The 68,347-nt window shown below is 34.4% G+C and overlaps 2 protein-coding genes across 7 annotated transcripts in view; both read right to left on the bottom strand.

Annotated features, from left to right (window-relative positions):
- The window catches only part of LOC107846880 (glucan endo-1,3-beta-glucosidase 8), an 11,321-nt gene extending 6,580 nt beyond the window's left edge, over positions 1–4,741 (bottom strand). Inside the window, exon 1 of the mRNA XM_016691147.2 lies at positions 3,584–4,741. Coding sequence (XP_016546633.1) covers positions 3,584–3,936 — 353 coding nt within the window. The 5' untranslated portion in view covers positions 3,937–4,741. The remainder of the gene's footprint in view (positions 1–3,583) is intronic.
- Positions 4,742–7,903: 3,162 nt separating this feature from the next.
- Positions 7,904–29,428, bottom strand: LOC107847722 (tRNA (guanine(37)-N1)-methyltransferase 2). 6 transcript variants are annotated; one of them, XM_047398768.1, is made up of 11 exons: positions 29,160–29,428; positions 25,814–25,911; positions 24,369–24,473; positions 14,036–14,098; positions 11,838–11,911; positions 10,848–11,352; positions 10,641–10,769; positions 10,307–10,471; positions 9,498–9,604; positions 8,289–8,363; positions 7,904–8,167 (listed from the first exon to the last, which is right to left on the bottom strand). In XM_047398768.1, the coding sequence occupies exons 1-11, from the start codon at positions 29,258–29,260 to the stop codon at positions 8,114–8,116; spliced, it is 1,476 nt and encodes a 491-aa protein (XP_047254724.1). In that variant the 5' UTR covers positions 29,261–29,428; the 3' UTR covers positions 7,904–8,113. The 6 variants fall into 6 exon arrangements, with proteins under 6 accessions (XP_047254724.1, XP_047254725.1, XP_047254727.1 ...); XM_047398769.1 differs by having other exon boundaries at positions 7,904–8,144; positions 8,227–8,363; positions 29,160–29,387; XM_047398771.1 differs by having other exon boundaries at positions 7,904–8,144; positions 29,160–29,386.
- Positions 29,429–68,347: the final 38,919 nt, after the last annotated feature.

Genomic DNA, 68,347 nt, shown 5'->3' with positions numbered 1-68,347 from the left:
AATAGCTATTATCTCAGCATGATTCGATGAAGTGGCTACGATAGACTGCTTTGTATATCTCCAAAATATGACAGTACCACCACATATGAACACATAGTCTGTTTGAGATTGAGCTTTATGCGGGTCAGATAAGTACCCAACATCAGCATGACCAATAAGATCGGGACTGCAATCTTTAGAATAAAACAAGCTCATATGTTTTATCCCATTCTGATGTCTCCTAGTAGGAGCAAAAATATACCTTCCTAATAAATTGACTGAAAAGGCTATATCGGACTTTGTAGTATTTGCAAGATACATGAGTGCACACTTGCACTAAAATATGGTACTTCATAACCAATCTAATTCGGTATATTTCTCATTTTAGCAAATAATCTATTTCTTTGAAAACTCTTCAAGAGTTTCAATAATTTTCAAGCTATAAGCTTATACAATATAAGGATTATCAATAAGTTTCCCAGAAACTTTTATATTTTGAATCCTTAAAGAAGTTATCATATAAATTTTGTCAAGTGACAATATTCAATATTTCATGTGTGACATCTTCAAGTGTCTAGACTGCAAATCAAACAAGTTTTATGCTTACCAAGATGCATCCTTTCATGTCACTTGATAAATGTTTCTACGTCAGCATGCTTAAATTAACGTAGAATTCAGATCCTCGTAATCTTTTACAATATTGCGCCAATATTGTATCAAAGATATCGTCGACGATTTCTTATTTTGTATCGATTCACAATGCAACATAACATTTTGAGATCTCATCACTTCTTTATTTTTAAGTACCTGAACCTCTCATAAGGTTTCATGAAGTGTTATGTCGTAGGCTCTTCAAGAGCACATTGCCTTTTTTATGATTATTTGCTCCTTATTTTTCAACGATTATTTCATTTGGAACCAATTAGTCTACCATGCTTCATGCATACAGAGACTTTGTCCTTTAGAGACACACAATAGGAGTACTTGCAGCTTAAATATGAGATGCTTTCGGCATTTGACTTGAATTATCTTTTGAATAAGGATCTGATTATAATTCCTAACATATTTCATAGTTGCTTATAATCTCCCCTTTATGTTAGGAAAACTAACATACATCCTCCATCTTTGTGCATCATGGTATATTTATTAATCGTATACCGCACATCAAAACTATTAAATGAAATAGATGGTTCCTGACCTTGAACCAATTGGGAGGAAAGAAATAACCATAATTTATTAATCTAATGCATACAAGTGCTATTGTATGCAACATATCATATTTTAGACCAACACATGAAGCTTTGTTCTCATTAGCAATGGTTTAGCTATTTATTGAAGGCATTCAATGCCCAGCCATCATCATCAAGATGAATTATCTTGATTGCACAATCTAAAAATTATGTTCTTAACTTAATTTTATTGAGAAAGCAACTTTATGAATATCAAACGTAGGTTGACAATGAATATACATGTGATCATCTTATTGATACATCTTTTCAACATATCACATGATAGGTGAACGGGCTCATATTCACCTTTTATACTTTTCAGATTTTAAGAGATCTAATCCCAAAATTAGTTGGTCCAACCAACTTTTCACAAGAACAAGCAACATTAAAAGCTCATGAAGAATTTTCGAATTCTTCAATATGTATTTAATACTTAATATGCACATCATTGGGATATCGCAATCATTCATGTCAATTTATGAACTTTTATTTTAGTAAACTCCAAGTTTACCCTGACATGTATCTTTTACTTTAATAAATTTCAGATTTACTATTACATGAATAAATTTCAGATTTACTTCTTTAGAAATAGATTTCAAAATAATCCTTCTCAGTTATTATGCTTCATTCGAAAGTGAGTTATGATACCATCACAATCAAGTACACATTTGTATTAATAAGGTTCTCATTCCTCATGAATAGAATATAATTGTGCCTTAAGCCTATCAAATTATGATAGCTTATAGCTCTTTCAAGATCGAGGCATACATATGATATAGAGAATTTTCTCTAACATATCTTATGATCATAATAAGCGTGTGAAAATATTATCAATTTTGATAATAATTATCATATTGTCCCACCACGCTTAGATTCGTATATTCAACCACTTGTCTCTTTTAGACATATTATGCATTGCTACCACATTCACTTCTTGGAATGGAGCATATTCAATGGACAGATTTGATGTCTTTTCATCAAAAATATATTATTTTGCCTTAGTCATCATAATATCATCAATATGGTGCATTGAGATTCAAACTCAATGTCTTATCCATATAAAGGCGTCTTTGGCAATAACTCGATGGGACTTGAACCCACCATATTATTATCCTTTTTGATAATATAAATGGTTCCAAACCAATTATTTTTTCTCAAATCCAACAATAATTATATTATTAGTAGCAAAAGACATATAACATAAGGAATTACTAACCTTGAAATTACCTTTAGATTAATAATCTCACCTTATTTGACAGAGTATCGTGCTTGAAATTACGTTTAGATAAATTACCTTTAGATTAATAATCCCACCTTGTTTGGCAAAGTCTCGTGTTGATAACGTGTTATAAAACAAGAAAGAACAAAGAAGAATAGTAGAGAGAATAGAGAGAGTAATGGTTATTTCTCTTGAGGATTCTTGATTGAGAATACAATGAATAAAACCCATCTATTTATAGGAGAAAATACTCCTAGTTTTTTACTAAAAGACAGATACTTCAAATCCTGATAGATATCAACTAGATCTTATTAGATATTGATAGACATTCACTATAATGTAAATACATTTATAATAAATCTAAAATAGAAGAGCTGATTATTTCACCTATTTTTAAAAAAAAAATGAAATAGCTAATTGTTAAAGAAAAAGTTTCAAAAAAAAAAAACAGATAATAAAAAAATCAATTTACAAAGAAATTAAAAGATGGAATTCTTTCATAGGAAAAGAAAGTAGGAAGAGAAAATCTTTTGTTGCTTTATTTATGAACATGTTGCTAAGATGGCGGGATCACGATACTTTTTAAAACTAAATATATAATTATTTATTATTTATATTATAGTTAAAAATTTATTTTAGAATAATTAAATCTTACTCATTCAATTTGAACTGTATGATATGTTACTAATCAAGATAGGAACTTCGAAAAAATGGAGAGTGAAAATAGAGAGTAGCCTAACATTAAATAAAGAAACAAAATGTAGAGCATGGGAGTACTTTCCCATTTCAGTACACCCATTTAAGTACTTAAAATAAGAAAAATACTACTGATATACCTAGTCTCGGGAGGGGAAAATGGGTTCACATTAACCCATCCCGTTCACGTAATCCACCCCTAGAAAAGGGTGTGGATTGGGATTAAAAAAGTACTCCTTCCGTCCTAATTTAGGTGGTATTATTTGACTTGATATAATATTTAAGGAAAAAAATGAAGACTTTGAAAGAGATTTTTTTAGACGAACTAAAGAAAGTCGGCCACATATTGGGACAGAGCCACAGAGGGAGTGAAAAATGGACAGAAAACCGGTGGTTGGAACTTGGAAGTGTAAAACTATATGTCCATGCAAGAAGTGAAACATGTTAGACTGAATTGAACCTGATTTTGACTCCACGAGTGTAAGCATAAGCAGAGACATTGGCATCAATCCAAGAGGCTGCCATCCCAGGATCAGTGCTCATATCTTGCAACATATAGTTAGGAATTGCAAGCATCACTTCAATATCACTACCTATCAAAGCATTCAAGATCTTTTCATCTGCTTCAAACAATTTTACTTTGTCAAAGCCATTTTCTTTAAGCATTTTCACAACGCTCTCTGCTGACAACTGGTGAGATGCCATTGTACCCCAGTTCACTCCCACACTCAAACATCTCTGTGCCATTGTTATAAACACTAAGGCTATAATTCCCGGAATCAAGATATGCCTACAACCCGCGCCACTCATCATTTTTCGTTTTCTTTTTCCAGAACTTTCTTCTGAGATATATTTGCATACACAAGTTGAAGATGAATAACTCTCGCGACTGTTAGTGAAGAAACCTCAATAAGAAGGATGAAAAGAGAAGACAGAAGCAAGATGAAGAAAAAGATATCAATAAGAGAATGAAAAGATGTCATGAGGGAAAATCCATTTCATAAATTTAACAGCCAGGAAAAAGCAATCTTGCACTTCCAAAAGTTATCAGATTGAAAAACATATCTTTTCCTTTAATAGTAGTATTTTGCTTTACTTTTTCTTTTTTGAAGGGGCAGCTTGGATAATGGAGAGTAAGGGAAGAATTTGATGAGAATCCAAACTTTATATCAACAAAGTTGATATCACTCAAAACTCAGGTTGTTAGTATTAGCTCAAGTGTGATTTGTTTATATAATATGTATTGCTACTTTACTTTCTTTTTCTCCTTCCTTCCCGTCTTTCATATATAGCTCGATGTAAAATGTATTATTTCCTTAACAATCAAAGTGGAATTTAGCAAGCTAAAGTTATAAGAAAGTGTTCTAACAAAGGACCAGTATCTTTCCAGTAACAAGCTACAAAGATACAAGGACAAGAAACGTTTGGTGTGATGGACAAGAAGAGATAATTTGGGATAAAATTTTAGTACTCCTATTTCAAGTTTGGTTACAAAATTTGGGATTTCTTATCCCATGATTAACATTTAGTGCTAGGATAAGTTATCCTGGCCTCTCGATGGAATACTAATTTTGAAATAACTTATATCATGATGAAATAATAAAAATACCCTTAGATTTTTTTTACACACCACTAATATAAAAAGCTAAATAAGATGGAGAGCATTTTAGTAAACAAACTTATTCGTAAGGACCCGTTTGGCCATAAAAAAATAAAAATCACTTTATTTGGTATTCTTAAAATTGAAAATAAAGTTGGAGTTGTGTTTGGCCATAATATTTTCAAAAATATTTTGAAGTTTTGATTTACTTTTCTATAAATAGAATTTATACCCTCAATTTCTAAAAACTAGCAAAATAAATTAAATTACTTTTACAACTCCACTATAATACAAAAATAAACAATATTTACTATCGAACATTGAAAACAACCACATGGAGCCATGTTTTCGTCTTCCATAACATCACCAACAAACCAAAAATTAAAAAATTGGGATAGTATTTAATTTGGTTGGTGGTTTTTGTACAAAATAAAAAGAAAGTTGGGGTAGTATTTAAAAATAAAGCGACGGAAAAAAATAAATCCAAAAATAATGAATACATTGAGATGTTTTTCAAAAAATCAAAAATTGTGAAAACATATTTTAGATATGTTTTGATTTTCATGACCAAATAAGTATTCCTGAATAAAGCGAAAACGTATTTCATAATATTGTAAATAATATTTATGGCTAAACGTCTACTTATAAATTATGCAATGCATATTATTTTTAATACAATAAACCAAACAACCAATAAAAAATAAAAAATAACATGATTACTAACCCCATCGGTACTTGTCTTCAAACCAAATGACCCCTAAAAGGCGGACTAACTATGGAAAATATTTTCCTGAAAAATAAGTTGATTTTCTACTTATTTTCTCATGTTTGGTTAGTGAATGGAAAATATTTTTCGAAAAATATTTTATGGTGTTTGGTTGGTGAGTAGAGAATATTTTTTAGAAAAATATTTTCTAGTGTTCGATTAATGAGTGAAAAAATATTTTTTAGAAAATACTACTATCTGTTAACTAGTATATCAGTGCCTCTAGCAACTCAAAAATTTGTAAGAACTAATTTAAGCATAATAAATAATATCAATATCGAATACTAAAATATTACAATCACTAAATTAAAGCAACTATTAATTAACAAATATAGGAGACACTTTTCCATATTCTGTTAGGACGATCTCAAGATACTACAATTAATAGAAATATAACAGAACGACAAACTTATTCAACCTCGTGAAACAAGTTACATCGATAACAAAATGAATTATGCAATTATGCAATTAACAAAAGTAACATAAATAAGTCTTCCTCTATGCATATGAAAATAACAATATATTCAACGAATTGAAAATGGAAAAAATTCGGGCTTCATTATTTTTTATTTCAAATAGTGAAAAATTGAAGCAAAGCACAGTGAAAAACATTTTCAAGTAATGTAAATTTTTTAGAAATATAAATTTTTTGCGTCATGTGAATATAAGTATTGTTGGGGTGGGAAGAGGGGTGAGGGTGAGGTCATAAGTTACATTTATCATTTTTTGAAAAATAACTTCCCTTGGTCCATGAGGGAAGTCATTTTTCATCAAATGGTGAAAAATAAGTTGTCTTAGAAAATATTTTTCTAAACTTTTGTTGCAACCAAACAAAGGAAAACCAAAAAACTTTTTCTGAAAAATACTTTCCATCATATCAAACACACCCTATATTGTTAGTCTCTATCGAGGTAGAATAAGGTCAACATATATTTGATTCTCTCCAAACTTCACTCGTGAAATTACTGAATATGTTGTTGACAAATGTGACTTGGTGGGGGCAAAAGAAAATAAAGTAGAAGGAAAGATGCAACCCCAGAAAGCTGAAGAGGTCGTCACTTTTTGGTTAATAGAGATATTGACTCTTTTCTGCAAGGATATTGAAAAGAACCCTCCACAGTGCCCCACTTTCCAACCAAAATCTACGTGTTTTAAGGCTCATGCAACCTTTCTATTGTTGTTTACATTTCCTTTTTCATCAAAAGTTTCAAGCTTTTTGTGGCTTTTGATTTTCCGAAAAAAGTTGGTTTGAGACTGGTGCAATTCCTATTCAAGAAGATATACATCCTGCAAAAGATAAAATTCCTCCGTCAACATCCACGTGTGTCATCAAGTAGCAAGGTGTCCATAGCGATAACTAAGATCGACAAACAAAGCAAGTTTAATGACCTTGTCAAGGTTGGTGACTTCCCTTGCACATATAGAGTAACTATAACGTCAGCTCAAGCTCCAATGCCAACGTCATAAGTTGTGGGTAGGGGTGTTCATGGTTTGGTTAAAAATCAAATCGAACCACAAACCAAACCAAACCGATTAAAAAAAATCGACATTTGGTTAGGTTTGGTTTGGTTTTAAATTTTTAAAATCGATACTTATGTAATTTGTTTTGATTTTACTCTAAAATAACCGACAAAATAACCAAACCGAACTGATAAAAATTATATATATATATATATGTATACATATATATATGTATATATATGTGTACACACACATACGTATGCATATATAAATTATTTATATATTATTCATAAATAAAATATAAATATTTTTATATTTTAAATTTTAATCATGAATTTAACTTTAGTCATAGCACTTTTAGTCATATGTCTCCATCTAGTTGATTGTACGTTATGAGATTCTATATGATTTTCGCACTTTGAATGACAAATGATACTAATTTTAAAATTATATTGTCGTCTATGGGATTTTATAGGTGAGTTTTATTAAACTATAGATAATCACTAGTTTTGGACTTTCTTTTTGGTCCCTATTAAGCAAAAAATATATGTGCTTACCTTTTTGGGGGTTTATCATATCATTCTCTTATATTTAGTTTCTAAATACTTTTGTAGAAGCGTTCATATAGTGTTGTTCATGGTTTTGCCTAAGTATAACCCTAAATTGACATCTTAGTTTCAAGGTTGAGGAACAACACTCGATTGACATCTCATATGTTGGATTGAATTTTTTTAAGAAAAAATTCAACTTTTATCATTAACTAAAGTTATAAACCGAAAAAACGAACCGAACTAAACCGACGGTTATTTTTTTGTGTTGGTTTGATTTGGTTTTAGAATTTTAAAAATTAACTAAGTTGGTTTGGTTATGATTTTGACCAATAACCGACTCATGAACACCCCTAGTTGTGGGAGTGGGGGCTGAATTCACATAGACCCCTATTACAGCAAGTATAAAAGAACAAAAGATGGATTTCATAGGATATCACTTTAAAAAGCATTTCTTACTCCTTCAGTAAAGTATACATCCAACTCAACCAACACAGACAAAAACTAAAGGTCAAGCATTTAACACATAAATTTCCAGTTTGCAGGAGTCCAGCTATGAAGATACATATTGTTTCATGATTCTCACCCCGAGATTGAAGAGCATCATTGTTTACCCTAATCATCAATGCATGTTTCTTCCGGTAATCTGAAGCTTAAACAAAACATAGCCTGCATAAGATTAAGATAGGAAAAAGACCAGCTCAGGGGCATAAATTATAAGAATATACCCGTAAAGTCAACAAATGAATGATGCCACTCCAAAAAAGTTGGTCCTATATTGAACTTGTACCTTATTTGGAGCAACATCTCTAACCCTGTGAAATTTGGGGTTTTGGATTCTGGCTCCCAGAGCAGATTCTGCTACCTGCAAGTCACAAATTGAGTAAACCATACAAGAGAATGTAGACTAGCTGAAATAAATGAAAGATGGGAATAAGTACGTTGTGAAGGTAGATTTAGTAGCACTAGTAGGACCAAATGACATAGTAAAGTAATAACTGAGAGCATTAATAACCAACTTGACCTGTGATATACTATGTCCAGATATTGAATACTATGCAAGCTACAGCATTTAGTCAATCGAGTTATTCAAGGACATGGTAAACATTAACCAAGTGCAGTAATCATCACCAACTATGTTGCTCGGACTCTTCAAAAATGTCAATGGGTGCGTGTCGGATTCGCCAAAGCTAGTGTATTTTTGGAGAATCCGACACGGGTGCGGCATCGAAAGTGAAGAATCCGCGCAACTTAGATCAACAACCACGTATTATATTAAGTACACCCGTAATTTACTAACCCATTGACATGCCCCGAGAACTTCTCTATTTCGGGTTTGTTACTAAATTGCGAATCATTTCATGTCATGCACTTATTCCATTATATTATCAATGATTTTATCTGAGTAAATTTCAAATAATCCTGTTGGAAGCAATTGAAAAAGTAAGAGCATGCTTTCATCTACCCCAAAATTGATAAGGTTTTTGGTCAAGGGCGATGATCGTCATTTGACTTCATTTATTTTCGTGACATGAAAATTAGGACAGAGAGAGAGAGAGAGCATTGCTGTCAATAATCCCATAATGAGCAGAAGGTTATTACTAACTTAAGAGCGAGCAATTTACCATTTTTGAGCTCTCCCCAATCTAGCGGGAGAAAAAGAAGAGAGATTTATAGGCTTTAATACAACCTTGCAAAGTTAGCCTATATATTAATACCACAATGGCCTCAAGTTCACATTTAAGATGAACAACCTCAAGTCTTATCCAGTAACAGCTTAAATTAATTACAAGAAACTAAAGTGTTCATTGTTAAAACAAAAACAACGTTTTCAGACCACACCTATTGATATGCTAATTTCAGCTTTTTGAGACAGTAAAATAGCAGAGAACCACACCACCAATTCTGAATTCTCAGATGCTGCTTTGAAGCATGAGAAATAACTGGAATACGAGCAAGTCTTAACTGTCAAACTGAAAAGGATTGGACTAGGTACTACCGAAATTATGTAGTCTTCTGTTTCACTTGCCCGTATGAAGCAATAGCAGTGAATCCAGGGTAGAGACCCCTTCCAGTATCTCCTTCTTATAAGGCCTCTGAAGGCATCTAGGGAAAGAAAAGAAACTATTAATTGCCTTCGAATTATAATACATTAGCAGATATCAGTGTCTGACCACAAGACAGGAAGTTTTGTTTAACAGCTTTAAAGGAATCGCAAGCCCCAGAAAAACTAGGTACTTAACGAGAAAATGCTTCCAGAAAACACAGCTATAGCCTGGTATAGAGCTTAGGGTAACATCAGCTCTATTTTTATCACAGTAAGAGGTGACTTAGTTGAAATAGAGCATGCGAAGTACAACAAATGGATTTGATTGACACAGTTTATTGCATCAAAAACTATATTATGTTCAGAGACTTGGTAAATGCATCACAGTATTCAGAGATGAAGATTGGTTCTAACATTTTTAGCACCAGATCTATTGACCTATCTACAAAAAGTAGACATTTTTCAGGACTTTGACCTAAAGTTGTTGTCATTAGAAGCCATGGCAAGTTTTCTCACATTTCCCTCTTTATGGCAGTTTGTAAATTGGTTGGATACTAATATTAAGACACAAGGTTCAAAATATTACCACCGATGAGTAAAACCCTGTCAAAACTGTATTGGATTCTTGCACTATGATCTACATGTAGTATAAGAAAGAGACGTTCAACAAACTTGGATAAAGACAGCTGAAAAGCAGATAACTATTGACCTCAGTTCAAAGATATGATGTTGAGAGGGAGATAAGGTCATAGATGATTTACCAAGAAACTCCAAAGCAGAAGCTGGTAGGTTCATGATCACATGGTCCACATGCTCCGAGGGCTTTGTGTTCAATGACTCGGAACCCTTCACTCGCTTATTTGGACCTCTTTTTCTCCTACCAGCAACACAAACACCATCATTGACGGCAGATCTTCCTTCTCCCTCTAATCCACCAAATGAACAAATTCAGTTACTTGTGTTCAAGGCATCCCAAAAGCATGGTATCCACAGAAACATTGGATTCAGCATTTGGATATAAACAGAAAGCTATCTCTAAATTATACACATCAGCGATTACTACTAAGCACACTAGAGTATATATCATTTCTTTACCAGCCCCACCTTCTTGAGAACTCTCTGCACGTCTTTTCACAGAAGTCACACTTATATCTTCCATCACAGATGAGTCCCCCTCTCCGGCAATGTTGTATAACGTTCTGTCAGGTTCTTCTTTGAACTCACCTGCAAGGGTGGTTCAGATTAATGGATGAGATGCTTTGTGTGTAAGATAATCAGTATATAACTGAATAGTTCACGTACAGTCTTCAGATAGTTTCTCCCTATGTGCTTGTCCACTGAATTTCTCGGAGCAATCAGTCTCAGCTTCTGCATTTCTCCCATTGCAGGGTACAGAAATGAGTTGAAAGATAAATTTCCTTGCATCCATATTGTATGGGAAAACTAGATGATCAATCTTGCTGATTTCAGCATTAGTTTTGAGATAACGAATGCTATCTGGGTTCAAATCATTTGCATATACTGCACATCCTTTCTGTGCTGCGGGAATAGCAAAAGGACCAATGCCAGCAAACATATCACATATGGTCTCCCCTGACTGGAACTTTGAGACCAGCCTTATGTGCTCATGCTCCAATCTAGAATTCCAATACACCAAGCTATAATCAAGCTTGAAAGTTGCTCCGTATTGCTTCACTTCTGTGACCATATCATCTTTCCCAGCCAGTACCTCAAACTTTGGCACACGAAATTCATTTGTAATTGTTCCAACTTTATTTACAACTGTCTGGATCCTGGGGTAGTTTTTCTGCAAGGATCAGTTATGAAGAACTTGTTCAAAGTAAGAAGACTGGTGACTTCGGAAGGAAAAGATAGGGTAGAATCCTCTACCTAAAAGAGACATGATGATAAAAATATAATCACAAGGATGCCTGTACATAAAGTGAAGGAGATGGGAGGAGACAGTCTGCCCTAAAATCAAGAGTCTGCTCCAAGCCTCCAACAATAATGTTGAGTCAAAGACTAAAAGCAATTTCATACAGAAAGAAAGAATCTAAGTTTAGGAAAAGAAAAATAAATTATCTCATTCTCATGAATTAGTTCAAAAATACTAAAGGTGAAGAAGTTAAATGTGATGCCAAACAACTTACAGATGAAAACATTTACATCGCACTATAGCAGAGATTCTTCAATAAGATGAATTTTGAAAGAAAACCAACTGTACTTTCTCTTTTTTTTAATGGAAATAGCTAAAGAGAATATTTGATTGAGGGCATAAATAAGAAAACATACATCATAAATGACTTTGGCAATCACATCCCTGTATGGAAGAAGCTCATCAGTTATATTCATATGAGCAATGTGACCTGCAACAAATACCAAGTCAGTTAATTAGGGAACTCGGTTGGAAGGTTAGAGTGTTGAAACTTCTGATGCTGAATTAAAGAAGCATAGAAATTTAGCTAAAGGAAAGACCACAACACAAGATTCTCTATAACCTATTCAGAGAGTATATATATTTATTTTTTTTGAGAACTGGTACTGTTTTCTTCTCAGCTTTAAGGACATGCTGGAGACCTCCAAAAAGACAAAACTAGAGAAAAACAAGGAGAGAAAAACTTACAAAGATCCTAAAAAGACTACTATATCATCTACATCCTCTATACAATGTTCTTTACACCAAAAATATAAAGATACGATACAATTCCATTTCACTTCATGAATGGAATTAGATATATCCTCAAAGCATCTTCCATTTCTTTCCATCCACACTGACCACCAGATAACCGCGGGGATTGCCTTCCACCATTTCTTCCGACTCTTACTACCCCCTTTTCTTATCCAGCAACTCAATAAATCAGCAGTGTGTTCAGGCATTTTCCACTTGACTTCTGTGAGGTTGAGGAACATTGTCCAGATTTGAGTTGTGAATTTACAATTAAGGAAGAGATGACTATTTGTTTCTCTAGCCTCCATACATAGAAAACATCTGGGCACAACGGTGAAGCCTTTTTTCTGGAGGACCTCCTGGGTTAGACATGCTCTTCTAGCAACCAACCAAGTAAAGCATTACACCTTGGAAGGTATTATACTCTCCAGATGTTCTTCCATGGAATCGGGTTCCCTATACAAGAAGCCCTGTTCTCTTTTGTAAGAAAAAACCCCATCATGTATGTCTCCATCTAATAGCATCAGCGCCATTGGTTATACCAGTGAAAACATCAATATCCATCAGAAGTTTAGCCACTCTATCCACCTCCCAGTCATTTAGGTGTCTCCTAAGGAGAAGATTCCAGACTTGAAGAGTCCAACAGTCTCCCAAGGTAGCATCTTGGTTTGAACATAAAGAAAACAGATCAGGGAATTCATCCTTCAATGAGTTCGTGTTTAGCCAAGCATCCCTCCAGAACAGTATTTTTGTGTCATTCACTTTAAGACAAATGTGTTTTTCCAGTTTGTCCCACAATGCTCTAATAGCTTTCCAAACTCCCACACCATAAGTGGTACTGACCTCGTCTGTGCACCAAGGCTTATGTTGTTTATATTTGCACCGAACTGCCTCCCTCCAAAGTGAGTGCTCTTCTTCATTGAATCTCCATAGCCACTTCATCACTAGGCAATTGTTATGTAACCTGAGATTTCTAATACCCATACCCCCATCTTTCTTGCTTTGTTGTACAATTTTCCATTTTACAAGATTATACCCCTTCCCTACTTTATTGCCTTGCCAAGGAAAAAGTCTTCTTAATTTGTCTAACCTCTTGACAACCTTGGACGGATAGGAAACAAAGACATTACATAGGGTAATTAAAGAGTCTAGAACTGAATTGATTAAAGTGAGTCTACCTCCCAAAGAAAGCTATTGTGCTTTCCATTTTGCTAATTTCTTCTGTCTTTTCAATGATACCATCCCACATACCCATCGCCTTATTATTGAAACCCAAGGGCATTCCAAGAAAAACTGTTGGCAGAGTCTCCACCTTACATCCCATAATGTCAGCTTCGAATATGAGGCACCTCTTTTATGGAGAATAGACCGATTTTACTCTAGTTAACACTTCAGCCAGAGGAGGCTTCAAAAACAATTAGCATCAACCTATTGTACCTGATCTGCTCAACTTTAGGTTCACAAAAAATAACAGTGTCATCAGCATAAAGCAAATGACATATTTCCAGACTTTCCCAATCCGTGTTGTTCAATTTCAAACCTGTCACCCACCTATTTTGGATTGCAATTCTCATCATACTGTTGAAACCCTCCATTGCTAGAATGAAAAGGAAGGGAAATAAAAGGTCCCCTTGTCTTAACCCTCTTCCTGACTGAAAAAAGCCCACAGGTTCACCATTTATCAAACTGAAAACATGATAGTCTTGATACAAAAACTGGTCCAGTTCACCCATTTTTCCCCAAGCCCATTTGCCTAGGAATGTGCATAAGAATGTTCAATCGAAAAGATATACAGAGAAAAGTGTTGGATTAAAGTACTTAACTATTGTTTCAAATGACGATGGTACTTCAAGGCCAGGAGGCAGAATCTGCTTTAATATATGATCTGCAATGAAGTTCCAGTTATGAAGTAGCAATTGGTGAAAATAAAGTCAACTAGTAATATCAATCTCAAGTATTGGATTTGAAAAGTACAGAAATACACACACAGCATACATATGAACTCAATGAACACTGCTTTTAGTAATATTACACGGCTGAAGTGTTGCACATTACATAGGACGGCAAAGCCTGTGAAGATTAGTTTCTAAGGTATTTAAGATACTGTTAGAATATGAGTAGGAAAGGAATAGTATATAGAATCCTACTTAGAAAAGGATTGTAATGTAGTGTCTAACTTGGAAAAGGATTGGAATGTAGTGTCCTACCTGGAAAAGGATTGGAATGTAGTGTTTATAAATAGGGTCTAAATGTAATAATGTAGGTACAACAATTCAATAATATTTTTTCTCCTATATTTCTCACATGGGCCCCCCGTCTTATATTGTCCACGCTCCAGATGTCTAGTCCTAGGCGTGCAGGGGGTGTTGGAGTCCCACATCGGTGGGTTAAAGGGTCCTTGGTCTCCTTATATGGTCTTGGGCAATCCTCCCCTCATGAGCTAGCTTTTGAGGTTGAGTTAGGCCCGAGGTCTATTTCTTTATCATGATATCAGAGTCTTAATTTCTCTTTTTCAACAGGGTCGTGCCATCGTTCCGACCCTACCTATATTATTTTTTTTCAGTACGATCGTGTCGTTATTCCGACCCTATCCATATAATTTCTATTTTTCAGTAGGATCATGTTGTCATTCCGACCCTACCCATATAATTTCTCTTTTTCAGTAAGGTCGTGCCTTCATTCCAACTCTACCCATATAATTTCTCTTTTTCAGTAGGGTCGTCGTTCCGACCTTTTTCATTAAGTTTGTTTCGGATTTAGATCGTCGCAACCCTAATCCGACGACCTTCGCCAGTTTTCCAGTGAGATCTGTTAGACCCTTCTCTATCTTTTTGGTGATTCAGTACAATTTCTGCAGACATTCATCGTTGATTTTTGTTTTAGTCCTATGGTTAAGTCTAAACCTTTAATGATGAGATCAGAAAATCAAACATCACTTTGTCATGAGATAGGCAAAAAGTCTCATCATTGACTACCCAAGTTCATCATAAGAGGACTAAGCACATTGAAATTAATCGTCACTTTGTTAGAGAAAAGATAATCTTAGGAGATATTGTTACAAAATTTGTGAAGTCGAGTGATCAACGTGCAAATATCTTCGGCAAGTCTCTCACCGATTATCATATTAGTTACATATGTAACAAGCTTGGTACATATGACTTGTATGCACCAACTTGAGGGGGAGTGTTAGAATATGAGTATGAATAGGAATAGTATATAGAATCCTACTTGGAAAAGGATTGTAATGTAGTGTCCTACCTGGAAAAGGATTGGAATGTAGTGTCCTACCTGGAAAAGGATTGGAATATAGTGTCTATAAATAGGGTCTCAATGTAATAATGCAGGTACAACAATTCAATAATAATTTTTCTCCTATATTTCTCACAGATACACACAACAATAGCTATCTGATATTTTGCTAGAAACATATGTTTTATGCTACATTTTGCCTCCTATTTTGAATGTTTTAATCGTGTTTATGTTTGAATCTGAGTCGGGGGTCTATCGGAAATAGCCTCTCTACTTCCTCTGAGGTAGTGGCATGGACTGCACACACTTTACCCCACCCCCACCCTAAAAACCCCATTTTGTGGAAATACACTGGGTATGTTGTTGTTGTTGTTGTAGTATGTTTGAATCTGAGCACGTTATATTTAATATGAATGTTTATTGTGTAGGACATAATTTTGGGCAAAAGAAGAAATTTGGAGATAAAAAATGGATGAGCTTGAGTAATGACCCAGGGCACTAGGCAATTTTAACAGTTCACACACAGTTGAATTTGACCTTGAGCAATGACTCATGGCATCATAGCAGTTTTAGTAGTTCGAACATCATGCCAACTTTCATCATCTTTATTCATGATTTCAGTACAGTTGTTTCACTTTATATCGTATCTATACTTGTATTGCGATGATGAGGGGTTTTGTATGCACTAGCCGTGATTTCTGACTTTTCCCCAGGGGTAGATTGGGTGAGCAGGTTGATCTTGTTGGGACTCTTAGACTCACAGTTAATGCATGTGTGCAGGACTAGTACGCGGAGATCTAGTAATTATGGCCAGTTGCCAGTTCTATCTAGTTGAGGTGAGCTGCTATTAGTCCGTGGATTCGGCTTCAACTTCAATCCTTTATTTTCACTTTGCGACTCTTCAATTGAGCTGTGACTTGTATCAGTCGTATCCAAATTCTAGTGCTTCACTGCTTAGACTCTTGTTGGGTGGTTTGGGATGTTTTACATGGACTCTTGGATCATGCTTCCGCAATTAATTCTATTTGAGACGGTTTTAGTAGTTTTTTTTTTCTGGAAACTGGTAAGTATTTTATTCCTCAGCATTAAGGATATGCTGGCCACCTCCAAATAGTATCAATTACAGGCTTCCTACAGTTCTATAATCTGATCTAAATCTACTATACAAAGCTGTTTACACCAAAAAAATAAAATTACTAAACAATTCCATTTAACCTTGTGTATGGAATTGAATCTATCTTCAAAATATGTACTATTTCTTTCCCTCCAAACTGACCGGTGACCACCATATGCATGATGGTATTAGCTACGACCATCTCTTTTGACTCGTACTGCCTCCTCTCCTAATCCAGCAACTCAACAGATCTGATGTATGCTCTGGCATTGTCCAGTTTAAGCTTGTGATATTGAGAAACAAATTCCAGAGTTGAGCAGTGAAACTTGCAATGCAAAAAAAGGTGATTATTTGTTTCGCCTGTCAAATTGCACAAAAAAAATCCAGGAACTAGTTTGTCTGCCCTTCTTCAGTAGTACTACTTCTTGTGTCAAGCAAGCCCTCTTTATGCTTACTCCACCAAGTTTCCCCATTAATTCTGCCACTTTATCTACCTCCCAATCATTTAAAAGTCTTCAAAAAGTCATATCCCATCCTTGTTCTGTCCAGCAATCACTTACATTTGCATCAGGATTTACGTAAATTCGAAATAAATCTGGGAAGAGTCCCTAAGAGGGAACTGTTCTATCCAAACATCCTTCCAAAATTTGGTTTTACTACCATTTCCCACTTTTATGTACGAATTTGCCTCCAACTATGGCTATAGATTTCTAGTTGTTCTCCATACTCCCACACCATATGGTTCAGATGTGTTCTCTGTACATCAAGGATTTAGTTCACCATATTTGGCTATAATTCACCTCCTTCCGAAAAGCTTCCCCCTCCTTAGTGTATCTCCAGAACCATTTCTTCAAAAGGCTTTCTGCAGTCTTAAGTTTTTGATCCCCAAACCCCCTCTGTCTTTGCGGAGGAGTGCAGTCTTCCAGCTTACTAAACTATAGCCTTTATCTTCTTTATCCCCTGGTCATAAGAATTTCCTCCTTAACTTGTGTAATTTTTTCACCACTTTAGCTGAGATTGGGAATAAGGACATCACATAGGTAGGAAGGAATCAGGAATAGAGTTTATGAGAATCCTTTTCCCCCCTAAAGAAAGATATTGAGTCTTCCATCTAAACAGCTTCTTTTCGATTTTCTCCAAAATGTCATCCCAAATATCCAAGGCCTTGAGTTTGCTACCCAATGGCATGCCCAAATAGGTGGTAGGCAATTGCTCCACCCTGCACCCCAGAATGTCTGCCAACTGTTGAATATGTGGAACCTCATTCACTGGGAAAAACTGTTTTTTCCCAATTTATTTTCAATGCAGACACGGCTTCAAACAAAACCAAAATCACCCTGAGATAACAAATCTGTTCTGCAACAGGTTCACAAAAGATGATAGCGTTGTCTGGATAGAGCATGTAGCATATTTCTCTTTCTTCCCCCACTCAACCTCCTACTTTAAAACGTCTGATCCACCTACTTTGTGCTGCAATCCTCATCATGGAGTTTTAGTAGTTTTCTTTCTTCTCCTATTCCTTCATTATGAGCATGTCGTAGATAAAAGGGTTTGCCTAATGGGTCGTGGCTTGTCATGTTCCTTGTTATGGCCTAGATCCAAATTTGGATCATGACAAACTTGATATCAGAGCCTAGGTTTTCAATTTCCCTGGCAGCATGGAGTAGTAGACTTATTTATGGATATGTAGGAAACCATACTTATAAGCAAGAGGCTACAGATGCATCAGGAAAAGTTTACCTTCTTTCATTCTTCGCTCGTGCTATAGAGCTTGAAGTAAGGAAGGTGATGTTCTTTATTTTTGTTGGTTTTAATAATCTTAACAACTAAAATAGAGATGAGTTAGAAGAGAAGAGATGCAGAGAAGTTTATTTTTCTTTTTTGGTAAAACTACTTATTATTGATCATCAACTCCTCCTTAAATAGTGTTATTACAACCAAAAATAGATTAAACTTACCACAAAAGAAAACCTATTTGCTACCAAAAATAATAACTAATCAGTTTCCTACCAAAACTACAAATCCTAATTTGACTAGGAGTTGTATGTAAAAAAGTTGGAGAAAAATTAAAAAAAATCATGTGCATTATTCCTTAAAGCAACTTTTAACACTCCTTGCTTTAGGAACTACAAAATTTTGGTCTACTGTCTTGGGATCTCCACACTTGATAACCAAAAGTGACCTTGCGAATAAATCTGCAGATTCATCTTTTGGCTTGTAGTGAACTAAATCCACTTCTGGTCTTGAATGCAACCCTTGACTATTAAATCCTTTTGGCATGTCTTCCTGCTTTGTTTACATCTTGAATTTGAATTTACCCGTTTTATTTTTCTGAAACATAGATAACTCCTCCATTGCTTCCATTCCTTTAGGAACATTGAAATCTCCTTTAAACCTAGGAGGTTCACATATTGCTTGTACTTTTTCAATTAGAGGATTATCTTCTAATTTTTCCAGCCTATGATCTTTTTCATGTTCTACAGAAACATCTTCCATTGGATCAAATAAGAAATGTTTACCTCTCATCTTTAATATTTAAAACTTCTTTTCCTGCACCGTCATTGATGAAGCAATGTTTATCCTCAAAGGATACTTTGTATCCTTTTTCTACCAACTGGCAAATACTCATCAATAAACAGCAATACACGACAACAACACAGCCACGGCAAAAACCCATTCAACGACAACATTCAACAACAACACACAACAGTGAGTTCAACATCAACATCAACATCGACGACCACCCTAGTAAACAACGACAATATCACCAACCGCTCCGACCCGTAAATCAACCTGATACCATTGGCAGACCCAACTTCGGCCAACAATGACTAATACCCGACCCAACACTGAAACTCAACCAACAAAGATCCGAAAATCACAGAATTTCATCTTATCTCTGAATTTTACAGGCCTAGGAGCCATCTTTTTTACTTTCTTGCTCAAGATTGTGTGTTACTAAATCCAATCCAAATCAAAAGGGTCAATTTAGAATCCAAATTTTAGGGATATGTCTTCTCTATTTTTAAAGAGAAAAATCAATGTCTTCCCCTATAAAAAGGGATTGAGGGAAAGAAGGCAAAGGAGAGGGATTTTTGGAAAAAAATTTGGAGGTTCGGGGGGTGCTTCTAACCTCACGTAACCAAAATCCAGAAAGAAAAGCTTTTGAAAATAAGTGCCGACAAAAGTTGAATTCTGACAGGTTTGAGTTGAAATTTCGGTGGCGGCGGAAGTCCGTCTTCAATGCTCTTAATCCCCGTTCGCTGCCCCACGAAAGGTAAACCCACCATTCTCTTTTTCAACTCTTTAGCTATTCGTTGTTCTTTTTTTTTTCCTTTATTATGAGCATTAATTTTTATCGTAAGTGTAGTTATGGTGGGACTTTATGCTGTAGAAGGCCTTGAAGGCCATAGAATTTTCGTGAATTTACATAATTACTGATTTTCGTTGAACCGACGTTTGTTGGAATTAGCTTACAAAGTTTTAATCCCTTTTTGCTTCGGTGTATTGCTGGTTTAGTACTTTTGATTTTTGACTCGAATACTAGTATTCTAGCCCAACATGTATTTGTTGATTAGCTTGGACTCCGTAATGCGAACATCGTTGTTAGTATTATGTTTGGTGTTCACAAAAAATTAGATTTTCTTTCCTTTCCAATAGCTTTCTATTATGCTTAGTTGATTCATAACCTTATTTGATATTTTTTTTTAGTAAGGCTTGAGGTTTTGGAATACACCTGCTATTTCTCCCCTTTTTTTACTTGCAAATTTGTTGCAAAGTTGTGTCGAGCATTAATAAAAAGAGTCTCTGTTCCTATTTGAAAATGTATGTGAGTCATTGTTAAATTGGAATCATGATCATTTGAGTTTCCTAGTGTTAATAAAAATATGCCGAAGCCTTCTGTCCATCTAAATGATTCATGCGTATGACTATTTTCTACTTCTTTAGAGGTAGTGGTATGGACTGCGTACACTCTACCCTCCCCAGACCCCACTATGTGGGAATATACTGGGTTTGTTGTTGTTGTTGTATGACTACATTTTCTTTCAGCTTTTACCTTTAAGCCAATGTCCACTTTAAGGGTCGTTTGGTAGAGTGTATTGAAAAAAATAATGCATGCATTAGTTAATGTGTACTACTAGTACCTTGTTTGATACATTTTTTAGTCTATGTATAACTAATGCTTGCATTAGTTATACACTTTATTGTGTATTGAGGTGTGTATTATTAATACTATCCATTTTCTATGTATTGACAATACAAAGGCTTCAACACATGCATTAACTTATTAAAAGACAAATTTACCCCTCAAAGTTTTTTTCTTTCTTCTTAATCAAACTTCGATCTGTAGCTGCTGCTACTTTCTTCTTGTTTCATCTCCATTTTTAACTTCAACATTGTCTTAGATAATCATAGTATAGATTTTCTTTGTTAATTGATTTTGTTTTGTTTGAATTTTGCAAAAATTGCAGAAGAGATGTTGGACATCATTTCATCTCCATTTGTTTGGTTTCATCTCCATTTTTTCTTGTTTGAATTTTGTCTCGTCGATGCTAGCATAAGACTTTTCTGTGTTATGTCATCAAATAGGAGGATAATACTTCCATGGATTTTCTGTTTCTACAACACTAGATATTGCTAATTCTAAGCTTGAAAGAAACTATACAAAAAAAGGGCATTTTAGTAACAAACATCTTTTTATAAAAAATATATAAATATTTATTATATTTAATACATCAAACCAAACACTGTGTAAAAAATAATATCAGCATAACTAATACCAGCATTACTAATAATTGCATTAATAATGCAGACATTACTAATACATCTTATTTAGCATTATTCTTATACCTTCTACTAAACGACCCCTAAGTGCATCCCTCCTTGTATGTAACATGTGAAAGTTAAGTATGTTAACTGCTTTATTGATCATTCATGAGCTCTTTTCTGAATCATGAGCTTTTAATTGTGAATTAATTTTTTTGGGTTTCATCCCATGTGTTTTTTTTCCAATTTGTATTTCTTTAAATTGATTTTATGAATTTGTAACTTGAACTTTGCCCAGTCTTAATAATCAACTTACATATTCAACACATCAATCTAATGAGAGATTTTTTTTTAATAAAAGGTTTAGTCCTTTTTTCATGTTAGGTCGGTTTGTGCCATTTTGAATTTTCCTTTTTAACGTATGATATATACCTTAAGGGTTTGATTATTATAGTTTTGTTTAAGTTATATTTGGTATACTATTTCGTAGGAGTGGCACGGATGCCTCGGTTCGTAGGTGTGAAAGGTTTGCATTGGATGGCTTCAGGCGGGGTAGGGGTAGGCCGAAGAAATACTGGAGAGAGGTAATTAGGCGGGACATGGAGCAGTTGCAGCTCACTGAGGACATGACCCTAAATAGGAAGATCTGGAGGACGCGAATTAGATTAGAAGGCTAGTGCCAGTTTGGGTCGTTGGGGTAGGACTTTATTTGGTGAGTGTATTATTCTTGTTATGCCACCTTGTTCCCTGCTTTATTACGAATTTGTTTACTATTATTTGTTTATTATTCATTGCGGGTGGCGTATTTATGTCCTCTCATCTTGTTCCATGCTTTATTACGGATTTGGTTATTATCTCGTGTCTTGAGCCGGGGTTCTATCGGAAACAGCCTTGCTACTTCTTCGAAGGTAGTGGTATGGATTGCGTACATCTTACCCTCCCCAGACCCCACTAGTGGGAATACACTGGGTTTGCTGTTGTTATTGTTGTGGACAAATACTCAACAAGTTTTGATCAATATCAGGTATATAAAGAACATCTGAAATTGCTTTATTATCTGAACTTAGACAACAATTCATTTTCCTTCAACAAGAATCTGGTCACCATTTTCGATCCTAACTTTGAATATTTCAGTAGGCTTTAATTCTTTAAACAAACTCTTGTTATAAGTCATATGGTTGGTGCAACCACTATCAATCAACCAAAAATTTGTTGAAACCTTACTTGAGATACATGTTGCAACAAGAAGATGATCTTCTTCTTCATTGACCACACGTGCATCTGCTTCATGGTTTTCAAATTTGCTTGTGCAAATCACTACTTCATGGCCAAGTTGATTTCACTTGATGCCCTTCGCATCTGGCCTTTTTCAACATCTGTATGGTGGATGACCCATTTTTCCACAGTGCTCACAAGGTGGGTAATTATTTATATTTTTACCCCTTCTTTGAGTTTTGTGATTGGCTATTAAGGCTCCTTCAACCATACCATCATGCCTCATAAGTTTACTTTGTTCCAGTGCCTAAAAAGAATTTAACAACTCCGCCAAAGTAATCTTGGACAGATCTTGTGTATTTTCCAAGGTAGTTATACATACTTCATATCTTTCGGGCACTGTAACAAGAATTTTTTCAACAATTCTTGAATCTTTAAATTCAGTGCCTAGCAATCTTACCTTGTTAACAATGCCAAGTAATCTGTCTGAGTACTCTTTGACTGTCTCGAAGTCTTTCATTCTCTGCAACTCAAACTCTCTTATTAAATTCAATACTTGCATTTCGCAAATTCTTTCATCTCCAGCATATTCTTTCTTCAGATAATCCCAAAATTCTTTTGGTGATGTAAGAGACATAATTCTTGTAAAAATAGTTGTTGAAACAGAAGCAACCAGAGTTGTCTTTGCCTTAGATTTCGTGGTTTTCTTTTCCTTGTGACTCTTGATTTGGGCTGTAGTGGGATTATTTGGCAACAGAATAATTTCATAATCATCTTCCACAACTTCCCATAGATCAAGAGCCTCCAAGTAAGTTTCCATTCTCACAGCCCATAATTGATAATTTTCATCATCAAAAACGGGTGGAGCCATTCGTGAAAAATTATTTTCAGAATCCATCTCTCACTCACAGGTCCCTCAAGAAAAATAGCTCTAGATACCAATTGTTGGTTTTAATACTCTTAAAAACTTAAAATAGAGATGAGTTAGAAAAGAAGAAACGCAAAGAAGTTTATTTTTCTTTTCTGGTAAAACTACTTATTATTGATCATCAACTCCTCCTTAAATAGTGTTATTACAACCAAAAATAGATTAAACTTACCATAAAAGAAAACCTATTTGCTGCCATAAATAATAACTAATCAGTTTCCTACCAAAACTAAAAATCCTAATTTGATTAGGAGTTGTATGTAAAAAAGTTGGAGAAAAATAAAAAATAAATCACGTGTATTATTCCTTAAAGCAACTTTTAACAATTTCCCTTCGTACACGACGTTTGTGAAACACGTTTACAAATGAGGGACTGAGTGATAGAGAATGTCACACAGAAGTTGCAAAGAAGTTTCAATTAAGGATATAGTTCTTCCTCAGTAAGACAAATGTTACTGGATTTGGATTGTTAGTCACAGAACACTTAACTTTTAGTGTCTTTCAACTTTCCGCGGAATACATAATTTTCAGTGCCTTTCTACTATTTCCTTTTATTTCAGGTGAGCAACATTTGTAATAGTAACTGAAAATATAACACGTTATCAAACTAAGCTTTGAAATTGTTCCTGTTCTGCCGTATTGTTGATAACATGTATTCACTATGACTTGGAACAACTGATATCGCCTCAGCAAAGTTCAAATGATTTCAAAAAGTACAGAATGAATAAGAGAGAAAAGCAGAGACATCCATTGGGAACTAGTCTCCGAATTATTCAAGTAAAAAGGATTGCAGTATTGCAAGAAAAAGACATATAATATCAGGAATGGCAAAGTGATAATAGGACTTATATTTCAACTTATTCTGGAAGAATCGTTGCTGACCTGCACCCCAATAAGAATAGCCAAGTGTCAGTGAATGGGGAACAACTTCAAACTGACACAGGCCTTTCAGTTCAGCAAGCTTTTGAGCAGGAATATCAGACAAGTCTGTCACATAATTGGCCAAAAAAGTAAGCAAGTTAGCACGAAGTTGTGGTGACAGTAATGAGAATGTACGAGCATTCAAGATAAATTTGCATCTCAGACATCCAAAGGAAGCAGCCTCTCTACCCCACAAAGATAGGTAAGATCTGTGTACATCCTACCCACCCTTCCCAGAGCCACTTGTGGGACTACACTAGGTAGTTGTTTGTAGACATCCAAAGTTAGTAACAGTGGCTCTAGGGCATGACACTGAAGAAAGCATGATGAGAGACAACACAGGAAATGAACAGAACCACAAATAACAAAAATGGATAACGAGTCTTCATAATGATTAGTGAATTGAGTAACAAAGTTACTTAAGAACGATGTGTTAAATAAAACTTCCTACAACCAGAATTGATTGAGAACTATGTGACACAGACAATATCCACACATAACCTCATTTTGGTTTGGAAAAGAGGAAGACGTATACCAAGCAGAGACTTGCATGCTTTGCATGCTGAAGTGACAAACCATTTATCTGATTTCCTATAGTTAGAGCCCAAGACGGATCTTGAATTGTCTGAGGCTATGAGCAGGAAGCCAGGAACTAAAGCAAAGCTATGTGTTCCTTAAAGCAAGATAAATAACTACAATGACCTTAAAATGGAAGATAAAAACTGCTAAACATACAACAACAACAACAGCAACAATCCTTAAAAGAAGACAGCAGCCCCTATCCCAAGAGCTTTGTGCTTTCTGATTGTTTTTCATTCATGAACCGGAAAAGAACAAGATAGGCAAAAGAAAGGTAAGATTAAGAAGAACACATCTGATCAACAATGGGAAGAGGCAGACATGAGTATGCTGTATGGCTTTCTAAATCAAGGTATGCCATGAACTGTATTCCCCCATTACTTGCCCAAGCTGGCGATGAGCGTGATAAATTTTAAGCATAATGTTAGACGACAGCGAACTGGTCAGCCAATAAGATGCCACGTTTTTTTTTTTTTTTGCTTTTTTTTTGATGATGCCAAGTTTTCATCAATGAGAATCAAGATAATCCGGTTCTTTGTAATATGTTAGTAAACTCTTTAGTTGTTTCTCTTTACTTTTTTTTATCGAAAGGCGTAGAAGAGCACCATTTTGGTGTCCCCATAGCAGATCTTGTTTCCCGCAATCACGAACTATGGTTGCCACTTTGATTGGAGAAATAACAAGAAGCTGCTTTCATGCATGAAAGATGTTAAAACTCTCAATCTTAATGGAAAGGAAATTCCAATTTACAGCAGATATCTGGGAGATATTTTCCAAGATCATCAGCCAAAAATAACACAAAAACAAAGATGTTTAACATCATTTACCTGGGTTTTTTACTTTTTCTGAGAAAATCATGTAACGGGTTTTTCCATTTGTTGGATCCTCAGTGATAGGCTTTATGCGTGGTCTGTCAAATAAATGCCTACACAAAATGATCTTGTCACCAACAGCTTCCAAAAAAAGGTTAAATGTAAATGAGACAGATAAATGAGACCCTAAACAAAGGAAATACCACTAAAGCATTTGAAAGTTAGATAGTTGGTTGTTCCAGAAAGTGTGTGCTCTAAATCAGAAAATATAACAATAAAAACATTGTGGAAAGTATGACCTTTAAACAACATCTAATATTGAGTTTCACATGTGACATTACGGGGTATTTTCACAAGACATTGTACTGTAAATTAAAAGATAATTCACCAACAGGTGGGGAAAGGGAGAAAAGCAACAGGAAGCTGAAGTACATATTTAAGTCACTTGTGAAAAGCTAGTTAGTTCCAAAGATGAGTGCATCCCAAGGCTTTCAATTCATTTGGAATTATAGAGAACATTAGACTATGTTTTACTCGGAAGAATCAAGTGTGGAAGGAAATATTTATTTTTGATAAAAAGGTTGGAGGTGGCTGACCGGATTGTTTAATGGCATTTTCAAGTCTCGGAAGATGCCCGAGGCTTGGAGATGGAGTACGATGACTCCCTGTACAAGAACAAGGGTGAAATTCAGAGTTGCAACAACTACAGGGGCATCAAGTTGTTGAGTCACACTATGAAGATTTGGGAAACGGTGGTCAAGCGGCGGATGAGGAAGATCGTGTCTATTTCGGAGAATCAATTTGGTTTTATGCCCGATCGCTCGACGAGAGAGGCAATTCACCTTGTGCGGAGACTAGTGGAGATGTATATGGAGAGGAAGAGGGACTTGCACATGGTGTTCCTCGACCTGGAGAAGGCGTACGATACAGTCCCCAGGAAGGTTCTTTAGAGATGCTTGGAGGTTAGAGGGGTCCCGGTGGCGTACATCAGAGCGATCAAGAACATGTATGATGGAGTGAAGACTCGAGTGAGGATAGTGGGACGGGATTCAGAGCATTTTCCTGTCAGACAAGGTTTCACCAAGGTTCGACTCTTAGTCCGTTTCTCTTTGCCTTAGTGATGATGTTTTGATGCAGCATATTCAAGGTGAAGTGCCTTGGTGTATGTTTTTTGTAGATGATGTAGTTTTGATTGATGAGACCCGAGGAGGGGTTAATGATAAATTGCAGGTTTGGAGACAAACCAAGGAGTCTAAAGGGTTCAGGTTGAGTAGAACAAAGACGGAGTACTTGGAATGCCAATTCAGTGACACGGGTAAGGGGTCGAGGTGGTAGTGAAGTTAGATTCGCAGGTTGTCGGTAAGAGGGACAGGTTAAAGTATCTTGGGTCTATGATCCAAGGGAATGGAGAGATTGATGAAGATGTGATGCACCGAATAGGGGCGGAGTGGATGAAATGGAGGCTTGCTTCGGGTATTCTGTGTGATAAGAAGGTGCCTCCCCAAGCTTAAGGGAAAGTTCTATACAGTGGCGGTACGTCCGGCCAAGATGTATGGAGCAGAGTGCTGGCCAGTCAAGAACTCCCGCATCCAGAAGTTGAAGGTAGCGAAAATAAGGATGCTGCGGTAGATGTGTGGACTTACTAGGGGTGATAGGGTAAGGAATGAGACTATTTGGGCGAAGGTGGGAGTGGCCTCGATGGAGGACAAGATGTGAGAAGTGCGGTTGAGATGGTTTGGGCATGTGATGAGAAGGGGCATGGATGCCCCAGTTTGGAGGTGTGAGAGATCAGCTTTGGATGGTTTCAGACGTGGCAGAGGTAGGCCGAAGAAGTACTGGAGGGAGGTGATTAGACACGACATGGAGCAGTTACAGCTTACTGAGGACATGACCCTAGATAGAAAGGTATGGAGAGCGCAAATTAGGGTAAAAGGTTAGTGCGGGTAGGTGACCTTGCTAGTAGTCGTCATAAGGTGGAGTCTCTAGCTAGGAGGGTTGGGGGTAGTTTATGATACTGCTTTGTGGGTGCCATATTTTTTGTTATTTCACCTTGCTTGTGTTTTATTACAAGTGTTTTATTACAACTGTATTTACTATCCTTTTGTCTTGAGCCAAGGGTCTATCGGAAACAGCCTCTCTACTTTTTCAGAGGTTGGTATGGACTGCGTACATTTTACCCTCCCCAGACCCCAATAGGTGGGAATACAATGGGTATGTTTTTGTTGTTGATAAAAAAAGGTATATACGGCATGCCTCTAAGTTGAATTTCTCATTAATTAGACAACAAATGTAAAAATGGAATATCATCAAACCCATACACAGCTATCAAGGATCATCGTTCAGGTAAAAGATCATACACTACACTTTATTTTATCAAGATCAAAACATTGTAACTAAAGTGTCAGTGCCCAAAAAACTTGTTTTCTATTTTGACAAGGAAAACAATGTCTATAGGATAATTTATCAAGCAAAACCATTCAACTCCTAGCAAGTATTGTGAAGTAGAATAATTTAATACACAACTCAATAATACAGATAATGAAAAGCTAAGGTGAGCCAGCTGCTCTCCAGTTTGGCATTAATTGGTGCTTAAGGAATACTTTTTAGTACATTGTAGCTAGCTGAGAGCGATCTCTGAGCTACCAATTGACTGTAACAGCGGCTCAAATTTGATTCCCCGGAGGATTCTAAAGGAGGTGCAGAAGATTAGAAATGGAATCTGTTCAGAGAAAATAACCAAGTCGCAGATAGCTTGCTAGCTTGAGTCACTCTTCTCAGATGCAGATGTTCAACAACAATTGCACTGATTTACCATCACAAGTAAGAGGCTTCACGACAGTAGACAGAGTCATAAGGATCTTCAACAGAAAAAAATCAAAAATAATTCGAACCTTCCTACATTCTTTATAGTTTGGGATACCTGGTACACTACCAAATGGTCTATGTACTCAACTTTCAGTAGCGTTTAACTCATCTCTCTTTATATTGAAGATAGTTGATTGCTATCCTCCAAGAACGATTAAGGTAGTTTGTACTCTAGTGCAACTCCTTCAAATCTGTCTGAAAGCTTAGCTATTGATGATGAATAAAACGCTCATTTTAATTTTATTTTTTTTAAGAAAATCCATCCTATATCTAATAGTTGAATCAAATGTCCTTTACCAGTTATGACTTATGCTATACTACAACAATCAGGCAAATGGAGCACCCAAGGTTGTGTCCTAGTAGATTTCTTCCCAAGATTAGTGCCAAGTATCCCATGGAATTAGTCAAGTTGCACGCTAACTAGGCTGGACACCTTAGTTATTAAAAAAATAATAACAATAAGGCAAATGTAGTGATAGAGCTAAGAAGACGTTACCCGTTGAGTATTTTCATAGCAGACTTGCAATGTTCTCGTGGTATTCGAAGCGCCCATAATTTCAGCTGCATATCAAACTTACTCTCATCCAATTCCACCATTTTTTTCAACTACAAATGATGTAATGAAACTTGTGCAATTCTATATGAATTAGGGGTGCCCACCCGACCCGGCCCGACTACCTAATCCGGCCCGGTAAACCCTAGGGCTTAGGGTTTTGGGTTCCGAGCAAGTTATTTTGTTAAAATGGGTCCGGTTAATTCGACTTGATCCAAAAAAATTAAAAAAAAATATATATATATATATATATTTTGGATTTTGGGCCAAACTAGCAGTTGGTCCAACGGCTCTATAGCCGTTTTTGGGTCCAAACAGCTAGTTTTTAAATTTTTCATATTAAGAGTGCATGTCATATATATAATTTAATTGTAAAAGATGGTCTTGATTTTTTTGAGCTTTATATTGAAAAAATTCATCTTGCCGTTGGTTTTATTCAAGGAAATAATCGTAGATCGAGAATTAGAGAATTTAAAGTTAAATGTCAAGAAAATGGACTTACACCGATTTTGATGCCTGAGGAAATTGACACTAGATGGAATTCTACGTATAAATTTTTAAAAACTTGTTATAAATATATAATTCCTATTACACTAGCTTTTAACCAACATTGCGATTCATTTGTTGATTCTGCTGATTGCATGCTACATAATTCTGATTGGGTTGTAATTAATGATCTTGTTAAGTTTTTAGAAAAATTTTATGTAGCTACGGTTGAATTTTCCGGTGCTTATTATCCTACTGTTTGTAATATTTTGGCATATATAGCTGATATTTCTGGTTTGCTCAAAGAATATGAAAATAAAGAAGGTTATAAAGAAGCTGTTGGCGCCATGTTTACGAAATTTAAAAAATATTTTTTTTCGATTCCCCCTATTTACTTGGTTGGTGCTATGCTAAATCCGTGCGTGAAATATAATCATATATGTCACTTTAGTACTCTTATTTATACTAACTTAGAAATAAATACTAACTATGATTTTGAACAAGTACAACCTGATTTGTGGACGGCTAAGGCTGATGTAAAGGATTACATAGAAAAATTATATAATCACTATGCTGATTTATTTGATTTAGCCGTACCTACAAATATCACTCCAACTGTCGCTCCTCGTCCTCCCGAAGAGCCATCTTCTAAAAGGCCGGCACATAGTGGTTTTTCTGATTCATTTTATGATTTAAATTGTTGGAACAGTGTTGATGAGAGAACTTACACATCAACTTATCGGGAAGAGCTGAAATATTATCTTCGGACGGCATCAGAGGATCGCAGACGACGGATCAACACATTGGATTGGTGGAGGAGTAATGAAACACAATATCCCGTGCTTTCAAGATTAGCTAGAGATATCTTGAATGTTCCAATGTCAACCGTTGCATCAGAGAGCGCCTTTAGTCAGGGACGACAGCAGCTTGAAGACAACCGACACTCATTAGGAAGCAATGCAATGAATGTTCTAGTTGGATTAGAGCGGAAAGAAGAAACCAAGGAATAGAACCGGAGCCGAGCGACGAGCTGAAACTTGAAGAAATTATGACTTCACGGGAGAACTCAGCAAAATCAAGTCCAATGCATGGTTTTGCCCCCGTTGACTTCGACTATCCTATGCAAGTTCCCATTAATATTATTATGAATGAGCTGGAAAAAATGATGCATAATTTATAGATTTTTCATTCATGTAAATTATAAATTTTGGATCATTTTGCAATCAATAAAATTTCCCAAATTCATTCACTCCTTAGTCCTTGTTTTTTATTTTTTTTCATTTAACGATTTAAAATTTTAAATTGAATTTCTAGTTTTCTACTTTAAATTAAAAACTTACTTCGAATATATTATTAATTTACTACCAAATATTATTAATTTATTATATTAAGTAGCATATGTTTTGTATATTTGTGCATATATCTTCTATAGAAGTGTATATTTAACGTATACATGTGTATATGTTTTATAAATTAGTATATAAGTATATCTATATATATTATTAGTAGTAGTATATATATATTGAATGGTGCGTATACACGTGTATATATCTTCTATAGAAGTGTATATTTAATGTATACCTGTGTATATGTTTTATAAATTAGTATATAAGTATATCTATATATATTGTAATGTATATATAATGTAGTATATTTTATAAGTAGTAGTATATATACATTGAATGGTGCATATACATAGAATAGAGTGTATATATGTGAATAGATCTTCTATAGACGTGTATATTTAACGTATACATATGTATATGTTTTATAAATTAGTATATAACTATACAAATATATATTGTAATGTATATACATTATAGTATATTTCATTTAAAGTATTACATATACATAGAATAGAGTGTATATATGTGAATGGATCTTCTATAGACGTGTATATTTAACTTATACATGTGTATATATTTTATAAATTAGTATATAACTATACAAATATATATTGTAATGTATATATATTGTAGTATATCTCATTTAAAGTATTACATATACATAGAATAGAGTGTATATATGTGAATGAATCTTCTATAGACGTGTATATTTAACGTATACATGTGTATATATTTTATAAATTAGCATATAACTATATATTGTAATGTATATATATTGTAGTATATCTCATTTAAAGTATTACATATACAATTATACATAGAATAGAGTGTATATATGTGAATAGATCTTCTATAGACGTGTATATTTAACGTATACATATGTATATGTTTCATAAATTAGTATATAACTATACAAATATATATTGTAATGTATATATATTATAGTATATTTGATTTAAAGTATTACATATACATAGAATAGAGTGTATATATGTGAATAGATCTTCTATAGACGTGTATATTTAACGTATACATTACTTTATGTTTTATAAATTAGTATATATATTGTAGTATATACTTTTTTTAAAGTAGTACATATATATTGAATGGTGCGTATATGTGTATATATTTTCTATAGACGTATATCTTTAAAGTATACAAGTGTATATGTTTTATAAATTAGTATGTAACTATATATATATACATATTGTTGTATATATATCTATATATGTATATTGTAGTATATATTTTATTTAAAGTAGTACATATATATTGAATGGTGCATATATATGTGTATATATCTTCTAAAGTAGTATATATTTAACGTATACATGTGTATATGTTTTATAAATTAGTATATATATATATATATTGTAGTGTATATATATATATATATATATATATATATATATATATATTATACTATTATAGCATATGTTTTATTTAAAGTAGTACGTATAGTCATATATAATTATATATTGAATGGTACGTATATATGTGTAATTGTTTATATATTTTTTTAAAAATATATATTGTATATTGGAGTGTATATAGTGCATATTGGAGTGTATATAGTGTATATTGGATATTTTATTTATTTTTTAAATGGGTTTGACCGGTTTTTAATCGAGTTTGACCAGGTTTTGGTGGGTTTGACTGGGTTGGGTTAAGTGGGCCGGGTTAGGGTGGGTTTGAATTTTTTTACTGTTTGACCTGGCCCGGCCCGGCCCGATTAACGTCAAACTCGGCCCTTAATCGGCCCGCAACCCGGTTAAAATAGAAGGGCCGATTCTGGGTTGGCCTGGCCCGGCCCGTTTGATACCTCTGATATGAATCTCAAACTACTGTTTGTTCTAAGTTGGTGTAAGGAATAGAGGGAGTTACGACGAGTCCTCTAATCCACCAGTAGGAAGATTTCTAATTACATCTGCAGGGTTTAGGGTTCTTTTTTTTTTTTTTTTGGATTTCAGTAAAGGAAAAAAATAATTCGCTTTATTTTTAAGGATAGACTTAAAATGATAGTTCAGAGCAAAAAGATACTTTTTCAGACTCAGCAAAAGAGACAGTATTTTAATTTATGTTATAAAACAGATAATTTATTAATTTTTAGATAAATTATAACTAACGATATTTTTTAATTTGAGGTGAAAAAATTATTAATATAGTTTGTCAAAAATGGGCAAACTATATTTCATAAACTTTTTTTTATAATATAGTTAATTGTCTACTTGTCATTCCTGAAGAGATTCACTACAGAGAAATTCCTGAAAATATTCTTATATAGTGAATGTTTTTTCATTTTAGTACAACTTTTTCACTTATATAAACGTGTTGTTATTAATTCACTCTATTTTATCTTATTCATCTTATCATATTATTCTATTAATATTATCTCTTTTGGGCTTTAAGAATTCCCGGATAATAATGTCTCAATAATTTAAAATGTCTTTATTTTTAATTGAACCGAATGTATGTAAATGTAATGAATATTGTAAAATGAAAACATCAATGACTTAAAGAAATCCTGATAGTAAGTTTTGGAGCTATGCGCGTTTGACGGTAAATTTTTTAATTTGTTCAAATAAAAATATGTGTATGTTAATCTTGTTACTTATTTTATTGTTTTAGGAAAATGGAGGACGTGATTATTTTCAGTGGGTAGAAAGCATGTCAATAAATGAAATGAACACCATTCTGTCACAGTTGAAGAGATCCATTGATGGTGATACCGCGACTTCACAGAACACTATGAAGTTTGACACACTATTTAATCTCAACAATGTCATATGTCACGACCCAATTTCTTAGGTCATGATGGCGCCTACTATAACCCACCTGTAGGCAAGCCAAATCTGTAGTCCGGAACGGCTAGTAACGGACTACTAAATAGAGTAAGGAAAGAATGCGGAATAAATATAACAAAAGTTCAAATACATGAATAAATTTCAAAACTTAGTGGTATCAGTACAAGAGCTTCTAATATAATAAGAGTTTACAAAAGTAGAATAGATGAAATAAATTACACTGATATAACTTATCTCCGAATATAATATAGAGACTAGATTATATATAAGAAGGAAGAAAGTAATACTCCGAACGTCGGGAGCTCACTCTGTATCTTCGAACCAAGGTTGCTCCGCACAACGCACACATCAACAGTGATAACTCATAATATGATCTGTAAGTTGTAGAATGGTACTTAGTAGGCAATTGTCAACTGAGCTCCAAATATAAAGCAGATATACACAACATATAAACAGAATGAAAACTACACCCAAGAGTCTAGAAATCGTATAACAATCCAATGAAATAATAAGGAACAACTATCCTGTTCATATTCAATAAATCAACATAATAAGGCTAAGTAAGTAATAAGGGTGCACTATCTTATTCCAGCTATACTTAGGAGTCTCAACACTATACCATATATCTCTTGCCAATATATGAATAAAGAGCGAAAGAAGAATATATAATAATATACAAGGCTAAGGAACGAATATACAATTAGAACTAATGAAGGAAGGGATATGCGGTAATACCATAGCTACATATAGCTAGATATATGTAGCTATATCTATCTATATATATATATAGAGAGAGAGATGTAAGGTGTCTCAAAGCACATCCTAGATCATCATATCTTTTTTTTATGACCTTATCATAATCCTATCAGGATTTAATACTATCATGCTCAGGGTTTCTAATCCATATGACTAGACATGAAATAATCATGCATAATAATGAAATCGTAAGATAGAAGAGGTCGGAAACATACCTCAAATCTCGATATCGAATTAATAACCAATCTGTCATAAACTAGCCATAAAAATAATCATAACAATGATAACAACAGTATAAAAAATAGCTCGAGTAATCAGCTATTCCGAACAACCAAATACCTAACCGAGCCTATGCATTTCCCCTACCGCCCCAGGCTTGGAAGGCTCAATCAGCACACAACAACACAAGGCATAGTCATCACCCATATTTATGCAATCGTTACATACCGACTGACAGACAGAGACGCATACTGGTGATAGGTGATGAGCATGCAAGAATGAACACAAGATACACAATCAATATCACAACTATCCTTTGGTCTCGAACGGGTATATATATCATCATCACAACATCCTCCGACCTTTCCGGATATCAACATTATCATCATAGTATTTTTTGACCTTGTCAGGCATCAATATCATTATAACAGTATCCTCTGACCTTGTCAGATATCAATATCATCATCACAGGATCCTCTGGCCTTGTCGGGTATCAACATCATTATAACAGTATCCTTAGGTCTTGTTGGGTATCAATATCATCATCACAGTATCCTCCTACCTTGCTGGATATCAATATCATCATAACAGTATCCTCCGGCCTTGTCGGGTATCAACATCATCATAACCATCAATACATGTATATAGATATATATATAGTAGGTGCACAACTCAAGCCATACAGTATTGATATTACTTATTTATGGAGGATCGGGTATCACGCCGGTACGAATATGATATTGATATTACTTATTTTTTGAGGATCGGATATCATGCCAGTACAAATATGATATTGATATTACTTGTTTATGGAGGATCAGATACCAATTGATATGGTACATAAACATAGATGGTTCCCTACATGTCATGACTAGTTGGGCAAAATAAGTCCCATAGAATGTGTGTATATATTTATGTTGAATTTAAGAGGTTGTACGGGTTATTAAGCAGATAATGAGGTAATGGTGATCGAATTGCGAGGTTTAGAAGGATGTGGTTGTTATTTATGGTATTGTTGTTGATTCTGTGGATATTTACAGTATGGTTGATACTCTTGATGGTTATATGGCTTAGTTGTAACCACTGTTTGACTTGTTATTATTGTATTGTTGATTCATTGAATATTTTGTTATATGACAATACATGTCTACTTGTTATTTGATTTTTATTGTTTACATGTTATTAAATTGAGTTGACCTATGATACCTACCAGTACATAGTGGTTTGTACTGATACTACCCTGTACTCTTCTTTCATTGAGTGCAGAAAGTATTTTGAAGGCTCAAACACGACCTCACCTCTAGCGTTTGATAGCAGATCTAGATCTAAGAGTGAGCATTCTGTCTCCGGGATGCCATGGATCATCTTATTTGTTCTTGTTCATCTTTCGGGCAATGAAACATTCTTTATTTTCTTTATTTTTGGATATCTCTTTTAGACATGATCTTTGTTTAGAAGTTCTTGTACGATGACTTTTAGGTCTTGGGGATTTTAAAAGTACTTTATTTGATTTCTTCTTACCAATGATTAGCTCTGAATTATTATCATTAAGTTGGTTTTATAATACTCTTGTTTTATTATTGACTAAGTGATTAGGTAATGGTTCGATTTGGATGGTTCTTCCATAAGAAGATTATGTGGGTGCCACTCATGGCCATTTGGGTCGTGACAAAGTTGGTATCAAAGTCTTAGGTTCGTCGATGTTGTCGTACAAGAACATGTCTAGTAGAGTCTTGTGGAGTGGTATGGAGACGTCTATACTTTTTTAAGAGACTACAGGACTAGAAAAATGCAAATTCTTCTTTCTTACGTGCTATTACTTGATTTTAATTAGTATTTAGCGATTCTAATTGGTATCTGACTTCTTTCATTCTTATTCTCAAAGATGGAAAGAACACAAGTAAATGGAATGAGAGTTGAAGGTCCCAATCCGACTGCTAGGGTTGCGGTTCGAGGTAAAGGACAATGAGGGGGGACGAGGAAGAGAAAGAAGAGTTGCACTCACTAGGGGCAGAGCTCAGTCCGTGAGACCAGTTAGGGAGAGACCAGTATCTCCTTTCCCACATAAGGATATGTTTGGGATAAAAGAGAAGGTAGTTTTAGTGACTCTTATTCTAGGGGTCAGAGTATGTTATGAGTGCGGTGGGGTCGGTCACATTAGGAGTTTTTGTCCTAATTTGAGGCAATATGGTCCGTCTAGCCAGCAGCAAGCTCCTAGGGCTCTAGTTCTAGCAGGTAGAAGAGGTGGTGGTAATGGTAGAGGTTGCCCACAGGGTGGTCATAGTAGTCATCAAGCAAGTAGGTGTGGTAATCAGCCCCATCGAGGTGGTTCTCAGCTTAGAAGAGGTGACACTCAGACTAGTGGTAGGGCTCGTATCTATGCCTTTCTAGGTAGGCTCGAGGTAGAGGCATCCGATGTTGTTATTACAGGCACTATTCTTGTCTGTGATCGGATAGCCACTGTATTATTTGCTCCTGGCTCTACATTTTTTTATACTTATCTGCTAAATTTTATTGTTGGATTGGACATGGTGTGTGATTTACTGGACTTTTTAATTCACATGTCTATTTTTGTTGGTGATTCTATTGTTGTTTATAGGGTTTATCATTCTTGTTCTGTTATGTTTATGGGGTATCAAGCTTTCTCAGATTTAGTGATTCTAGACATGGTAGATTCTGAGATAATTTTTGGTATGAGTTGGTTATTTTCGTATCATGCTATATTAAAATATCATGTTAAGACAGTAACTGTGGCTATGCCGGGAATAAATAAACTTGAGTGGGAGGGTGATTATAGTACTGCTCTAATGAAACTTATTTCCTTTCTATGTAAAGAGGTTAATTGTGAGGGATTGTTTGGCTTTTCTAGCATATCTTTGGGACACTTTCGCAAAGGTCTCATCTATTGAGTCAGTTCTTGTGGTGTGTGAGTTCCAAAAGGTCTTTCCTACAGATTTTCTTGGAATGCCACCAGACTATGACGTTGATTTCTGTATTGATCTAGAGCCAGGTACTCTTCTTATTTTTATTCCTTACTATAAGATGGCTCCGACTGAGTTGAGAGAATTAAAGGCTCAGTTGCAAGATTTTTTGAGTAAGGGATTTATCCACCCGAGTGTCTCTCCATGGGGTGTTCTTATCTTGTTTATGAAGAAGAAAGATGGTAGTCTTCGTATATGTATAGACTACAATAATTGAATAAAGTTACGTTCCATAATAAGTATCATTTTACCCGTATCGATGAAGTTACAGGGTGCATCTTTATTTTCTAAGATTGATTTGAGGTCTGGGTATCATCAGCTTAAGATTCAGCCTGACGATATTCCTAAAACTGTATTTCGAACTAGGTATAGGCACTATGAGTTTCTTGTGATGTCTTTTGGGATGACTAATTCCCTAACTGGTTTTATGATTTTGATGAATGGGATATTTAAACCGTACTTGGATTCTTTTGTGATTGTCTTAATTGATGATATTCGGGTTTATTCTAAGAATAAAGATGAACATGAGAATCACTTGAGGATTGTTTTGGGTTTGTTAAAGGAGAAAGAGCTTTATGCAAAGTTTTCTAAGTGTGAATTGTGGTTGGCTTCTGTATCTTTTTTGGGGCATGTGGTTTCTAAAGAAGAGGTAATGGTGGATCCGCAAAAGATTAAGACAGTTAAGAATTGGGCTAGGCCTACTTCAATGTTAGAGGATCGTAGCATTATAGGGGTAGCGAGTTATTATTCCAGGTTCGTGAAAGGGTTTGCTTCTATTGCTACTCATATAATGCGGTTGACTCAGAAGGATGTACCTTTTATTTGGTCTGATGAGTGTGAGGAGAGCTTTCAAATATTCAAGACCTTATTAACTACCGCTCATATTCTTTCCTTGCCGTAAAAGGTAAGAATTTCATTATTTATTGTGATGCCTCACGCTATGGTTTAGGTACTGCTTTGATACAGGAAATGAATGTGATTGTTTATGCTTTGAGGCAATTGAAGCCTAACGAGAGAAATTATCCAACTCATGATTTGGAGTTGGCTGTTGTGGTTTTGCTATTAGATATAGAGGCATTACTTGTATGGGGTTCGTTGTGGAGTGTTCACTAATCACTACAGTTTACAGTATGTGTTCATGCAAAGGGATTTGAATTTAAGACAATGTAGGTGGATGGAGTTTCTTAAAGATTTTGATATCATAATTCTATATCATCCGGGGATAACTAATGTGGTAGATGATGCATTGAGCAGAAAGTCAGCAAGTATGGATAGCTTGGCTTACCTGAATGCTATCAGGCGTTCGTTGGCTAGAGAGATTCAAACTCTAGCTAATAAGTTTATTCGACTTGAGGTGACTGGGAGAGGAGGATTTCTAGCCAGTGTAGAGGCAAAGTCCACATTTCTTGATCAAATCAAGGCTAAACAATTTGAGGATGCTAAGTTGAGAAAAATTCGTGATAAGGTTTTACAGGGTGAGGCCATTCTTGATTGTGATGGTGTGTTGCGGATCAAGGGGCAAGTTTGTGTGCCCTGTGTTGATGATTTGATTCCTATTGTTCTAGTTGAGGCTCATTGTTCGAAGTATTTCATACATCCTGGAACGACTAAGAAGTATCGTGATTTATGACAACATTACTGGTGTGGTCGAATAAAGCATGATATAGTTGATTTTATTGCTAAATGCCAGAGTTGCCAACAAAAAAAGTACGACCATCAAAAGTCGGGTGGTAGAGGATGCCTATTTCTGAATGGAAATGGGAGAGGATTACTATGGATTTTGTTGTTGCTCTTCCCAAGACTTTAGGAAAGTATGATTCTAGATGGGTTATTGTGGATAGGTTGACGAAGTCTACCCATTTGTTTCCAGTTCAGGTGACTTATAATGCAGAAAGGTTGGCCAAGATTTATCATAAGGAAACTGTTTGGTTACATGTGGTCCTAATTTTTATTATCTCGGATAGGGGTATTCAATTTACCTCTATCTTTTGGAACAAGTTGCATGAGGAGTTGGGTACTAGGTTAGACCTAAGTATAGCTTTTCACCCTCAGAAAAATGGGTAGTCTGAGTGAATGATTCAGGTGTTGAAGGATATTGTCACAACCTGAGGCTACCCCCTAGTCGCGACAATGGTTGGTACCTACTGTGAGCACCAAATGAGTAGCACTGATATAACACATGCAAAAGATAAGTTGATAAAATACTAAAAATCTAAATACTAAATATATGTAAATAATAAGTCTGAAATGTCTGTAACAACTGATAATACTGAATTGACTGACTGACTATCTAACTGATTGTCTGAAAGCCTTTAAACATCATGAGGAGTTGATGGGACAAGCCCCTAACTAACACCGACTGTCTTAACATAAGAAAATACTGAAATAATTAAGATAGATAAATCATGTCCTCGATAGATGAGGACTCACCACTGCTACTACTGGGTAATGCGGAGCTGTCTAAGAAAGGTAAAAAAACTGAGCGTCTGAACCTATATTATAAGATAACATAACACAAAGAAAAGTATGCGATCAGTACTTTGAATGTACTGGTACTTAAGATAAGGACTGACTGAAATGCATGAGAAAACTGAGCATAAATGTATGAACATGTAATAGTTGAGAATGCAATACCAAGCATAAATATATTTCTAAAATAATCTAAAAATTGAGAGACTGAAATCTGTATAACTGAATAACTGTAAATTTGATCTGTATATTTGGTCAAGCAAAACTGAACCGAGACATACTAAAATATTAACAAAAACTGTAAGAGGTATCATGTAACCGACATGCCCTAATCTAAGCTAATTGGGGTCCAACCTATAACCTCAGTTGGAAGGGTGTCAGTACCATGCCACATGTACTAACACTAGCGGTGTAGATCCACTAATTTGATATCCCGAAGGACTAGGGAGTCAGTCCTAAACTGGCAGGTGGCCCCTAAGAGAGTGTAAGTCCTAAACTGGCGGGTGACATCTCATAATCCTACACTGGCTACGTAGTTCTAGAACTTAGGGACTGCTACTAAGGACCCAGTCCTAACTGGCGGGTAAGCTCCCATACCTAGGTTCTGTGTGCTAAATCCTACTCCCAAATGAACTGACACTAGTACTGAACTGAACTAAGTTTAACTGAACATTATTTTGGATAATTCTCATCGTGATTATATGAACTGAGCAAATAGTAATATTCATGGTTTAACTAAATCATTACTTGGAAATCTAAAATCATGTAAAAACATAAAGGTATCGGGTGTTCATAACCCACCAGCACTGAATGATCATAAAATATGACATTTAAGTTTAAAACTATAGTATGGAATCATGGTTCAACCCAAGACAGATATTTCACCAAACATGTGGAAAGCATGGACTTGAACATGATGATATTCTAAGCATGAGAATCAACAACATGAAATTCTCTTGAATACGACATAGGAAACTGAGATTTAAAGCATGAGTAAATCAATTATTTCATGGGATCATACATGGGCTGAATTGAATTTAAATTACTAACAAAAACATGAATTGAACTCATCTTGAACATGTAAAATACCATAATAATAGAAAAATCCATTCTTTAATTTAAAAGAGGGTTTTTTGTGCTCCATGGGTGAAAGGGACCCATGAATGAATACCCCACATACCTTAAGCTTCTTAACTTAAAAGAAGAACACTAATCTTGATGCTTTCTTGAAGGTTCTTGAACTTGGGGAACTTGTATTCTTGATTTCTTGGGGGAAAAAGGAACTCAATTTTGTTCTTAGGGAAAGGGGAGGGTTTTCTTAAGAGGAATTTAGAGAAGAAGGGCAAAAATTCCCTAACTGATGCCCCAAGTCGTGATATGAAAGATTGGGTTGAGGGGGAAAGGACCAATTTCTCCTCAGTCATTTAAATTCTGAACTGGATACAACAGGCTCACCGCGATGTGGTCTTAGTACGATCGTTGATTTTCCTCACCGCGATGTGGTCTTCATGACATTGGGACTAATCCCGCATCACGGGCTTATTGCGGTGACCCACTAGTTTTGTGATCCAAACATGACCCAAACCTTGACTGAAAATCCAAAACGAGATATGCCTTTTACATTTTTGAACATGAATCAACTCAAAAACCAATGTCTCAGGGTCGTAAAGACCAAAATAAAAATCCTTGATGATAGAGGTCCTAAAAATGACTAAGTCGCCAACACTTAGTGAAAATTTCAGGCCTTAAGCCCCTTATGCATGCAACTAAAAGATGAATCAAGCTAAGATTAGCACGCGGTATTACAGATATGCTTTATGCTTCCGTGATAGATTTTAGAGGTCATTGAATCAGTTCCTACCTTTAGTCGAGTTTGCATATAATAATAGTTATCACTTGAGAATTAATATGGCGCTATTTGAGGCTTTATACGAGAGGAGGTGTAGATCTCCTATTGGATGGTTTGATGCTTTTGAGGTGAGACCATGGGGTAATGATCTGTTGAGAGACTCATTAGAGAAGGTTAGATTCATTTAGGAGAAACTTATAGTGGCTTAAAGCAGACAAAAGGAGTATGTGGATTGAAAAGTTAAAGATATGCACTTTATGGAGGGTGGGCAAGTGTTGCTCAAAGTTTCACCCAAGAAGGGTGTCATGCATTTTATAAAGTGAGGTAAGCTCAGTCCTAGATATATTGGATCATTTTAGATTCTTTAGCGCGTGGGGCCGATGGCCAACAGGTTAGCGTTACCTCTGATTTTGTCGGGAGTTCACCGTGTATTTCATGTGTCTATGTTAAAGGAGTTTCATAGTGATTGTAATTACATAATTCATTGAAATTTGGTCTTGTTAGATAAAAACCTCTCTTATGAAGAAGAACCTGTTGCTATTCTTGATAGATACGTTCGTAAGTTGAGGACTAGAGAGATTGCGTCTGTGAAGGTCCAGTGGAAGAATCATCCTATTAAAGAGGCAACTTGGGAGACCGAAGTGGACATCCGTAGCATGTACAACATCTTTTTACTAATTTAGGTAACTCCTTGTTTTCTCTCTTGTGTCTTGGTTCCCGTTCAGGGATGAACTGTTATTTAATTGGTATCTGATGTAACGACCATCCCGGTCGTTTGTGAAATTTTACTTTTCCTTTTTATTTTATCTTTCACTGTAGTTGTATACATGATTTATGGCTTATGGTGATGATTAATATCGATTCTTGAGGTATTCGAAAGTAATTTAAGTCATTAACATAGTTATTGAGTTTGAAAAAGTTAAACCCGATAATAGTCCATCTTTGATCGAGATGACCGCGAATTAGTGTCGTAGTATTTCTATGGGGATCCAAATAAATTTTAAGGATATATTAAAAGTTTGGAATATATTTAGATAATTAGTATAATTATTAATTTAATGGATCAAAATCCACAATTTATTAACGTATATGGTCAATTAAAACCATAATATAAATTTAAGTAGGTAAAATTTACCAATAATAATAATCACAACATCAGATATTAGGGCAAAAAGAGAGGACCCGAAGATTAGCAATTTGTTGTCGTCGTTGCAGAAAGGGTCACGATAACTTCAGGCCAGTTAAAGAATTATTGATATTCTAAGTGTGCAGTGGTGTATAACACCTTACAAGGGTAAGAACTAGTGGGGTGGTTTCAGGAATCAATTATGGCTGTAATGATTAGAAGTTTAAACTAGTTTCTTTCATGTCCTATTTTAGTTTCTTCTATATTCTATTTCTAAGTTTATATTTTAAGTTGATATGTCTATTTTAAATTGCTGGTGCATGTGTGCAGGTAAGCAAAGTTAAGTCAAAATCATGATAAACCAATTATTGGTATTATACAAAAATGGTTTTTTTATGTTTTATGTTCTACATAAGTGTTCTATGTTATTATGAAGGTCACTGGTTTACGGATTATTATATATATTTATTAATTTTTGTAATTTGTGGGATTGGTGAAATTGAAGTTTAGGTTTAGGATTTTTAGAATAAGAATTCATAAACAGGGTATTACTAGATTCATATTTTTATGGGGATTATATATTGGAACAGATTTTGAATGTTCCGAATCTTTGGGGAAGGGCAAGGCGCTTGTGGACTAACTACATTTGAATTTGTTGGTTGAGGTAGGTTAAGATTTAATTGGAGTTTAAACTCGATTTAATTGTGTGTATGCTCCTAAATTGGATGCTTGTTGATTAGTATTCGGACATGCTTGAATTTGATGATATTTGATATTAAAAATTTACTTAATGAAATTGTCTTATGAATTAAAGTGTACTTGTAAATTTAAAACATTGTATTGTATCCTGAGAGGTAGTGTGAATTTGATAAAATATACCTTATATGGTTATGGAGGATTGAGTACCACGCCAGTATGAATATGATATTGATATTACTTATTTATGAAGGATTGGGTACCACGCCGGTACGAATATGATAATGTATTAATTATTTATGGAGGATTAGGTACCACGCCAGTACGAATATGATATTGATATTGCTTATTTATGGAGGATCGAATACCACATCGATACGAATATGATATTGACATTAATTATTTATGGAGGATCGGGTACCATGCCGGTATGAATATAATATTGATATTACCTGTTTATAGAGGATCGGGTACCATATCGGTACGAATATGATATTGATATTACTTGTTTATGGAGGATCGGGTACAACGCCGGTACAGTACTCTAACATAGATTGTTTTCTGCAGGGTCATGACTAGTTGGGCAAAAATAAGTTTCATAGCATATGTGTACATATTTGTGTTGAATTTGAGAGGTTGTATGGGTTATTAAGAAGGTAACGAGCTAATGGTGTTCAAATTACGAGGTTTAGAAGGATGTGGTTGCTATTTATGGTATTGTTGTTCATTCTGTGGATATTTACAGTATGGTTGATACTCTTGATGGTTATGTGGCTTGATTGTAAGCACTGTTTGACATGTTATTGTTGTATTGTTGATTCATTGAATATTTTGTTATATGACGATGCATGTCTACTTGTTATTTGATTTATGTTGCGTACATGTTATTAAATTGAGTTGGCCTGTGATACCTATGAGTACATAGTGGTTTGTACTGATACTACCTTGTACTCTTTTTTTGTTGAGTGCAGAAAGTGTTCCAGAGGCTCAGACATGACCTCACCTCTAGCGTTTGATAGCAGATCTCTATCCAAAGGTGAGCACTTCATTTCCAGGGTGCCATGGATCATTTTATTTGTTCTTGTCCATTTTCCGGGCAATGAAACATTCTTTATTTTCTTTATTTTTGGATATCTCTTTTAGCCATGATCTTTGTTTAGAAGTTCTTGTATGATGACTTTCGGGTCTTGAGGATTTTAAAAGTACTTTGTTTGATAGCCATCCAGTGTTATTTTGACTAAATGTGGGTCTCACACCAATATTTCCAATTTTTTCACTTTCTGATCATTAGGTTGAAATGAGCTCGGGTGCATTAGGATCCGAACCAAAGGCCTACCTAACCTAAAATAGATATTCCTGATCTGCTGGCATAGTCAGAATTTACATCCGAGATCATTTCACTGAAGTTTTTACCCAGTGGTCATTTGGGACTAACGAAGACTTCAAAATAGGAAATTAATTTTAACAAACTGCCCGGTAACTGAACCGTTGATCCTAGCAAGTTAGAAATGACTTGTGGCAGCTATGCAAAAGCCCTAACGGTGAATATAATAGGAAATATGAAAAATAACCGAAAGGTTTATTACATCATACAAGATAGAGATTTTCTTATGACATTGCTAAAAGAATTCGAAGAAAAACAAAATCATTTGAAGGATATGCTTAATGAAACTGAGAAGGAGAATCACGTTTTGAAAGGAAAATAGAATAAAGAACAGAAAAAAAGAAACTATTGGAAGTTTTTATGTGTTAAATTGATTTGTTGTTTGATTTGGAATTCTTTTACCGTTGATTAGTTATCATTATTTTTTAATTTAAATTCAAATAAAATCGGTTCCTATTTAGTAATTGTTGTTCATTTACTTCATTTAAGTATTCATTTTTTATTACAAGTTTTAATTTTTTTAAATTATATTTTGTTATCTATATTTTAAAAATTCATAATTTAAAATTAGAGATGCCGATGTTTAACACTACAAAAAATACAATTATATAACAATTTTCTTAGAATTCAATTTATGTATTATATAAATATTTTTGTAGATATAATTTATCTATTATTTTCTTTAATACTCACTCTGTTCCAAAAAGAATGACCTAATTTAACTTGACAAAGAGTTTAAGAATATAAAGAAAACTTTTGAATCTTGTGGTCTTAAATATGCCACGTGAAATTGATAAAAAAGAAAAATAGATTATTATTTTTAAAACGGAGGGAGTATAATATTTTTCGAATAAAAAATCTATTCCCACTCTATATAAGAAGTCCATATATTGCACACTTCATAATATCAATCTCATAAGAATTGCGAACTATTGTTTTTAAACTTCTTCTATAAGTCAAGACATCAATATCTTCAATCTCAATTAATTTGTTGACGCGTTTTTCATATTTTTTTCTTGTTCATCTACTCTATTAAAATATCAAGGTGTTTTTGAATTTGAGTTAATTTTTTATTTTACTTTAAGTTTGGCTTAGTAAAATAATTTTTTTCAGCATTATATTAGCCTCAAAAAATTTTACATTTCAATTTAGTGGCTTAAAATTTTTCTTAAAATATAAGTCAGTAGTGAAAAAAATAATTGTACAAATCTTTATGTTTACAATTAATTTAAGAAATTTAATCTTGAATTGTTGCAAAATAGTAAATAACCATGTTCTGGAATCACTGGCATGCATATTATTTTTATAAGGATCATGTACTACACTGCTAGGGTTTTCGAACTCCATTTTATTTTTAAAAAAAGTTATGATTTGTCCATTTATGGGCAAACTCCATTATTTTTTAAAACAAAACTAGGGTTTGTCCATTTATGGGCAAACATCATTTATTTATTTATTTATTTTAAAAAAATCATCTTTGTCTGTACAAAACCTTAATTTTTAGTTCTTATAATTTTATGTAAATTTTAACAATTTTTTCATATATTTTGAAAATTTACCATCCGTTTGTTGTTTTCAGATATGAATTCTTTATCTGGAGACGTACATTTGGGACCAAAAGTATATGATATGTTAACACTTCAACTAGGTCATCGTCCTCAGGTTGTTTGGGATGGCCAATTAAATGGACAGGTAGGGTATTTAAAGATTCGGCAAGCTGATAATGAATTTTGGAATCATATCAAAGAGCATCCCTTACATCCCCGCATATCAAGGAGCATCCTTTACGACTCAAGGTGACTAGTCGTAGTCATTGGCTACAACTCATTTTGAGAGTCGTAATGACTCCAGAGACTAATTACCTGTGAGTGGTCTAAGTCCTAGGTCCTTAAGACTCTTGCTCACGAGTCGTAATGTCTTGTTACGACTTGTAAAGAGCCCCTTATGGCCTGGTATCAGAAAATTATCTGAATTAATCCCGCATATTGAGCACGCATGTAACCCTATAATTTAATAAGTACAAAACATGGGTTGCTTTCTATGTAGCTTCTAATTTAACGCCGCGATACGACATGACTAAGTTGGATGCTCTGACTTCACCAACTAGTCTCATGGGTTGCCTCCATGTAGTGCCTAATTTAACGTCGTGGCACAACTCAGTTTCCTTGGTTACTCAGACTTCACCAAGGCTCAAATAATCAATTACCTTAACTTCCTCAGTGTTACCCATATAGTGCTTGACCCTTTTCCCATTCACTTTGAAAGGGGCTTCACCATCACGCTTTAATTCTAAAGAACCATACGGAAACACTCTCACCACAGTAAATGGTCCATTTCACCTAGTCTTCAACTTGCCTGGAAACAGGCGGTCTTAAATTATACAATAACACCTGGTAACCTAGCTCAAATACCTTCTTCTTGATTTTTCAATCATGATGCAGCTTCATCTTCTCCTTGTACAGTGCTGAACTCTCATAAGATCAGAGTCAAAACTCATCTAGCTTATTTATCTTACTCAATCTCAACTTTACTGCATCATGCTACTCAAAGTTTAGCTTCTTTAATGCCGTGTGCTCAAGTTCAATAGGAAAGTGGCACGCCTTGCAATACACAAGATGGTACAGAAGGCACCAATGAGAGTTTTATAAGCTTTTCGGTAGGCCCATAACGCATCATTCAAATTTCTAGATCAGTCAGTCCTGTTGGCATTTACCGTCTTTGCCAATATAGACTTGATCTCTGTGTTCGAAACCTCAACCTGCCCACTTGTTTGAGGGTGATAGGGTGTTGCCACCTTATACTTTACTCCATATTTCTTAAGCAAACTTTTGAATAAGCAATTGCAGAAATGTGACCCACCATCACTGATAATAACATGAGGAATGCCAAATCGAGAAAAAATATGCCTTTTTAGGAATGCGGTGACACTTTTTCCTTCATTATTGGGGAGCGCTACCACTTCCACCCACTTGGACATATAATTGACCGCAACCAAAATATATTTCATACCAAAAGAGCTCACAAATGGGCCCATGTAGTCCACATCCCACACATCAAACAACTCAATTCTAAAATAGGGGCATAAGAAGTTCATGGCTCCTCAAAATATTACCTTGTCATTGGCATTGGTCATAGGTTGCAGCAAAGTCATAAGCATCCTTGCAAATTGTTGGCCAGTAATACCCATACTGCAAGATTTTGTGGGCTGTATGGGTTCCTTCACGGTGATCCCCAACAGGTGAAGCATGACAAGCCTCAAGGATGCTTATCATCTCCACTTTAGGGATGTATCTATGAATAACTCCATCTGCATAGATTCTGAAAAGATAAGGTTCATCCCAGAATAACTGCCTAACCTCATGCATAAATCTCTTTCTCTGTTGGAAAGATAGATCTTATGGAATGATATCACTTGCCAAGTAATTTGTAAAGTCAGTAAACTATGAAATTAGGTCTTGTGATGCTGCCGAAATCTGCTTGTATGGAAAAGTATCATCGATTTCAATCCCATTCTCTACTTTCTGCATTGTTTTATCCTCAAGTCTGGCCAAATGATTAACAGCTTGGTTTTCTATACCCTTTTAGTCTTTTACCTCAAAATTGAACTCTTGCATCAAGAGAACCCAATAGATCAATCAAGATGTTACATCTTTCTTCGCCATCAAGTATCTTATGCTTGCATGATCTGTATGAATAATAACCTTAGTTCCAATCAGATAAAACTAAAATTTCTCAAAGTAAAAAAATGCTACTAATAGCTCTTGTTCAATCATAGTATAATTCTTCTGAGTAGGATTTAATGCCTTACTGGAATAATAAATAGGATGCAAAATCTTTTCTCGCCTTTGGCCCAGGATAACACCTAGGGCCACACCGCTTACATCATATGTGATTTCAAATGGAAAAGACCAGTTAGGAGATCAATGATAAGGGACGACACTAGCCACTACTTTAAGCACTCAAAAGCTTTTAGATATGCCTCATCAAAATCAAATTTCACCTCTTTCTCAAGAAGCTTGCATAAATAGTTGGCCATCTTTGAGAAATCCTTGATGAATCGCCTGTAAAAACCAACATGGCCTAAAAAACTTTAAATTTCCTTGACTGATTGGCGGTGGCAACTTCTCAATCACTTTAATTTTTGCCTTGTCAACCTTTATGCCTTTTTTTTTTTTTGGAGATTTTGTGCCCAAGCACAATTCATTATTTCACCATAAAGTGACACTTCTCCCAGTTAAGCACCAAGTTGCATCTTTACATGGTGTCATGACATTTTCCAAGTGAATCAAACAGTCATCAAAAGCATTACCAACTTCAAAAAATTATGTATGAATAACTCAATGGTACCTTTAACCATGTTAGAGAACATGGATATCATGCAACTCTGAAATGTGGCTGGAGCATTGCATAACCCAAATGTCATTTTTTCGAATGCAAAGTTCCCATATGGGTAGGTAAAGGTTGTCTTCTCCAGATCTTCAAGAGCAATTATGATATGATTGTAACCCAAATAGCTATCCTGAAAACAATACCAACCCCTTTCCGTAAGTCTATCTAGCATCTGGTCCATGAAGGGAATTGAGAAGTGGTCCTTTTAGGTCTATATATATAGTTTCCTATAGTTCATGCACACTCTCCAACCTGTGACTGGTCTCACTGGTACGAGCTCATTCTTGTTATTTGGAACTACTATTATACCTTCTTTTTTCAAAATATATTAAATAGAATTGACCCACTTGTTATCAACAATGAGATAAATAACAATAGTGTCCAACCACTTAATGATCTCTTTCTTCACCATCTCCTGCATAAGAGGATTCAACCATCGCTGGTGCTCAATACTTAGGATACAATCTAATTCAAGTTGAATCTTGTGAATACAGATTCTAGGTGAAATACCCACAATATCTATAATAATCCATCCTATAGCTCGTTTGAATTTCTACAACACAAACAATAACGCCTCAAGATTAGTATTCATCAAATTTGTAGCAGCAATCATTAGCAAGGTTTTGTTAGCCCCCAATAAGGCATAGAGTAAATAAGGTGGGAGAGCCTTCAACTCCAATATTGGTGGCTTTTTAGTTGAGGGATGAGCGGGAGGAGTGGTTCTATTCTTCAAATACAAATCAAGCTTCTTTGGAGCATAAGTATATGAACATCTCCCATATAATGCACCTACCATCTCGTCATATTCCTCAATTCCATCACTGTCTAAATTCATAATCACCGTTGCTAGTGTTTCCACAGCCAGTCTATCTTCAATTGAAAAAATCACTGCATCAATTTCATCATCAATGATGTCTATCATAGACACAACTCTCATATCATTCGGTTGCCGCATTGACTAGCATACATTGAAGGTTACTTATTTATCGTAGAGTCTAAGCCTCATCTGTCCCAACTCTATATCAACCAGGAAGGGTCTACCCAAGATGATAGGGACTTGGAAGTCTACCCCACAATCAAATATCACGAAATCACCTAGAAAGATAAAGGATGCCACCTTCACCAACACATCACACAGAATACCAATCGGCCTTTTTACAGTCTGGTAAGCCATTAATAAGCTCATCGATGTTGGTTTAGGGGCTCTAATACCAATTACTTAAATAAAAACAACGTCATTAGATTAATACTTGGTCCCAGATCACATAAAGCACGAGCGAAGTTGAAGGACCCAATGGAGCATGGAATAGTGAAAGCTTCAGGGTCCTCCTTCTTATCTACCAACGATCTAAAGGCAATAACACTATAGTGATAAACATTATCAGCAGGCTCATAGCTCACTGTCTGCTTTCTAGTGATTAGATCTTTCATGAATTTTGCATTACCAGGCATTTGCTCCAATATTTCTAGAAGTAGAATATTTATAGATAAATCCTTCAACGTAGACTGGAACTTCTGGTATTTACCATCTTCCTGCTTTTTTTTTCAACCTCTGAGGAAAAAGAGGGAGAGGTCTCAAAATAGTCTTTAGAACAGGCTCCTCAACCTTACCCTTTCCTTTATTTTGCTTACTACTACTCTCTATTTGAGGTACTTTTTCAACATCTATAGGATCATCATAATTCTTTGACTCAATCACCATGGGCATGTGTAAATCTATGGTGGTTTTACTATTATGAGTGGTAATAGCATGACAATGACTATCATTTTTTGAGTTTTGCACTGTATTACTAGGAAGAGAGTTAGACTACCTTTGATTCAGCGTGGTCGACATTTGGCCTAACTGTTACTCCAGTTGTTTAATCGTGATGGTGTGAGACTCAACTTTCTATTTAGACCAGATAGGTCTGCCTTAATCTCTTTAAGACAACTCTCTTAGCCTTTTACTAATTTTGACAACATTATTTCTATTCTAGACTTGATATCTCGGCTACCTGGTGGAACATATCTGTCACTGTTCTCTTTGTAGTCATCCTTGTACCTCCAATCACCATCTTGTTCTTTGCTTCTGTATCAGTACCTATCACCATAATAGTTTCGACCTTAGTTTCCTTGCCCTTTAGCTCGAAAACCTGCCACTTCACAATCTAAATACTTTGCTTCCTCATTTTCACCGGACTCGTCAGCTCTGGATGTAGATCTCTGTGCTCTCACTATATTTACCATTTTAGCCGCCATCACTAAAATTATTTTGAAAGCAACCCAATATCAATTCTGAGACGTGCAACCTCTTGTGCTACCATATTATTACTAGCTTTGTAGTCACGAGCATCTCCAATAACATAGTACCAGCTTCTCTATCAGCCTCTCGAATGTGCCATCCTTGATTAGTGATAGAGATATCATCTAGCATCTCCTGGGCCATATCCTAACATAGACGTATAAGTGAACCTCTAGATATTATGTCTGTCATTGCCCTAGAGCTAATATTCAAGGATCTAGAGAATATCTCCAACAGGTTGGAACCTGGAATCCTGTGATGAGGTACCATACTCAACTTCTTTTTTAACCAAAACTATGATTCATACATAGACTCTGTAGGTAGCTATTGGAAATTATAGATCTCATCTTTTAGCTGTAGTATTCTGGTGGGGGGAAAGAATCAATTCAAAAACTATCTGCATATCTTGTGCCAAGTTGTGATTAAGCCTCTAGGAAGTTTCCCCAGCCACAATGATGCTTCACTTGTCTGTGGAAAAGAAAACAACTATTACCTCAATGCTTCTTGATCCACCCCAGGGATAGTATATGAAGTGCATATCCCAGTAAAGTTGGCAAGATGCATGTTTGCATTATATATTGCTGCCATCGAGAATACACCATTTAGATTCAACAGCTGCATCATTGCACTGGTAATATTAAACTTCACATTAGGGGGTAAAACATATAGAACAATGGCTCCAGTCTCAGTAGGCTCTCCATAACCCATGTTTTCATCTTCATCATATGGTGGTAGATATTAATAGGCTGGGATTACTCTAGCTTTTATACCACACCCTCTATCACGATTTGCATCAAGTGGTACTCGATGATTATCTACCAGTCTTGGCAAGGCCAGATGTGCCTGTTGAGCCAATCAAGCCTCTTCAGCTGCTCTTCTCTCTTCAGCTACCTCTATTAATAATTGATCTATCTATCTATTAGCAATATTTTATGGATTAGTAGGTGAAGTAAGAGGTACATTTTGAGGATCTCGAACCCCAATAGGAACACTATTACAAACTTGGTCTCACATCATTTGTGGTATTTGTAAAATTCTCTCTAGATCGGGATCAATAGGGAGTAAGGGATTGCCTTTGCTCCTGGTGCTAGGCATACACTAGTCTATACCCAATTATAGAAAGAAAATAAATACTCGGGAACTCCACCAACTTTAATTAATAATTCATACTATTTTACCCGGTAACGGCGCGAAAATTTGATATTGCCCAAAACTAACCTCCAAAGAAGTATGTTGCGATTGATACCAAATATAGTACCCAACTTAGGTTAGGGTCAAACCCACAGAAAAATGCTGAATAATCTCTCAAACTAGACAAAATTCATGAGTAGTGCGGAAAGGTAAATGGGGAGAATTGGAAATTAGAAGTAATAAGTAGCAGAACTTGAATGTTTGAGTTTGTAAACAGTAGAAGGTAAACACTAGGACTGTGTTTCCCCTGACTTCACAACTACTAAGATTCTCGTGTTCTATCCACCTAACCTACTGCTCTGCATGCAAAGTTTACAAGCTATATACTATCAATTGTCTTGTGAACGCGTTGATAGATATCACCCTTTACCTTGTGAGGATCGATTGATAAATGAAGGTTGATAGCCTCGAATCACTATTTTAACCTCCTTTTCCCAATCTCCAACTCCCTTGTGAGGACGTTCTCGAATACAGGCAATTTTAAGCTTGTGCAGTAACTTGGGTACAAGTAATACAAAGAAGATTGCAATACATGCAATAACAATAGAATAGATAAATCTCCCACTTTTATTCCGTAGCTAATCCACCAGAGTTCCCACAACCTTAGTTAAGGAAATTAGCTGCTCATGTTCATGCAATAATTCATGGAAATCAATGAAGAATTCATGTAATTACTTGCACAATAATGAATGATTAAAACCCAAATTCTCCAATTGAATACGAAACCAAAATCTCAAGAACAAAATCTCAATGATGAAAGTATGTGAAAGTATCAAAAATTATAAAAGTATGTAACCTCATAATGAATTAACCCTAAGGTATTTATAGTAGTTTAAAAATAACAGAGAAATTCTAATTAAAATGGACTAGAAAAATTAAGTCGGCAGTGGTGATGCCTTTGGCAACGAGTTATTGGGTCTCTTTACGACTCGCTGCCTATAGTTGTAGCTTCCTTTTTGGATCCAGTAGCCATGATTCATATAGTCACCTTACGAGTCATAGGCTGTTATTTTTAGTCACTTCAGTATCTCTTTTCTTTCCGGCCATTGGTTCAGTAGTCTTTATGATTACACACCACGAGTCGTAGTTAGTCCTTAGGACTCGTGGTCTTCACTAGTTATCACTGGAGCTTCAATCATTAGGTATTGGTATACTGGTCTCATTACGGTTGATCACTACGAGTTGTAGTCTGTCCTTACGACTCATAGTCTTCTATGGCTTTAATTCTAGACCTTAGCATGGCTTACTATTTTCTTTATAGGTGCATGCTACGACCCGTATTCACTCCTTAAGAGTCATGATCATTTGGTACTTAGCTCATCTAGTATAGCTTTAACTATTGTCATTCTTACGAGTTGGTCTACGAGTCGTATAGTGTCTTAACGAATCGTAGCCTAACCAATACTTTAACTTTTATAGAGACTTGTTTTTTAAATTTCATCTTAAGCCACTTCCTACCTAATTTTCCTACACTCATGCAACAAACATATCATATCCACCAAAATAACCTAAGTCCAAGCATAAATTTCTTATTTTAAGAATCGAATATGCCATGTTTTCAAGGCATATCACCATGTGACCTAGACAATGTCCATATCATTTTTATGACGTTTAGTATTATTAGCTCCAGAAGTTCTCAAATATTGAGTATTTACAATTAAATCGAATGAAGAAGGTGGCCAATATGTCTCCACACCTAATGGAGAGACTATATCAGAGTAAAATTGCTTGTAATACTTTGAACTGTAATACTTAGCAACAAAGGACTTTGGGTCAATGTCACAAATATCTCAAAGTTTTATGGCATGTGAACATGACATATGCTAATTTCTTTATTTTTTGCAAGAATATTTTCGTCCTTTAACAGTGACTATGTGCACATTTCCCCTCTTGCTATTATGTACAAATGTTAAAATCTCAAAAATGCCATTGGCGGTATTGTACTGCATCTTGTCTATGTTCAGCTTGGCCCGTTCTTAATATTCTAGAAATTTTGTTTCAACATTGAGTGGCCAATGCTTGTTTTCAGCAATTAATAATTTCGCAAGGCAATTTCTATCACGAAATCGATCAAAAATATTTTTAAAAGTCAATCTAACCATGATAGTAACAGAAACCCATGAGCTTTCTCTAATAAATAATTGTATAACTCAGATACATTGTTGATAGGGCCCCTATCTATAACCATTATCCTTGTACAATGCCCATTTTCCATGAGGATAATTATTTAGCCATGCATGTGTGGCAGGTGATATTAATTTAATTTGCCTCAGGCGCTGCTTGAACTTATTCGCCTGATGTTCTGTAGCCACCAACCACATTAAGTTCTCAAGGTCATTGTTCAAGAATTTTCTGTTAAAGTTGGGTTTCAGATGTCGGACACAAAATCTATGATATATGAAGGGTGGTTGTAACCATGCATGTTGTTGGATACATTGTAGTATACCTGGGTGACAATAAAAAATATGTCCAATACCTCAGTGATCACATACAACATACCTCCATAATAACGTAAGAAATTATGTCCATGATTCTAAGCTCTCGCGTGCAACAACAACATATGTAAGTGAAAAGATATTGCCATTTATATCAATTCCAATAGCGATTAGCAATTTAGTATTAATTACCATTGATATGAGTGTCATATATTAAGATGACAAGCCTACAACTTTTAAATGCATCAATGTTTGGTTTAAAAGTTCAAAAGATAAATTTAAAAATTTGCTCACCGTGTATTGTAGTTGACTTGTACTCCCGCTCAATAACAGTGCCCGAATTAAAATGTCGTAGGGCAGCTATGTAACGAGGTAATGTTTTTGAAGAACCTTCAAAATCACATACACTATCACAAAAGTTTTCCTATGAGCTTTTTGGACTTTTCTATAAATTGGAGTATAATTAAACTTCAATTTCATAACTTCCTGCACCGCTTCAATACTAAACTCTGCATCGGCCATAATTGATGAAATCAGCAAAGTAGCAATCATGTTGCTACTAAAATTACAATGATCCTATTTATAATCATTTGTTAAACAAGTGTGCTTCTCGATCATTTTTTCGGCCACCCACAAACCGCTCTAAATCTCTCTAAAACAAATCATGTATTTCATTACACTTGCAAATCACCTTTCAATTTTTTCCTTTGGATTGATCAAAGATATACTCTTTCTTCATTGCGATGCAATGTCGTCGTAGTGCTTTTTTTGTTTTTCTTTTATTTTGAAATATCATACCTATATAAATATATAAAATATTATCAAACAATAATAGATAAAATTACAAGATTAAATACATAAAATATTAATGATCGAATATCTTACCCGACTTGAGATATTTAAGATTTTTGGAATTTCATAGTGCAGCCCGAACAAAATCATTATCTCTAAAACATGCAAAATTATTTGAATCTTCTTTTTGTGTGACCCAATTAAGAAATGACGTCAGGATGATAATTAATACTATCATCATGTGAAGGAATAGTGTTATCGTCCTCATCTGAATTGTCATCATCATCCAATATTTGATCATCATCATCCAATATTTGATCATCATCATATAAACTATCTCTATCAGGCTCATGATCAGCTGTGTCATTAGCTAGCTCATTGTTGTTTACAATGTGAATCAAGTTAATGTAGGATTGTCTGCGTGGACGTTTAAGCTAAAAATAATAGAATTATAATTCTTATAATTCAAACATGTATATAACGATCTTTAAAGAATATAAAAAAATATATGTCTTTACCTATTCATTGACTCAATTGGACCGTGACATTATAAATTAGTCGGTTCTTGATAGCTCAGTTCTCCAAACTCACAATTTTGAGAACTCCAATGGACATTTGTTGATTTAGTGAAGTCAAGTGTCATTTTGATTTATTGTTTGTTATTGAATAGAATTACTAGACCAACCAACACTGAATTGGTAAAACATGTACTATTTCGAATACCAAATTCATTATTAGATGATTATTCATCCTGAATAGTGCTTTGAATTTTGGCATACATATCAAGTGTTGCTAAATGCATTTAGTTTCGAAAATTCTTAAGACTACGAAGAAAGGTTGATAAAGAGTTATCATTATAAATTCGAGTATCCTCAAAAATTATATGACTGTTATCCATAATTGATATGGGATATCGACCAGTGATAAAAATAGAAAGTTCAGAATCATGTACCTTCATTTTACTCCAAAAAAGACATACAAGACGATCATATTTGAGTGTCATTGAAAATACTTAAACCATTTTGGCAAAAAAACCATATCTAATCGAACCACCTTCGTACAAAACTTCTCCACCCCAAAAATAAACTAACCCTAATAGTGTCACTCATTATTTTTATCCTTTTAAGAAATTTTTCCGTAAATAATGAATGTTGCTCGTGATGAATGAGATAAAATAGACTGAATTAACAACAACACATTTATAAGTGAAAAAGTTGTACTGAAGTGACAAAATATTCAGTGTATAATAATATTTTCAGGAATCTCTCAGTAGTGAATCTCTTCAGGGATAACAAGTAGGCAATTCACTGTATTACAAAAAAAGTTTATGAAATGTAGTTTGCCCATTTTGGGGCAAATCGTATCAACAATTTTTTCACCCCAAACGTCTAACAAATTAAAACTGTTAGTTGCAGTTTGCCCAAAATTGAAAACATTGTCCGTTTTGTAATATAAATTAAAGTACCGTTCTTTTGGACTTCTAAATCTGAAAAAGTATCCTTTTAGCCCCGGACTCTAAAATGATCATCTATACATTGCAATAAGCACTAATAGTTCCTTAATTTGAAAAAATGGAGCATATTTAGTACACTCAACCATTGAAATAAAGTTTTCCATACTAATAATATGAAATAAAATGGGTCTACATAATTTGAAGCTCCACAAAATAAAAGATCATGCAGGAAAATAAGATTTTAAATATCAGAAGAAAAAGATCAAAGAAAGTACGGAATTTAATTTTTATATAATGCAATTGGTCAAATTTTTAATAATTTAAAAGAGTGCATATAATAATTCATATTAATTAAAGTCTGTTTTTGATATTTTAAAATATGCACAATACTCCAACTTATTTCTAAGCATTGATTTAAATCAAGGCAATAATTATATTCACATCTACATCCATAATATACTAAAGTATAAAGACTCTTAAAAATAAAAATGATTCAAATTTTTTATCCTTCATTAAAATCTATGCTTTAGACAAACTTATTTTTTCACTTATTTTCTCTAATTATTATATCATTATATTTAAAAGATTTAAAATAAAGGATTCCTAAAATATATGATAAGAAAATAAATGAAGAATTATTATTAGTAGGTTTTTTTCTTTGTTGTATACTTGAAAAAGAAGTTTTAAAATATTAGGGGAAAAAAAGGAAATTTGGTAGTATTAGCCTATTTGGCCTCTTTTCGTTTATTGACAAAATAAAAAAGAACTATACTTTTTTTATATCATTTTTATCAATTCTTTTTCCACAAAGTTGTGATTAGAATAGTATAGTGAATTTTAATTAATTTTGTGTTTTACGAATATATATATATATATATATAAAAGCAAAACAAAATTCATTTTTAGTATAATCTTAAGCATGGTGGTTTATAAGTAGTAAAGATATTCAATGCATTAATAATACATTCATTAGTGCAATTCACCTTAATAATAATAGTAGTTTTTAATATTGCAGGCAGAACTACCTTAGCAAAGTCCTCCCTCAATAGCATCTCTACTCACATCATGTAATACATCTCTATACCTAGCAAGATCCTCAAAATCATTGATAGAACCCAAAGGACCTTTATTTGGGGTTCCACAGCTGAGAAAAGGAAACTTCACCTCTTCAACTGAACACTCTGATCCTTTTGAAAAAGGAGGAGGGCTAGGCATTCAAAGAGCCTACACTAAGAATAAAATCATGCTCACAGGTCTATCCTGGAGATGCGATCACATTCCACTAAGGTTTGGGCTATTATGTTAAGAGGTAAATATAGCTTCATGGATGGTACATCCAAAAATCGTTCATCCAATACCTGAAAAAAACATTCAACGGGGTTAGAGAAACTGTATCCAAGCCTCTCATTAGATTGTCCGCAATGGCCAGAAAATCAATTTGTAGCAGGATAAATGGATCCCAAATCAACCCGCTTCAGAAAGTTGGCCTCTGTCTGATACAACAATTAGTTGACCTTTGTCTGACACAATAATTATTGGCACATGGGGAATCTTTCTATCCAGATTCCCCACCACATTGTCTAGGTCGTTAATAATATCTTTAGCCCTAATGCTAGAACCACTTCAGACTACCTTATTTGAAGCATATTCACAAACAGGAGTGCTTACTCTCTTATTAACCAAAACGATAAAAAAACCACCCAGGGCAACCCTAAATCATTTTCCTGGGTCTGGAAGGTCCATTTGCCCCTTAAAAAATAAAATTCATGTGGTTAGCTTACTACAATAAACTACCCACCAAACTCACCCTTTCCAACATGGGGTTAAATATCTCCCCCAACTAATCTAGCTGTAACCACCAGGTTGAGAACATCCTTTATATTTTCTACCAGTGTCCCTACTCTATAGACCTATGGACCCCTATCCTCGATAAATGTAAGGACAAAGGATGGGATCTCACCAGCTTTTATCCTCAAAACTAGAACACCACTTGGGGAAGACTTCAAAACAAATACTTTGACAACATCCTCCTTTGTCATGAGATCCTTTCTTTTGCCCTTTGAATAATTTGGAAATATAGGAAATCCAACTCCTTAGAAAACAAAAAGAAAAAATCAAACTTTAGCAAAGCCCATGCTGAAGCAGTAAAATTCATTCATATTTCTAGAAATAAATCTCTTGCTCGATAATTAAGAACCATCAACATCAAATGGCATTCCCTAGAGAAGCTATGTATATGCTTAACTCGAATGGATCATATATAGGAAACCCTAGTAAAGGAGGGATTGAGGGAGTGTTTAGAAATTGCAGTGGGGGATGAGTAGTTAGCTATACAAAACACTCCACTAATTCTACCAACAACCAAATAGAACTCTTTAGATTGATCGAGGGCTTGAGAATCGTCGAAATCAACCTTCTCTTTCCATTGAAAATAAACATAGACTCGAAGAAAGTGATATCCATCCTAAAAGGAGGTAACTTACACTATGATGTTCCACTTGATGATTGCAGGTCAAGAATAAGAAGGCTAGAAAGACCTCAAGTAATGCATTGCACAGGAAGCAAAATGGGGTGATGGATGCATTGGCGAAACTGGAAGCACTATCCCCTGACCCCCAGGAAACTGTTATTTTTGAAGTTCCACCAATGTGTATCAGGGAAGCAGTTTGAGCATACATAGCTGAAACTTATTTTAAAAGTCATATTAATATATGTAGTATCACTCCAGTAGACAACATCTCAAACTCTTTTATTTTGGAATCAGGCTGAATGAAATCCGATTGTTAGTAACTAACTCTAACTATCTCTTATTTTCCTTGCAACACAATCCACTTCACCAAAATAATAATAATAATAATAATAATAATAATAATAATAATAATAATAATAATAATAATAATAATAATAATAATAATAATAATAATAATAATAATAATAATAATAATAATAATAATATAAACTCGAGATTTTTTAGGAAAAAAATTTGGTCTTTTATAAATTAGAGACTCTTCTTTCAATAATAATATAATAACTTTCACAACTTAAATTATGGTGGAAGAGATATTCTTATAACTACTTTTTCGAAGAGGTTTGAAGGTGTTGTCTAATAATCACAAAAATTTAGATTTAACCGTATTATTTTAATATTTTGATTGTCATATTATTTTATTGTAGTTTTTATTCGATTCAAGTCTATATTATAGATGGATGTACGGTTGGACTTTAAATAGTTTTTGTATAAGGTTAGGTTTAATGGTATTTTTCTAATATCTTGATTATTGTAGTTCTGTTATGTTATTATCTGTTGTTTTTTCTGCTTAATACAAGTGGTAGTTAAATGTCGATCGGCCTTTGAGGAATTTTTTTTGCAAAGTTTAGGGTTTAATCGTACTGTTCTGATATCTTGATTATCATATTACTTTGTTGTAGTTTACATGTAGTCGATGAACGTTCGGTCGGACCTTGAGGAATTTTTATGTAAAGGTTAGGTTTAATCATATCGTTTTATTTTAGTTTCTAATCTATTACCATATATTATTTTTTTGTTATCATCCGTTATGTGATAGTTCACGTCATAGGAGACGATAACGATATTTCTCACATGTTTGGATGTGTAAACCTACTTATCTTCAATTTTTAAAGTCAATTGTTATTTTTTTAATAAGTTATTTTTGTATATATATTTTATATCAATTGATGGCTTGATATGAAATATACGTGCAATGCACTTATACTTTGAATAGTGATTCAAAATGTGGAGGAGATATTATTTTTCAAATTCAAAATGTTAAGGGGGTAAAATAAATTATTTAGTTACAAATTTGGTTGGTGATTTTATAAGAGAAAACCCCTAGGTTAAATGGAATTATAGATAAAAAAAAATAGAGATAAATAATTTTGCTAAATAATTATCCATAGACGTAATTATGAAGGGAGTATCATTTTCAAAAATTCAAAATGCTAAGGGGGTAAAACAACTTTTTAAATTATACATTTGGTTGAGTAATTTTATAAGAGAAAACCCTTAAACTAAATGACCTTATTGATTAAAAAAATAAAGTTATATTGGTTATATGAGACACAAAATAAGAGAAAACCCTTAAATTCTCTTGTCGATTAACGAGCTAATCATATTTAAGTAGTGTTGGTTACGTGAGAGATAAAATAAAATTTCTCGTATTGATGCATGAAGTTCCACCTTATTAAGTTTTTTCACAAGAGGCAGCTCCTTTCTAGTATATGGACTGTCCAGTTGGTCCCGTGGAGTAGTGATCTGCTGATAGTTGTCCTCTTATACATCTAAGGGTTAACAATTGATTAACTCAAATAATCTTTTAAACCATGATTAATCTAAAGTATTGTGTCTGGCTCAATATCAATTTGGCAAGTTTAAGGTAAAATCCAAGAAGACACCGCTAATATTTTTGAAAGAGTTGCGAAAATTCAAAAAACTTGTTGTGGAATTTTTTTTCTGTTGGAAAAGTATTTTTTTAACATGGAAAACAAGATTTCAAGGGAGAATTGATACAACGCTCGACAAACAAAGAAAATTAAATCGTTTGCAAGGCACATCAACTGAAGATTGCAAAGAACACACAAATCAGTAGATGAATATTTTTTTTTCTCTCGAGAAAAGGTGACAACACATAAACAAGTTGTTCGTTGCTTTTAATACTCTTTTTATAGTTGCAGTTGTCAGGTTATTCTCGAAATTTTGAAGACCTCAATCTCTCCCCCTCCGCCTGCCCTTCCCCATACACTAACTATTCAATGATATTACTAGCATTGGCCTCATTTTCATCAAAATTAGTTTGCATTTATTTTCAATAAGATTACTACGTCTGAATCTGAATATACATCTGAATGATTAAAATATTATCTCTAAAATTGAACTCTGAATATTTAAGATAGTACTTATTTTCAACATTTGAATGTGCATAATTTATTTATTTATATTTTATAAAAATAGTAAATATATAATTTAAGGAATAAAATTAATTAAATATTTTAAAATTGATTCAATTAAATAATATTATTATTTGATTAAAAAATAAAACATTTATGTTCACTAGTGATGGTGAAGATGGTTTATACTGGTGGTGGTAATGATTACTGATGACTAGTAATGATGGTGATAGATGTGATAGTGGAGGTGGTCGATATTGTAATGATTGTCGTAATGGTAACGATTGAAAGTGGTGATGTTGAAGTTGGTTGATGTTGGTAGTTGACGGTGTTGATGGTGATGGGTGAAGAAAATATGGTAGTTGACAATGTGTTGATGGTAGTTGATGGGGGTGGTTGGTAATAGGGATTGACTGTAATGGTGGTAGTTACTGATAGTTGAGGTAACAGTAACAGTGATGTCAATAGTAGTGATGGTTGAAGAATGTCTGGTGATTGACAATGTGTTGGTCATAGTTGACGGTGGTGCTAGTTGTGATGGTGGACTTGGTTGGTAGTATGGAGTGACCGTAGCGGCATAAGTGGCTGATAGTGTGGTGGAGGTAACAACGACGATGATGACAATGGATATAACTATAATTATGAAGGTAGTAGTGTAATGCCGATTGGTGTTGATTGCTAGTGATTGTTGTGGTGATAGAGGCGGTTGGTGAGCTATAATGGTGATTGACAATGATGGTGGTAGTTATGATGACAGAAGTGGTTAGTGGTGATGACTGATGATTATAGATAAAGTAGTGGTGAATATTATCCCATACAAGAATACCTCTTAGTTGTATTAATGAAGACTTTTTTTTCAAATCTTAATGACTAAAACCTATTAAGATTAATTAAGAGCTTAAATCTTAATAAAAATGCATGCACTTAATGACATAAGGTTTGAACCATTTCGATTTAGATCTCCATTAAGTATACATAAATAAGACCAATTTAAATGCACATCTAAATGATTAAGATATTGGCTCTAGATCTACATTCTGAATGATTAAAATTATTTATTTTTTAACATTTGAATGTACACAATATATTTATTTTTAGATATAATAAATATACAATTTAAATAAAGAGGTAATTAAATATAAGGAAAGTATGTAAATTTGATAAAATAAAATTATTCTTACAAAAATAAAGAGAAAATACATCATTTCACCCCTAAATTTGTCCGCATAACTTACTTTAAACCTTAAACTATAAGGGTAATTATATACCCCCTTAATAACTTTCAAGTGAATTTATACCACTCCAAAAATATTATACGACTCTTACTACAAAGAGTGCAGTACACACGCGCCACGTTTGAGACACGTCAGCGCAACATCATTGCCACGTAATTTTTTAAAAAATAATTCCTCAAATATATATATAAAGAAAAAAAACTTATTCCAACTTTTTTCTCAACCCCCCCCCCCCCCCAAACCCTTCCCCTTCCTTTTCTTGAATCTGCAACCCTTCCCCTTCCTTTTCTTGAATCTGTGATTCTCCCCACCCCACCTCACCAAATCCAACTTTCGCTTCCCCTCCCCTTCCTTTTCCTTAAATCTGCAGCTCCCTCACCCCCACCCTCAAATTCAGCTTCATCAACTCGCCCCTCCTTCCCTCCCCTTTCTTTTCTTGAATCTGCAACTCCCCCACTTCACCCCAAAAATTCAGCTTCACCGTCTCTCTTTCAAATTGACAACTTCATTTGAAAAATAGGAAGAATAATATCGCACTCTTATCGTTTTTCACAAAAATTTACACCATTTACTCGTGTTTTATAATCAAACAAAATTTTTTCTTTAACTGTTTTAATGCATATATAATTACAAAAGGTTATAACTCATAATATTTGTGTGTAGTTGAAGATTTAATGTTAGAATTAGTAGATTGAAAGTTTGACCACTAGTTGGTGTTCTTTCAATTCCTAACCTTTTTTTAACTATTATTTAAAAATTTCAATCAAATATGCCTTAATCATGAATTAGTTACGTTTGTTGAATGAATTTTTTTTTAAAAAAAAAAGAAGAAGAAGAGAGGGGTGGTAAGGTGTGAGAAAAATAAAAAAAATTTATAAAATTTAAAAGTGGGCTCCACCTTTTTTTCACTTTTTTGGCCATTTATGCACTGATTTTTTTTTAAAAAAATTTGTACGTTAGTAATTAGGATGGTAAAAAATTCACTTTAAAGTTATTAAGGGGGTGTATGATTACCCTTATAGTTTAGTGTCTAAAGTAAGTTATGCGGACAAGTTCAGGGGTGAAATTATGTATTTTCTCAAAAATAAAATATTTTCGTTCGATGGTGATGATGGAGATGATTTTAGTGATGGTGGTGATGGTTGTGTTAGAGGCTATCAATGATGGTGATGATTTTTGTGATAATGGGAGGCGATAGGTGTGGTAGTAACTTACACAATGGTCACGGTTAGTTATGGTGATAGTGGTTGTAATGCTGGAGTTAGTTAATGTTAGTACGTAGTTGGTGATTTTAATGGTGGATTGAAGAATGTGTGGTGGTTAATGATGTATTTTGTGGTAGTTGAAGGTGATTTTAATTGTGATGGTAGAGGTGATTGATAGTAGGAATTGACTGTAGTAGTGATAGCTACGGAGGTGACGACGATAGTGATGGCAGTGATATAATTATAATGACAGATTGTGATATGTGTGGTGGCGACTGACAGTAGTGATTGACAATAATGGTAGTTGCCAGTGATGGCAGAGGTAGTTAATGGAGGTAGTTGACGATGGTAATGATGGGTGACAATGATGGTAGTGATTATGATGGTAGACAATTAGTTCTTGGGAATGGCTGACGACTATATATTGTGGATCAAGTGGGCGTGAAATAATCCATTTAAAAATATTTTATAATAATATTAATGTTATGAAATATAAATTAAGAACAACAAGAATAAATAGAGAGAGAAGAGGGAAGACTTCTTTATTTCTGTTGAGGATAAGAGATCATAAGATTGAGAATACAATGAACAAAACCCCTCTATTTATAGGGGAAAATACTCCTAGTTTTTTACTTAAAGACATATACTTCAAATCCTGATAGATAGTTTCTGGCTAAAAGACAAACACTTTAAATCCTGATGGATATCAACTAGATCTTGATAGATCTTATTTAGATTCTTGATAGACATTCACTATAATATAAATACATTTATAACACTCCCCCTTGAATGTCTAAATGATAGATAATGTGTCTCGTTAAAACCTTACTAGAAAAAATCCAGTGAAAAAAAAAATCTAAAGAAGGAAAAAGAGTACAAATCTCTAACAATACACATTTTGGCTGCCTCATTAAAAACCTTATAAGGAAAACCTAGTGGGACAAAACCTTGAAAGGAAAAAAGAGTACAACACGTATTTGCTCTCCTTAATGAGAACATAAATAAAATTTTGTATCTCGTTCTTGTGCACCATCTTCTTGAAAGTTGCAATTGGAGACTTGGCGAATAAATCAGCTACATTGTCATTTGAACAAATCTGTCGCATGTTAATCTATGTATGTAGAAAAGCTTTGATGAAGTGTGCTTCATTCTATTTTATTTTATGAATCCTTCATTAAGATGTGTTATGCATGTTGCATTATCTCTGTATAAAATTATGGGTACATTGTCACATTTCAAATCACATTTTTCTCGAATGAGATGTATTGTGGACCTCAGCCACACACACTCTCGGCTTGCTTCATGAATAACTACAATCTCAACATGGTTCGATGAAGTGGCTAGATAGACTGCTTGTATATCTCCAAGATATGACAGTATCTCCATATGTGAACACATTTCATATTTGAGATCGAGATTTATGTGGGTTAATTAAATACCCAACAACAGCATAATCAATAAGATTGAGACTGCAATCTTTATAATAAAATAAGATCATGTGTTTGATCCCATTTTGATGTCTCAGTAAGAGCAGAACTGTATTTTACGAATAAATTAATCGAAAAGGCTATAGGCCTTGTAGTATTTGCAAGATACATGAGTGCATCAATTGCACTAAGATATGGTACTTCAGTACCAATCTAATTTGGTATGTTTCTCATTTCAGCAAATAATTTATTGCTTTTGAAAACTCTCCAAGAGTTTCAATAATATTCAAACTATCAATTTATCCCTTGTAAGGATAATAAGCAAGTTTTTCAGAAACTTTATATGCTCCAGGCATTTTAAATCCTTTAGGATTTTCATTTAGATTTTTGTCAATTGACAATATCAACATGTGTGACATCTTCAAATGTCCGAACTTCAAATCAAATAAGTGTTATGCTTACCAAGATGCATCCTTTCATGTCACTTGATAAATGTTTCTACGTCAGCATGGTTAAATAAATGTATAATTCGGATCCTCGTAGTCTTTTACAATATTGCGCCAATATTGTATCAAAGATATTATCGCTAATATATCATTTTGCATCAGTTCACAGTGCGACGTAACATTTTGAGATCTCATCACTTTATTATTATCAGGTACCTGAATCTATTATAAGGTTTCATGAAGTGTTATGTCGTAGGCTCTTTAAGAGCACATTGCCTTCTTATTATGATTATTTGCTCCTTATCCTTTTCAAGGATTCTTTCATTTGGAATCGATTGATCCACCACGCTTCACGCATGCATAGACTTTTTCTTTTAGGGACACAAAATAGGAGCACTCGTAGCTTAACTATGATACTAAATTTGAGTCAACAGATGCTTCCGGCATTTGACTTGAATCATATTTTGAATGAGAATTTGATGATAATTCCTAACATATTTCATAGCTACTTATAATCTCCCCCTTATGTTAGGACAACTAACATGCATCCTCCATCTTCTTTGAGGAATCCATCTTTGTGTATTATGGTATATTCATTAATCATATACCGCACATCGAAACTATTAGATGGAATAGTTGGTTCCTAACCTTGAACCAATTGAGAGGGAAAAAATAATCATAATTTATTAGTCTAATACATACAAGTGCTATTATATGCAACATATCATATTTTAGACCAACATATGAAGCTTTGTTCTCATTAGCAATGGCTTAGCTATTTATCGAAGGCATTCAATACCAAACCCTCGTCATCCAAATGAATTGTCTTAATTCCACAATCTAAAAATTATGTTCTTAACTCCATTTTATTGAGCAAGCAACTTTATGAATGTTAAACTACACGTTGACAGTAAATATACATGTGATCATCTTATTGATGCATCTTTTTAACATATCACATGATAGGTGAACGAGCCCTTATTCACCTTTTATACTTTCCAGATTTTAAGGGATCCAATCCCAGAGTTAGTTGGTCCAACCAACTTATCATGAGAACAAGCAACATTAAAATTAATGAAGAATTTTTTAATTCTTCAATATATGCTCAATACTCAGCATGCACATCTTTAAGATGTCGCAATCATTCATGTCAATTTATGAACTTTTATTCTAGCAAACTCCAAGTTTACCATGACATGTACCTTTTACTTTAGTAAATTTTAGATTTACTATTACATGAGTAAATTTCAGATTTA

This window comes from Capsicum annuum, chromosome 11, assembly GCF_002878395.1.
Source record: "Capsicum annuum cultivar UCD-10X-F1 chromosome 11, UCD10Xv1.1, whole genome shotgun sequence".
Taxonomy (NCBI): domain Eukaryota; kingdom Viridiplantae; phylum Streptophyta; class Magnoliopsida; order Solanales; family Solanaceae; genus Capsicum; species Capsicum annuum.
This window is presented reverse-complemented; position numbering and strand designations above follow the sequence as displayed.

Excerpts from the sequence above, each read along its gene's own strand:
- LOC107847722 (XM_047398768.1), bottom strand. The coding sequence starts at position 29,260 with ATGGTGGAATTGGATGAGAGTAAGTTTGATATGCAGCTGAAATTATGG. Across the intron at positions 11,912-14,035 it reads ATCGTCATTTGAAACAATAG|GTCACATTGCTCATATGAAT; the intron begins TTAAGTACTTTA and ends TATTTGTTGCAG. Across the intron at positions 10,770-10,847 it reads GGAGAAACTATCTGAAGACT|GTGAGTTCAAAGAAGAACCT; the intron begins GTACGTGAACTA and ends CCACCCTTGCAG.